Below are 72089 nucleotides of genomic sequence, written 5' to 3'. Positions count from 1 at the left end.
TCATATCCTAATGATAATGCATTGCATTACGCCTTGCCATTGGCGGCGGCAGGTAGCCTAGTGGTTAGAGCATTGGGCCAGTAACCAAAAGTTTGCTGGATCAAATCCCCAAGCTGACACGTTAAAAATCTGTTGTTCTGCCCCTGAGGGGTAAGTTGAGCCAAAGGGGTAAGCCACCCATTTTTATTGGAAACCATATACAAAATGTATCAATTGACAAAATATTTAATAGTTTAACTTCGGCAAGTCAGTTAAGAACAAATTCTTATTTACAATAACAGCCTACCAGGGAGCAGTGGGTTAACTGACTTGCCTAAGTTAAACTATTAAATATTTTGTCAATTGATACATTTTGTATATGGTTTCCAATAAAAATGGGTGGCTCACCCCTTTGGCTCAACTTACCCCTTTAGCTCAACTTACCCCTTTGGCTCAACTTACCCCTTTGGCTCAACTTACCCCACTCTCCCTATACAGTCATGCCCAGTTTACTTGCAGGTGCCTACTCACTGTTTCCATGAGAATAAACAGTTCAGTCTGCAATGACGATAACTTCCCCCTGAAGCCCACCCTCGCCATACAAACTATATTAATCCTATGCTACATTACAGATTTGATCCACCTGCACTGGAACATGAGTGGGGCTGAGGTGTGATGCTGACACATACGGCTAACCTCAACAGCCCACCCAAACCAGGTCTGAAGTGTAATGTTAGGCCTGACCTGACCACAAGCACTGAAACTCCTGAAACTCTGTCTTGCAGACACACATTTCCACAAGTCAGATCAGACCTTTAGCAGCATCATTATTGTAAACACGACTGGTCCCAATATAACCTCATTTCTGACGACTAAATTGCTGGGGGTGGATTAGATAGACAATGATCTCACATGATGCCTGCCGGTCTTGGCCTTTTCCAGTAGAGCGGGTCACTTCTGTTTAAAATCATCTCTGAGCTAAATGTCAGTGACACCATCTCTATTTGCTGGAGATTCAAACACTGTGTCTCGATGAAGGTATCATGTTTATGAATGCCATTGTAAATAAGACCGGTAAAATCATGTCACACAAGCAATTAACAAAGGTGTATGGAGATGTATGCTCAATACAAAAGTATAACCAACTCATCACAGCTCTGCCACAAAAATGGAACAGGCAATTACTTTGTCGACCTCCAATGAAAAACCATTTATAGCTTACTATGAGTATCAGTTTCACTCAAAGGAAAATTCCACCCATAAACGATATTTGGATATTTCTTTCATTAGTCCATTGTTGATATAGTCCCAAAATGATTTGCATGGCAACAATAAAGTTTTCAAGATATCTAACTTTCAAAATACAGACACATAGCCTCGTATGATTCATTTTGCCTCATAGGATGCAAAACGCGGCATCATATGATGCAAAATCCATTATACCGGCTGTATGTGTGTATTTTTAAAGTTATACATCTTGAAAACTTGATTGCTGTCATGCAAAATAGGACAATAAGATAAGAATATTTGATTAATATTCTCCAATTCTATCTGCTAATTTCATATATTTTTTTTTACGTTTAAAAAACACTGTCTCAGGATATGGCTCTACTGTGCTGTTTGTCACGTCTTGAAAATAGATAGATATAATGATTCTCTTTTATTAAAGGGAAGTGTGGTTTCATATATATTTCCACATTAGTTGGAATGATACTGTGAAATTGTGAAAATTATGATAATGCGCTTTTAATGTAAGGACTGTTTGAAAAGACTGCCTGAAATGTTAAAAAAGACCAGTAACAAAGAGAGTTTGCCCTCCTCTCTGCCAAAGGCAGCTAGTTTTAAGGTTACACATTCCTCCCATTAGGCCCCTCTCCCAGTCCACTCCCAAACAGTCATAGCAAAATTCTTGCTTGAGATATTGCATTTTGCTAAGAGCTATTTTCATTTATTTTTGACCATTTCAATTTAAAACAATCACAGTAAGGTACCTACTTTACCGAACTGTAACATACCGTTATAACAACCATGTGCTTTTGAAACAGATCAAATGATATTTCTGGTATTTTCTTTCACTCCTGTTTTTCTTTCATCGCTATGGTCACATTACAGTCTAGAAACTTTGAGGGTACTTTCTTTCTCTCCCCTGGGCTCCACACCAACCTCTCTTCATCATACTAGCGATGTGAACTTGTAGGTGCGGAGGCTTAGATATTTCACATTACATTCAATGTACTATAATATGTCTTATTCAGAAACCACAATGTGACAAAACAAGACAATGGATTTCACAGTGGTCTCGATTAAATCTCCAATCCATTAAATCTTTTGGAAAGACAGGGGCTTATAATTGATGATTTCATACTTTTTACTTGCTTATTGAATCAATGGTCAATCGTCATAGTAGATTTAGATCCCCAGAGCTAGAACACAGTGAGTCATTGTGGACATGGTCCATTGCCCCCTGTACTAATATGACATGGCATTGCAGGGTGGGAAATAACCACAATGATAAACCACAACGCTTGTCAATTCTCCTCATAGCCATGCAGACTTGATCTAATGACTGACGTCCATGACAAGTTGGTTTGTAATAGATCTTCAGTATGACATCATTTGTGCACAGGCCAACTATAAAGATGGAGATCCGTCTTGCTGATTTGTACATTTTGTCACAACCACAATCAATCAATCAATCAATCAAATGTATTTATAAAGCACTTTTTACATCAGCCGATGTCACAAAGTGCTATACAGAAACCCAGCAATGCAGATGTAGAAGCACGGTGGCTAGGGAAAACTCCCTAGAAAGGCAGGAACCTAGGAAGAAACCTAGAGAGGAACCGGGCTCTGAGGGGTGGCCAGTCCTCTTCTGGCTGTGCCGGGTGGAGATTATAACAGGACATGGCCAAGATGTTCAAATGTTCATAGATGACCAGCAGGGTCAAATAATAATAATCACAGTGGTTGTAGAGGGTGCAACAGGACAGCACCTCAGGCAGGAGTAAATGTCAGTTGGCTTTTCATAGCCGAGACAGTAGGTGCGGTAGAGAGAGAAAGTCGAAAACAACAGGTCTGGGACAAGGTAGCACGTCCGGTGAACAGGTTAGGGTTCCATAGCCGCAGGGAGAACAGTTGAAACTGGAGCAGCAGCACAACCAGGTGGACTGGGGACAGCAAGGAGTCATCAGGCCAGGTAGTCCTGAGGCATGGTCCTAGGGCTCAGGTCCTCCGGGAGAAGAGAGAAAAGAGAGAAAGAGGGAGAGAGATAATTAGAGGGAGCATACTTAAATTCACACAGGACACGGGATAAGACAGGAGAAATACTCCAGATATAACAGACTGATCCTAGCCCCCCCCGACACATAAACTATTGCAGCATATATACTGGAGGCTACGACAGGAGGGGTCGGGAGACACTGTGGCCCCGTCTGACGGACCACACACTTTTATATTTTATTCTATTAGCTTGTCTTCAGTTTCAAGAATCACTATTGAACCAATATATGTCTGGTTCAAAAAAAGTATGTTAAAAAAAGTTACAATATTTTGAAGAGAGTTTTTCTAATAAAGAGAAGAAGTGATAGTCAGGGCTAATCCCAAACTGCTCCACAAAAACACCTCAAAACTCACAGGGCTGTTGTCATCCTTACCCTCTGCAGTATTTGTGTGTCTTCGAGAGCCATTATACACATGACATAGACTGACCAGGTGAAATAATGATCCCTTATTGATGTCACTTGTTAAATCCAGAGATCAGTGTAGATGAAGGGCTGTAGACAGGTCAAGTAAGGATTTTTAAGACTTGAGACAATTGAGACATGGATTGTGTATGCGTGCAATTCAGAGGGTGAATTGGCGAGACAAAGGATTTAAGTGCCTTTGAACGGGGTATGGTAGAATCTGACAGGCGCACCGGTTTGTGTCAAGAACCGCAATTCTGCTGGGTTTTTCATGTTCAACAGTTTCCCTTGTGTTTCAAGAATGGACTGGTCCACCACACAAAGTATATCCAGCTAACGTGACACAACTATGGACATGATTGTTTTGTACACTCAGTGTATTTTCTTAAATTGCATTTTGCATGTTCACTACCACATCTCTGAAAGCAGCTGATGCACAGATGTAGCCAGTCTCCTGGTTCTGCAACCATACTGAATCCCATGTGGGAACCATTGATTTACTGAGTGTAACATCATTAAAACTTGAAAAGAAACCTTATGTACCAGGGACACAGTCATTTGTAGAGTGGTTGAAAATACCAGGTCCAGCCATCCTACCGATTGCCTAAGAATACATTTCAGTAGAGCTTGATAATGACATCTGGAGGATGACATTCATTATTAAAACCTAAGAAAATGACTCAAATTTCCTGCAGCTCAACTTTCACCTCTTATTCAACTAGCAATGTACATTGATTCACCAGTGTCACCAGTTACCTTAGGATTTCCACTTTTTATTCATGGGAATTCAGTGGCTAAATATCACTCTGAAGGAGTTTGTCCTAAACTAAATGTAACATGTTCAGGGATGGTGCAAGATGCTGTAATATCAACCACATAATGCAGCCCAGGCTGTTTTAAATAGTGGCTGCTCAATAATCCCAAAATATCATGATTGTTAATGAGTTATTAAGACAACATTTAGGTCAATAAACTTCCTTTACATACAATTTCTACAGGCACACAGTGCACAGAGACAGTGCTAAAAATGCATGTGCACATGTATGTTTAAGGAGGAAACTCTTGGAGTTGCGTTATCCTGGAGGCTGAGGATTTTTGTAGCCCCTCGAGGTAGGGATGCATTCCTGGCCTTTTTCCAAGCTGGAATATTTTTTCAGAGGGAACTATTACAGTGACAGCTCCCCCTACAGGTTTATTGGTGTACTTTTATAGGGGTGATACAATGGGTTCGAATTGAGCGTATTAATCATCTCCACCTGAAGGAGTTCAGTTGTTTTCCGTATATCCAATATCCTCCCTTATCAATTTGGAAGCCAAACATTTTTGTTTGGATTGTCAATAGCGCTTGAAGTGCTTCTTGATTGAGCCTTTTTGTTGTAAACAACATATGGATTGTTGACCATTACGTTTACTTGAAATGCTGATATGAATTGCCTCTCTGCAGATGCTCATGTGTCCTTATGTCTGATATTCAGGGCCTGGGACTCCCAGTTTCCGTGGAAACAGTAAAGGTTACTAAACTCAAAACACTACAGCTGTGCAAGTGGGCAGAGGAGCTAAAGCTGGCGTCAGTTGATGACGGCTCTTCTAACGATGTTAGGTTTAAAATGAATTACACAACATTCATGCGCATTACATTTTATGGAACTGCACTCGTCTAGACACTCTTTTAAATTTGTTTTATATTTTTGAATCAGACAATTGGTCCAGTGTGATGACATTGTGCTCCGTTCAATCACACTCACATTACAGTATTTACAACATGCCAGATATTGTTGAAGATTATTGTTACAAGTCTATGATTGCAAGGAGCCAGGGACAGTAGTAGAAACTCATTAATGTTGCAAAATGCAGGAATGATTGAACGCAGCTAATATTTCTGCTCTTACCATTGTCATGTAAATCCTCTCCCCACTATGACAGACGATGCAGCTATTATTCTCAGACGATAAACTTGCAGTATGGAAAAGTGGGCAATGCTTTGTAACTTGCACATTAGGTGTACAAGCCTCTGTGACAACAAACTGCACAAAACATGCACACATTGGGAGATGCGGAGAGGGAAAATAAACAAGCTGATGTATATTCCAACGACACCATGAGCAGAGACAGCGAGAAGGGCCCAGGGGAGAGTACTCATGAAGTGCAGTGGGTCTGGACGACAGCTTGACTGCCAGAGGTGACAGAAGAGAGGTCACTGTTACTGATGACTGGAGTATACAGGCCAAGGGTGGAGTAATGCTTTTAGAATAAACCCTATCTGCTTATATTTCCTACGATCCCCACCCCCCCCCCCACTGCCACCCTCACCCCTTCATATCTCCAAACATGGTTTCTATTCTGGTCTGGCGGAGGCTCCTCTTTGGAGGGGATAGCAGAGGGGCAATGTGCGATGTGGCGCGTCCTGGTCGTTAGGCGTTTCGGCTGCAGCACTTGACTGATGTGAGGAGACAGAGGAGCGGCGAGCGGGGCTCCAAGTATGACAGCGGCCACCAGAGGTCCTTTGTGCTAGCCGTTCCTCGTCTCTTCCTCTCTGGAACCATTCAGATACCCTAATTCGATTACGAGCCAGACCTAGGCTACAGAATAGAGGTCCTGTGATCTGAGCTCTGCTGTGTCTAACACAGGGTCAGAGGGTCACTGCTGGCAGAAAGCTGGGAGCAGCAAGGCCATGGAAGAATCCTGCAACCGTACTCATATTAAGGCCTCAGGAGTCTAAGGTCCCCATTGCACATTTGAATCCATCTAATTATGTCTGAAAGTGTTATCTGGTCCTGTGGCGTGTTCAGCAGCCTCTGAACCAACGCACGGTCACCTCATACAAAGCGTAAGTCACGCTCATGTGTACTGTCACTGGAGGGAATAATAATAGTACTAATATTATTATAATCCACTTGGTGTCCGTCAGTGATAGCTGACGGACACCAAGTGGATTATAATGATATTAGTACTATGAACGGGATGAACGGGAGGGTGTGCTTGTAAGTGTTTGTGTGACTCTGGGACGATGACAGCCGTTGTGAAAAGAAGGAAACAAGACAGACCAGTTGGAAGGGTTAAGGTGGAACCAATAGGATGGAAGGATCAGATGAATCATGACAGCCCCGCTGATGACTCATCCCCCATCTCCACAAACACACACTGTGTTTAAAGATTCCCTGCTTCTCTCGGGTGATCACATTTGAACAGTGAGAGCAGCTGTGTTATTGTCTAATTATTATTGTCTGACGTGTCGTTCACGCTAATGTTACCTCGAACAGATCTATATTTGGTTTCCAATAGGGATACCTTGAAACTGAGCATATTGCAATGCGTCTGTGAGGCTGTCCTGACCGATTTGCTTGGGCTCTTGACTGTTTGTTGTGTCATGTGGTGGTCTCATGTGACAGGAATCCAGCTCGACACAACAAAGGATACCTATTAATATCATCATCTCTTCTTAACATTATTATTGTTTCTAAGGAGTCTCCCATTGCCTTCTTTTTTGTGACTAGTGAACGTGCATTGAAGGGTAGGTCCAAAATGTGTCCATAATCCCCAGAGTCTCTTCTCAGAAACTACAACAGCCTTTGGGATTACGTGTAACTATTCCTCCACGTAACCAACAGCAGTAACAAGCTGACACAGAGGTGTTTCCAACTTTGTCTAACTTTATGGTCCAAAAAAAAACAGGGCAACATCGCAACATCACTGGATTGCTCTGACCCCTTATGAACAAACATTTCAATCTCTCCCCCCCCCCCCCCCCCCCCAAAAAAACGTGCTGCCATCTAAAATTAGCAGGAAGGCATGAAAATATATGATGGCACCAGATATACTCTCACAATGCACACAATGTCTTATGCTTAAAAGGAGACCATTAAAATAATGAAAATGAATCAAAGGGAATTGATCACGCAAGAGAAGATATTTAGAAAGTACCATTAATTAAATTGGTAATGCTGCTAAAGTGCCCAGAGCCTGTGGAGAAAGGCATTTTATCTCCATCACTCACTTTCTTGATAGTGGAACACAGGTAACTGAAAGTTGTACCATAACAGCATGATTGCAGCGCAATTTTGGGCCTGAATAAGCCTGAAGAAAAACCTAGTTTAACATTTCTACGATTATTCGCCACGTGCACAGGACACGACAGGTGTAAAACAGTACAGGGAAATTCTTACCTTGAGAGCTCTTTCCAACAACGCAGTGATAAGAATAATAATAATATAGATAATAATAGAACATAGAATACAAAATCAAAGTAAGAATAAAAAACACAATAACTATGATGAGAACCTAATATGTTACTGCTAATAATAGCAGATTTCAAAAGCATCAATTATCACAAATTCCCCATAGATAATCTGCAATTACAGGTTTTCATGTCTCAGTAGGGGGAGATCAGAATTGAGAGCAAGGTAAAAGGCAAAACAGAACAGAACAGTGTTATGTTATATGTTCAGTCAAATAATCATTTATATGCACCCAATCCTGAAATATTAAAGCCCCCATTCAGTCATTTTAATTGTATGTTTAAATAATCCCTGTATGTCTAATAAATCACTGTGTGGGTTTTTTTTATGAAAATGACTCCAAAATATATTTTTTATCATTTGTTTCCCAGAGCAGTCTTTTGCCATTGAAATGCTCAGTCTGATTGTGTGGGCTTGTTGACACAAATGTAAATATTTGCACACAGTGCCCTGATTGGCGGATAGGATTAACTCGACCAGGGTTTGAGTAATATATATATAATATATATAAATAATAACATACAGTGCATTCGGAAAGTATTCAGACCCCTTGACTTTTTCCACATTTTGTTACGTTACAACTTTATTCTAAAATGGATTAAATTGTTTTTTTCCTCTTCAATCTACACATAATACCCCATAATAACAAAGCAAAAACAGTTTTTTTTAAAGCTGCATACATGTTTGGTACTCTTCCCCAGATCTGTGCCTCGACACAATCCTGTCTCACAGCTCTACATAAAAATTCCTTCGACCTCATGGCTTGGTTTTTGCTCTGACACGCACTGTCAACTGTGGGACCTTATATAGTGTGTGCCTTTCCAAATAATGTCCAATCAATTGAATTTACCACAAGTGGACTCCAACCAAGTTGTAGAAACATCTCAAGGATGTTCAATCAATGGAAACAGGATGCACCTGAGCTCAATTTCGAGTCTCATAGCAAAGGGTCTGAATACTTCTATTTTAATTTTGTATAAATTAGCAATAATGTCTAAAAACCTGTTTTTGCTTTGTCATTATGGGGCATTGTGTGTTGATTAACAAGGGTAAAAAAATGACTTCATCCTTTTAAGAATAAGGCTGTAACGTAACAAAATGTGGGGAAAAAGAAGGGGTCTGAATACTTTCCGAATGCACTGTATATACATTACTGTTCAAAAGTTTGGGGTCACTTAGAAATGTCCTTGTTTTTGAAAGAAAAGCTATTTATTTGTCAATTAAAATAACATCAAACTGATCAGAAATACAGTGCAGACATCGTTGTAAATGACTATTGTAGCTGGAAACGGCATATTTTTTTTATGGAATATCTATATATGTGTACAGAGGCCCATTATCAGCAACCATTACTCCTGTGTTCCAATGGCACGCTGTGTTAGCTAATATATATATATCATTAGAAAAAACCTTTGCAATTATGTTAGCACAGCTGAAAACTGTTGTCTGATTAAAGAAGCAATACAACTGGCCTTTTTTAGATTAGTTGAGTATCTGGAGCATCAGCATTTGTGGGTTCGATTACAGGCTCAAAATGGCCAGAAACAAAGACCTTTCTTCTGAAACGCTTAAGTCTATTCTTGTTCTGAGAAAGGAAGGCTATTCCATGCGAGAAATTGCCAAGAAACTGAAAATCTCGTACAACACTACTCCCTTCACAGAACAGGACAAACTGGCACTAACCAGAATAGAAAGAGGAGTGGGAGGCCCCGGTGCACAGCTGAGCAATAGGATAAGTACATTAAAATGTCTAGTTTGAGAAACAGACGCCTCACAAGTCCTCAACTGGCAGCTTCATTAAATATTACCCGCAAAACACCCGTCTCAACGTCAACAGTGAAGAGGCGACTCCGAGATGCTGGATCTCGTTGAAGACTGAATGAGGCCCCCAGGCCAAAATTTGTTTGACACCGATTTTCAAAGTAGGAGGACACATTTAAGTGATAATACCAGAGAAGCTGGTGTTTAGAGGATATGTTGACATGAGTGTTGTTAATCGTCGAAGGCCTAACGACAGTAGCTGCATTTGCATATGTTTAAGCTGTTTCTAGTGACATTTATTTGGATACATCCTTAACAATGAGCTAATGAGGCACGATTTTTGCCTTGCATAGAAAATGTGCTCTCTCGTTAGGACACTATTGTTCAGAGGAGCTAGCCAGCAACACAACTAACACAATAACTTCAAACGGAAGCTGGGAAGACTGCAAACTAGTTGCATTTTGTTTCGTTTTACCTTTTTATTCAATTGACATTTCTTTGTATATATCCATTCAAATTATGCTGATTCATGATTTCGACTGGCTGAGAAAGGCTGCCTCATTGTCTGTCTCATCCTGACTCCCAACATGTTCATTACTATGCGACAGCTGGAGATCAAATTTGAATATTGAAACAATTTTGCAAATGTCGGAGAGACAGACAGCAAGGTTAATACAAATCTCTGCAGTTAAAAACTAAATCTTAATCTGAAAGAAATGTTAGATAATCTCTAGATGCTTTTTATAGTGGAGATCAAGTTTATAAATTGCCTGGTTGGGCTGATGAGACAGTGGATTTGCACAGTCAGATGGAACAGAGTAAATAGGCATTTTTACATCATAGATTTAACCTGTGGTAACTTGTGGAATAAACACCGTCTGGAATGCGGTTTTAACCAATCAGCATTCAGGATTAGACCCCACCCATTGTATTAATGCAAATAAAAGATGGCTGGTTATTGTTCAGAATCAGATCTGATTATGATGTCATGCCGTGGGCCAAAAACTCCAGGCATTTTTTTTTCTAAAAGCTCTATCATAATTTGTCACGATTTTCTTAATTTCAAGTGTTATTTCGACATAGTGTGGGAGAATTCTTTTTTGACAGGAAATGAAGTTTTTGACTGCACAGCCCCTTTAAAATAATACACCTACAGGACTCTGTATATTTTTTTGTTTGAATGTGCATCAAAGTAAAGAGCTCCAACTAAACTTGGAATCAATTGGTTTTAAAAGTATCACGAGATGAAGAGTGACTACAGGTGATTCAGACGTGATAATGGTCTGTGTCTCTACCATTAAAACATCCACTGAAGTAACGTTCCCGCTAAACATAAGGGCCAAATGTCCGAAACCCTTTATTTTACGCACAGCAGCATAGCCTTGTGTTGCAAATCGTATCTGTCTATTAGACAATGTAAAATGACTTGATAAAATGTACATGTTCTATCAGCATCACTTCTAAAGTTGTAATAGTCTGTGGCGAGTGCTTGTTACGTGACATTAGAAACGTAGGTAATCATTCCCAATGAATTGATGCTACCGGATGAGACATGGCAACCATGTGTCAGTCTATAAATTGACGCAATGAAGTATTAAATAAACGTCAGCCCGCTAACCTTTAAAGGCAGCCCTGGGCTTCAGCATGGCTATTAGCTGCTCAATACATTTGATGCAGAATCTGAATTAAACTGACCCCCAAAGTTGTAGCTTTAATATAGCTCAGTTTACTGTAGTCATGTTTGGTGACTGTCTAAAAATGACAGGGCATGACAAGGGCCTGCAGGGCCAATTATCATCACAACAATCTACAGTGAATGGGAACGCCATACCCTGTTGGGCTCTCACAACATGGATCTGAAAGGTCAGGGTGGGGGACTGATGGATAAAAGGTGGAGGAATCGGGTGGGGTAGGATAAACTGATCAGCAGCACTACCATCTATTTCTGAGCGTTACAGCGGCAAACAAAATGTAAAACTCCTTGGCCCTCTTTACCCATTTGTGTAGTAACCATTTGCAGCTATAATATGTAGCCTATCAACTGCAACGAATTATCCTATTCTGCTCTGTGGGCGACTGAGATGAACCCCAACTCAGTAACAGAGAGATTCATTCAGAGTGCAATACATCAATGGGAAAGGGAAAGTAACTGAACGGAATGACTACCGACCTGTAACACTCATTTCCATTTCTGTCATCATGAAGTGCTTCGAGTGGCTATAAAGTACTTAAGTAAAAATACTTCAAAGTACTACTTAATTAAGTCATTTTTGGGGGTATCTGTACTTTACTATTTATATGTTTGACTACTTTAACTTTTACTTCATTACATTCCTAAAGAAAATAATGAACTATTTACTCATACATTTTTCTTGACACCCAAAAGTTGCCTAATTCACACATTCTCAAGAGAACATCCCTGGTCATCCCTACTGCCTCTGATCTGGCAGACTCACTGTCACGTTCTGACCATAGTTATTTTGTATTTTCTTTGTTTTAGTGTGCTCAGGGCGTGAGTTGGGTGGGCAGTCTATGTTTTCTGTTTCTATGTGGGGTTTCTTGTTTGGCTTGATATGGTTCTCAATCAGAGGCCGGTGTATAGTCATTGTCTCTGATTGGGAACCATATTTAGATAGCCTGTTTTCTGTTGGGGTTTGTGGGTGGTTGTTTCCGTGTCTGTCACCACGCGGTACTGTTTTGGTTTTCGTTCATGGTCGCATTTATTGTTTTGTATTTCTTAGTGTTCAGTTTATGTTTTATAATAAATGATATGGACACTTACCACGCTGCGCATTGGTTCTCCGATCCTTCCAACTACTCCTCAGACGAAGAGGAGGAAAACCCTTACACTCACTAAACACATACTTAATTTATAAATTATGTCCGAGAGTTGGAGCATGCCCCTGACTATCCGTAAAACAATTTAAATACAAGAAAATGATGCCGTCTGGTTTGTTTTATGATACTTATGTATATTTAAAACCAAATACTTTTAGACTTTTCCTCAAGTAGTATTTTACTCAGTGACTTTCACTTTTCCTTGAGTCATTTTCTATTAAGGTATCTTTACTTTTACTCAAGTATGACAATTGGGTACTTTTTCCACCACCCACCTGGACAAAAATAATGCATATGTGAGGATGCTGTTCATTGACTACACCTTCAATAACACAGTACCCTCCAAGCTCACGGCCTTAGGACTGAACTCCTCCCTATGCAACTGTGTCCTGGACTTCCTGACGGGCCGTCTCCAGGTGGCGAAGGTAGGCAACATTACCTCCTCCACACCGATCATCAACACGGGGCCCCACAAGGTTGAGTCCTCGGTTCCCTTCTGTATTCCCTGTATACCCACAACTGTGTGGCCTCACACAGTTCCAACTCCATCATCAAGTTTGCTGACGACATGACAGTAGTAGGCCTGATTACCAACAACAACGAGACAGCCTACAGAGAGGAGCTGAAATGGTCCAACCACACAGACATCATGGTGAAGAAGGCACAACAGGAGGCTGAAGACATTTTTCCACCCAGCAAGCCTCTTTCTTTGAAATCAAATCCAATCAAATCCTTTACCAGTCATGATCATTATGAAATATGAAGACTTTGGGACCTAGCCTCAGTAATGTTAAGAAAACATCAATTTAAGAAGATATCCAGTTAATATTTATGTTTGTGGACTGTCCAGTTGTGATTAAGTACAATATACTTGACTATACCTAACACTGATAAACAAATGATAACTGTACAGAATGAATATGCACGTATTTCATTACAAATGTCCATACTTCATCCAGAAATAAAAAATGCCTGCTGAAATACCTTAATAATTCACTCAAATGTTATGTTAATGGTATGGGGTTATTAGCAAGAAATGTTACTATTAAAACTCATGACAAAGTAGACAATCTAGGTGCTGAGTACAACATTTTAAGTCTAAAAGAAGAATATTGAAATGACTGTCTACAAACAAAAAGGCGTTCTGTGTTCTGTGTGTTAGTGTGTTCTGTCCTTGTATCACCCACGTAACTTTTATGATTCAATTGGGCCCTCTGCTGTTCAAGAAGAGAACTACAAATGCTCCCATCACCAAATCTTTTCTAAGAGTGTTTACAACTGTAATTTCAAGAAGCAAATAAAGGGTAAAAATTAACACTTAATTCATTTTTTGTTTAATTAACTTCAATCAATATATACTTAAGCAAACAAGATTAACAAAAAGTATACTTCATTCACATTGGGCTATGCATATTTAAAACAGTTGGGATACATTTATTTTGTCAATTATTTCTACACATGTAGATTTTTTACTTAACTTATATAAAGTACCAGTTCAAAGTTTAGACACACCTACTCATTCCAGGGGTTTTTCTATTTTTTGTAAAATAAAAGTGAAGACAAACTATGAAATAACATGTAGTAACCAAAAAAAACGAATCAAAATATATTTCATATCTGAGATTCTTCAAAGTAACCACCCTTTGCCTTGATGACAGCTTTGGCTCTTGGCATTGTCTCAACAAGCTTCATGAGGTAGTCACCTGGAATGCATTTCAATTAACAGATGTGCCTTGTTAAAAGTTAATTTGGGAAATGTCTTTCCTTCTTAATGCATTTTAGCCAATCAGTTGTGTTGTGACAAGGTAGGTTTGGTAAACAGAAGATAGCCCTACTTGATAAAATACCAAATCCATATTGTGGCAAGAACAGCTCAAATAAGCAAAGAGAAACTACAGTCCATCATTACTTTAAGACATGAAGGCCAGTCCATTTGGAAAATGTTAAGGACTTTGAAAGTTTCTTCAAGTGCAATCGCAAAAACCATCAAGCGCTATGATGAAACTGTCTCTCATGAGGACCGCCACAGGAAAGGAAGACCCAGAGTTACCTCTGCTGCAGAGGATAAGTTCATTAGGAGTTACCATCCTCAGGAATTGCAGTCCAAATAAATGCTTCGCAGAGGTCAAGTAACAGACACATCTCAACATCAACTGTTCAGAGGAGACTGCGTGAATCAGGCCTTCATGGTTGAATTGCTGCAAAGAAACTCCTACTAAAGGACACCAATAATAAGAAGAGACTTGCTTGGTATCAAACACATGGAGAACATGTGTTTGATGAGTTCGACACCATTCCTTTCATTCCATTGCAGCCATTACTATGAGCCCGCTCTCCACAACTAAGCTGCCACCAACCTCCTGTGATCGCTAAATCGCAGAATGTAAAAGTATTGGGAATTTTAGACATAGCCACATTGTTTTTAAACAGTTTCTTATGTATTTTGGTGACCACCTTATTTACATTTAGTGAAAATGTATTTGTTTTTCCACTGTTTTATTGTAGAATCTCACATTCAACCAAGATGGCGTAGCAGTGCAGACGTGATTTGTCGTTCTCGTGTACTTTTTGTATTTTTTGTATTTTTTTGTATATATTTAAAATTATTTTCAATCTCTTTTGGATTTGGGTGAAGGAGAAATGGGGGAGGCCTGGGCAAGTTGCTGTGGGGGGTGCAGAGCTGTTGACTGGGGTAGGGGTAGCCAGGTGGAAAGCAAGGAAGCCGTAGAAAAATGATTATTGAAATTCTCGATAGTGGTGGATTCATCAGTGGTGACAGTGTTTCCTAGTCTCAGTGCAGTGGGCAGCTGGGAGGAGGTGCACTTATTCTCCATGGATTTTAGAGTGTCACAGAACTTTTGGGAGTTTGTGCTACAGGATGCAAATTTCTGTTTGAAAAAGCTAGCCTTTGCTTTCCTAACTGCCTGTGTATATTGGTTCCTAACTTCCCTGAAATGTTGCATATAACGGGGGCTATTCGATGCTAATGCAGTACTCCACAGGATGTTTTTGTGCTGGTCAAGGGCAGTCAGGTCTGGAGTGAACCAAGGGCTATATCTGTATAACTAGGCATCCTTTACTGACAGAATAGGGTCAATATCTTTCCAGGATACCCGGGCCAGGTCGATTAGAAAGGCCTGCTCGCAGAAGTGTTTTAGGGAGCGTTTGATTGTGATGAGGGGTGGTCGTTCAACCACGGACCCATTACGGACGCAGGCAATGAGGCAGTGGTCACTGAGATCCTGGTTGAAGACAGCAGAGGTGTATTTAGAGGACAGGTTGGTCAGGATGATATCTATGAGGGTGCCCGAGTTTACGGATTTGGGGTTGTACCTGGTAGGTTCCATGATAATTTGGGTGAGATTGAGGGCATCTAGTTTAGATTGTTGGACGGCTCGGGTGTTAAGCATATCCTAGTTTAGTTCACCTAACAGTACAAACTATGAAGATAAATGGGGGGAAATTAATTCACATATGGTGTCCAGGGCACAGCTGAGGGCTGAGGAGGGTCTGTAACAAGCGGCAACAGTGAGGGATTTATTTCTGGAAAGGTGGATTCTTAAAAGTAGAAGCTCAAACTGTTTGGGCACAGACCTGGATATCATGACAGAACTCTGCAGGCAAACTCCACCCCCTTTGGCAGTTCTGTCTTGGTGGAAAATGTATACACATACATAGAGGCATTTTTCAGCTATGATTTTACCACTCAGAATCCAGAATTGATATGACAATGGGGCCAGCATAGGATGTAATACACCCTTACAACAATCTATTTTTTGATCTTCTTGACTTCTTATCTGGTAAACTGCTACTGTGTGTCAAGAAAATAGCCCCAATTAGGGGTTAGTGTACTCCTGTAAAAAAGTGCTGGTTTAGATTAAAAATGATTGCCCTGTGTCCCCGTTCATAGGGGCATGAGAGACTAGTCAGTGGTAGACTTGAGTTGGCACTTTATTGGCCCAAGTGCCTTTTGGATTACTCTCCCTTTACAGAGAACCCCTGTGGTTCAAAGTCAAGAGCTACCCTTCCCCTTTCAGTCTGCTCTGAGCATGTCTGAAAGTGACAGAGCCAGCAGCCAAGAGAGTTTTTCACAGTGTGTCCTAAAATGCTAATATGTATTAGTTCCAGTACAATAGAATAACTAAGGCCTGAATTTGAATGCAGCGTGTTCCCGATTCCTCCTTTTTCCAGCGGGGTCAACCAAAAACACTTGGCCAAAAACACTTAGTTCATGCAGATACTGGGGAAGCAATATAGAAATGTATTGATCCCTTAAATGATTTTGCTATTAAATGACCCATATCACAACCCTCATACCTCTTCACAAAAATGTACCTAAATACATTTTGGAAGAAGGATTTTACTCACAAAAGACAAAGGATAATTTTTTCCAGTTAGAAATAGTAGGCCATGCCTCAAATAACTTTTCGTCAGAAAAACGAACCCTCAAATGTACTATTGCATTTTGTAAGTTGTCTGCAGGTGGCTTGTTGCAAATGCACTCAAATATCAAGTCATTATCAGGTTATGTAAACCGTGTTCTAATACTCAACGTAGAAGGATTTGTCTTAATGTACAGTATATGAAAGTGATGCTGTGAAAAGGATTATTTCACAATATCAAGCTCACTCTGACTGACAAATCACTGCCTATTACTGTGATTAAAAAGAGCATATGAAACAGTGTTTTTCATGAGGCCTACCTGTGCTCCTTCCTTTAAGCATCTCTGTTCGAACACCTCTCATGTCCTTGATCCATACCACATACAGACATTTGCAGATCTTTTCAGTGTTGACTTTGTTGTCCTTAAGCCATTTTGCCACAACTTTGGAAGCATGCTTGGGGTCATTGTCCATTTGGAAGACCCATTTGCGACCAAACTTTAACTTCCTGACTGATGTCTTGAGATATTGCTTCAATATATCCATATAATTTTCCTACCTCATGATGCCATCTATTTTGTGAAGTGCACCAGTCCTTCCTGCAGCAAAGCACCCTCACAACATGATGCTGCCTCCCCTGTGCTTCATGGTTGGGAAGGTGTTCTACGGCTTGCAAGCCTGCCCCTTTTTCCTCCAAACATAACGATGGTCATTATGGCCAAACATTTCTATTTTTGTTTCATCAGACGAGAGGACATTTCCCCAAAAATTAGGATCTTTGTCCCCATGTGCAGTTGCAAACCGTAGTCTTTCTTTTTTATGGCAGTTTTGGAGCAGTGGCGTCTTCCTTGCTGAGTGGCCTTTCAGGGTATGTCGATATAGGACTCGTTTGTGGAGGTCAACAATTTTTTTTCTGAGGTCTTGGCTGATTTCTTTTGATTTTCCCATGATGTCAAGCAAAACGGCACTGGGTTTGAAGGTAGGCTTTGAAATACATCCACAGGTACACCTCCAATTGACTCAAATTATGTCAATTAGCCTATCAGAAGCTTCTAAAGCCATGACATAATTTCCTGGAATTTTCTCTGAAATTCCTCTGAGACTATCACAGTGCAGGTGCATTTATACGGAGACTTGATTACACACAGGTGGATTGTATTTATCATCATTAGTCATTTAGGTCAACATTGGATCATTCAGAGATCCTCACTGAACTTCTGGAGAGAGTTTGCTGCACTGAAAGTAAAGGGGCTGAATAATTTTGCACGCCCAATTTTTCAGTTTTTGATTTGTTAAAAAAGTTTGAAATATCCAATAAATGTCATTCCACTTCATGATTGTGTCCCACTTGTTGTTGATTCTTCACCAAAAAATACAGTTTTATATCTTTATGTTTGAAGCCTGAAATGTGGCAAAAGGTCGCAAAGTTCAAGGGGGCCGAATACTTTCGCAAGGCAGTTAACGTTGTCTTCGTTCAGGGCACATAGCTTCACGGTTTGGTATTTGTTCTTCGTTTTGTCTGCGTAATTTTTGAATAAAGAGGAAATGTACGCTTACCATGCTGCACCTTGGTCCAGTCCTTCAGCCAGCCGTGACAGAACTTCCCACCACCAACGGAACAAGCAGCATGGTTAAGGTGGACTTCTGGACATGGGAGGACGTTCTGGACGGCAAGAGAGTCTACACATGGGAGAAGATCCTGGCGGGAAGGGATCATCTTCCATGGGAACAGGTGGAGGCAGCTAGGAGAGCAGAGGCAGCCGGAGAAAGGAACCAGCGGTATGTGGGAACACGGCTGGCAAAGAAGCCTGAGAGGCAGCCCCCTAAAAAATTGTGGGGGCACATGGGGAGTGTGGCAGATTCAGGAAGCAGACCTGAGCCAACTCCCCGTGCTTACCGTGGAGAGCATGGGTCTGGTCAGGCCCCGTGCTATGGGGTGATGCTCACGGGGTCGAGGCGGAGCATTCACAGGCTGGTGTGCTCAATGCCAGCGTCCCGCATTTGCCGGGTGGAAGCTTGCATCCAGCCAGAACGGGTGGGGCCAGCTCTGCGCTCGAGACCACCAGTGCGCCTCCACGGCCCAGTGTATCCGGTGCCTCGGCCAAGGAAGAGGCCTCCTGGATGTCTCCCCAGCCCGGTGAGGCCTGTGTCTCCCTCCTGTCCGGAGCTGCCAGAGTCTCCCTCCTGTCCGGAGCTGCCAGAGTCTCCCTCCTGTCCGAAGCTGCCAGAGTCTCCCTCCTGTCCGGAGCTGCCAGAGTCTCCCTCCTGTCCGGAGCTGCCAGAGTCTCCCTCCTGTCCGGAGCTGCCAGAGTCTCCCTCCTGCGCGGGGCCTGCTACGAGGGTCCCCGAGCCAGAGGTGGAGCGGGGTCTTACGTCCCTCACCAGAACCGCCACCGCAGCAAAATGCCCACCCAGACCCTCCCCTATAGGTTCAGGTTTTGCGGCCGGAGTCCGGGGTGGGTACTGTCACGCCCTAACCGTAGAGAGTGTTTCACGTCTCTATTTTGGTTTGGTCAGGGTGTGATTTGGATGGGCAGTCTATGTTCTATGATTTTCTATTTCTATGTGTTTGGCCGGGTGTGGTTCTCAATTCAGAGTCTATCGTTGTCTCTGAGAACCATACTTAGCTACCCTTTTCCCCAACCTGTTTTTTGTGGGAAGTTAACTTTGTCTTCATTCAGGGCACATAGCTCAAAGCTTCACGGTTTGGTATTTGTTCTTCGTTTTGTCTGCGTCATTTTTGAATAAAGAGGAAATGTACGCTTACCATGCTGCACCTTGGTCCAGTCCTTCAGCCAGCTGTGACACGGGTAAGAATTAAGTCATCTTCTCTCTAACATGTTAGAGTTGGACCTCATTTGGACCCTTCAAGAAATCCAGGAATGGCAACAGCTGGTGTCTGACGGCGACCTATTATTGTACCAAGTGGATGGAGGCAATACACATTAAGGTCTGTAAAGGAAGAGAACGTGCTCCCTTCTGAACTCCCTTCTGTATCCCATTTAAAAAGGGTGCTTGGAACCAAAAATAGATTTTTGTTTGTGTGATACCCATCAAGGACATCACTGGTGAGGCCACCTCCAAGGCGATGGACATCTTCAACACCCATGGTTCTCCTAAAGTCATCTTAAGTGACCGAGGTCGTGAACTCTGGAACAAGGTACGGAGGTTATATTCTATCACCAACGTTTTTTGTGTTTTTTTTTACAGTTTTAATTTTTAATTGTTACATAATCAGACATTTCAATATCTTCCATTGCCAATAGATATCCCTTTCCACCCCCTCCTCCAGGTTTGGCTGAACAAACCAACCACACCCCTAAGACTGCCATGGGCAAGTCCCTTGACGGGTTCCAGGTATGGTGGGAGGACCAGCTGAAGGTCATTCTCTTTGCACACAACAGCAGCAGAGTACTCACCCTATTGCCTGCTGTATGGACAGGAGCTGCAACTGTTGACTGAGGTTAACATTGCAATAGTTTATTGGATATACTATAGTATTTGAAATGTGTGATTGACATCTAGTTTGTCTATTGCTATTTTTGTATGGACAAGGCAGAAACAGAAGGAGAGCAACTGGAAGAGAATCAAGGAGGGGAATGACTTGGTTTGGAAGAAGGACGAAAGGAGGCGAGACCTGAGAATCCTTGCTGCTCTGTTGCTCCTAGCTTGGGTCACCACCCATAAGGGTGATTATAAAAATCTCAGATGACAACTATTTGCCTCCTCGCAATGGCCGGCATCGCCATGCTGTCAGCAGTACCAACACTGGCCCAGGGGTTTCTCCAAATAGTCAATGTCAAGGCTAAGTACTGGGTCACATTAAGTAACCTCTGCTGCCAGGTAGGTACTGATGAGGTGTATGACTCCAGTGGTTGTGACACCACACCAGAGTTTCTTTCACAACTCGCCTCATCTTTTCCAGGGACCATCCCTTACCTTCCTCATCAACATTACAGACAGGTATCCTTTCTTTTCTGTTTGCCGTTAACATTATTGCATGTCTAATCAAACAGTTAAATTAAATCATTCACTAACTGTATTTTCTTTTACATAACCTGTGTGTTTGCTCGTTTACTTCTCTGCCTTCTACCCTGTTCCCTTTACACTGCTCCTGTTCTGCATGACCTATGGGGTTCAACCCAAAACCCAGACGTGGATCCACCTGATGTCCTCCATTACCAACCACCCTCCAACTTTTCATTACATCATCTACAGCTACCGTTGTTGTCAATATCTGCTAAGACATGTTTTTGCTCTAACATACTGGGCACATACTGTGAGATACACAGATTAACTAAAAATACTAGCATTGCAAACACTCAGAACAAACAGAGCAGCAGTGCCTTGACTTCGATGTCTAACTCTTTGAGTCCCCCTTCCGAGACTGATTGCCTGTTGAGAACGAGTGACAGGCAGAACCTCCCACTCACACAGCACCCACCTCCTCTCTATTCCACTCACCATAATTCAGTATTTCAGGCTCTGATTGCCATGTGAGTGAAAATCTGTGAAAGTAAATTGACACTGAACAAGACCTTTGATAGGCTAGAAAACTATGCATTGTGGAGTTAATCATTGTTATAGCCTAGATCACTTTATATAATCTGGACCGTTGTTTTTTCTAAGGCTAAGCAAACAACGGGTAGCATATGCCTTTTATCCGTCTCTATAACAAGGTTTAGGCCTATATCCTCACATACCGTCTCAATTCGAGCCCTGCTTTTAACCATAAGACATCTCCCCAGAAATGTTTTGCCTACGGATTGCATGGTGACAGCGATTGTGTCTGTTAAACCGGGAAGTCTGGTGAAAAAAACGTCAAATCATGATATCTGTGATTTTAAGGTCTGAGAAAGATGTGAGTTTCTGAATTGGAATTCCAATTTGAATGACCGTTCATAACTATTTTTCCCAGTCTGAGCTTGTTTTTCCCCGAGTTCCCAGTTGTCATGAATGCAGCACTAAATTTGAAAGTCAGAGCTTGCCGAGTTCCCAGTTGTTTTGAATGTGCCACTAAAGACCTAGACTGTCTCTTATTTCTGAATAGTGCTACCTCCAACAAAGAAGCCCTTGTGTCTGTATTGATGTGAGAAATAGGCATATCTACACATTAATGGGGGCTGGCTGCGATATCAACTAGCCTAATCATTTTTGTATAAAGTGATATGCCTATTTTAGCTAAATCGACAAATGAAATTGATTAGATTACTCTGGCAATTTAATTTTATTTTTACAAAATAATGTACATGTAGACCTTTGTAAGGCGTTCATGGTGAGATTGTTCATAATAAATTTACAAGCAAACTGACACATTTCACGACATGACCACTACGTCTACATGACATATACGTGTCACGTGACATGAACGTGACGTCAGTTTGACGCCTTATATTGTTTTACAAAAGAGAGAGAGAGAGGCTTGTGGAAAGTGAAAGTGGTAAGCATTATTAGGACTATAATCTCCTTCAATATGTGTCTTTACACACCTAGGTCTAGGCTATTGATTGATTCAAGACATTGATCTCAGTTTGTCAGTGTCAAAGTAGCCTGCCATTTCGATACTTTTTGTGTTATTAACAAAGATTCAGCCAAAGTATCCAGTCATGTAAAATGATGTAGAATTGCATGAAATGCATTTATAAAAGGCCAACGTTTTCAAAGCACTTCATGGCTACAGAAGTGAGTGCTATGGCTCGGTAGTCATTTAGGCAGGTTACCTTAGTGTTCTTGGGCACAGGCACTATGGTGGTCTCCTTAAAACATGTTGGTATTACAGACTCGGACGAGGAAGAGGTTGAAAATGTCAGTGAAGACACTTGCCAGTTGGTCAGCGCATGCTCGCAGTACACGTCCTGGTAATCCGTCTGGCCCTGCGGCCTTGTGAATGTTGACCTGTCTAAAGGTCTTACTCACATCGGCTGGGGAGAGAGTGATCACACAGTTTTCCGGTACAGCTGGTGCCCTCATGCATGTGTTATTTGCCTCGAAGCGAGCATAGAAGTAGTTTAGCTCGTCTGGTAGGCTCGTGTCACTGGGCGTCTCTCGGCTCTGCTTCCCTTTGTAGTCTGTAATGGTTTGCAAGCCCTGCCACATCTGACGAGTGTCAGAGCCGGTGTAGTACGACTGGATCTTAGTCCTGTATTGACGCTTTGCCTGTTTGATGGTTTGTCTGAGGGCATAGAGGAATTTCTTATAAGCTTCCGGGTTAGAGTCCCGCTCCTTGAAAGCGGCAGCTCTTTAGCTCAGTGCGGATGCTGCCTGTAATCCATGGTTTCTGGTTGGGTTATGTACGGTACATGTTGCCTCTACTCTACTGCTCTATGCCACTATGCAAATGCTATGATGTGAATGCAATGCTTTATTATAAAATAGTTTTTTGTTGTTGTATGCATTCCAGTACCTCAGTACTCCCCAGGTCACCCCGCTCTCTTGGTCACTGTTTGTTCCGGCACCTCCCGATTTACAAATTAAGCACCGGTGGCTGTTAATGGTACTGATTTTTCTCTCTTTCTCCGTGTGTGTCTGTGTGTTTGCAAGTCTGTGTGTTTGCAATGTTGACTCACCCTACTTGTAGAGAAATGTCAATGCCATACTCTTTCATGTTGCCTAAATGGTCTATGACTGTCATACAGTACATGCTTTTAGTTTTTGTTGTCCTAGGATTTGGCTAAAATGCTTGATCGATAGCCTAACTTTCTTTCATGGACAATGATGCGCTGACCTGTTCACCGGACGTGCTACCTGTCCCAGGCCTTCTGTTTTCAACCCTCTAGAGACAGCAGGAGCGGTAGAGATACTCTCAATGATCGGCTATGAAAAGCCAACTGACATTTACTCCTGAGGTGCTGACCTGTTACATCCTCGACAACTACTGTGATTATTATTATTTGACCATGCCGGTCATTTATGAACATTTGAACACCATGGCCATGTTCTGTTATAACACCCAGCCCTGCCAGAAGAGGACTGGCCACCCCTCATAGCCTGGTTCCTCTCTCAGTTTCTTCCTGGGTTCTGGCCTTTCTAGGGCGTTTTTCCTAGCCACCGTGCTTCTACACCTGCATTGCTTGCTGTTTGGAGTTTTAGGCTGGGTTTCTGTACAGCACTTTGATATATCAGCTGATGTAAGAAGGGCTATATAAATATATTTGATTTGATTTTGATTTGAATTCCAAATCCCTATATCCATTAAAGGCTAATTTAGGAAATTGATAGCTAGTCACCGGTGGACAACGAAAGAACGAGATGCATTCATGAATACACGCCTCTACGGGAATGTCTGCTAATGTCATGAAATTACACTGGTCACTCAACATTTATAAAATATTTATAAAGTTTACAGTAAATAGAACTCACTTTAGATTATGGACTTCAAAAGTACTTCACTAATGATTAGTAAATGGTTTATTAATGTGGGAGTCATGATTAATAAATGGTAAAAACACAATTTATACATGTCTTAAGTGTTTTATTACAGAACCATAAAATAAAGTGAATTGTGGAAAGAATGTGCAAAAAACCTTCCCTAATTGCTGATTTCTGAAAATTGTATTATCAATAATTGCAATATTTCATCTTCAAATAATATTATCCTATTAACTACACTACATGGCCAAAAGTATGAGAACACCTGCTCGTCGAGCATCTCATTCCAAAATCATGGGCCTTGCTGCGATAGCAGCCTCCACTCTTCTGGTAAGGCTTTCAACTAGATGTTGGAACGTTGCTGTGGGGACACAGCCACAAGAGCATTAGTGAGGTCGGGCACAGATGTTGGGTGATTAGGCCTGACTCGCAGTCGGCGTTGAAGTCATGGCTCTGTGCAGACCAGACAAGTTCTTCCACACCGATCTTGACAAACCATTTCTGTGGCCACAAGGTTGGAAGCACAGAATCATCTAGAATGTCATTGTCTAGCCCAAACCATGGAAAAACAGACCCAGACCAGTATTCCTTCACCAAACTTTACAGTTAGCGCTGTATTTGTGCAGGTAGCATTCTCCTGCTATCCGCCAAACCCAGATTCCACCATTGGATTGATAGATGGTGAAGCATGATTCATCATTCCAGAGAGCACGCTTCCACTGCTCCAGAGTCCAAGGGCGGTGAGCTTTACACCAAGCCAGCCGACATTTAGCATTGCGCATGGTGATCTTAGGCTTGTGTGCGGTTGCTCGGCCATGGAAACCCATTTCAATAAACAGTTATTTTGCTGACGTTGCTTCCAGAGGCAGTTTGGAACTCGATAGTAAGTGTTGCAATTGAGGACAGATGATATTTACGCGCTATGTGCTTCAGAACTTGGCGGTCCTGTTCTGTGAGCTTGTGTGGCCTACCGCTTTGTGGCTGAGCCGTTTGTTGCTCCTGGATGTTTCCACTTCACAATAAAAACACTTACAGTTGACCGGGGCAGCTCTAGCAGGGCAGACATTTTACAAACTGACTTGTTGGAAAGGTGGCATTCTATGACGGTGCCACGTTGAAAGTCACTGAGCTCTTCAGTAAGGCCATTCTACTGCCAATGTTTGTCTATGGAGATTGTATGGCTTTATGCTCGATTTTATACACCTGTCAGCAACGGGTGCGGCTGAAATAGCCAAATCCACTAATTTGAAGAGGTGGGTGTCCACATACTTGTGTGTGTGTGTGTGTATATATATATATATATATATATATATATATATATATATATATATAGCGACACCGCTAGATAGCAAGGATACCAGTACACAGTGTCCTTCCTCCCCACTTGCCGAGCACTACTTTCCAGCTGTTCTGTTAATGATGACAAGGGCAGTGGCAGGCGGGGGCGAAGGACATTGTGTGCTAGCTAGCGAGGACTCTGGTATGTGAAATTTACTTTCGTAGGATAGCCGGAGGCAAAGTCATTAATATTCATGAGTTACGTTGGGTGATTGGTTGAGCCTTCTTGTGTGTGTAACTGTGCTGCAGAGCCGTGTGTTTAAGCTCGCTCGCCGGCATGATCAGTAAGCACCAAACATCTTGGGAAACCCAGCTTCAGCTTAATTAATTGTGAAATATATTAAAGCCTGACCAGCTAGCTACCAATCTATGAAAACGAGTCCAATAATTGTTATTTTTAACAATTCCACAAACTGTTTGTTGCTTGATATGAGCAAGTTGACCCAAATATATCAAATAATAGGAAATCCACAATTAGTTGGTTAGTAGTGGCTACTGCCTGCCTGGCCAGTGAGCTAGCTAGCTACATTTTAGGAAAGTAGCTATCCTCCTAATGGGGTGGTCAGTGGAACTAACTATGAGCTTAACAGATGTTGGTGAAAAGGAACTAGTAGCCAGTTGTTGTTAACCATGGTGGAATAATATCCAACCAGCTGGCTCCTGAAGCCTACGTGACATGTCTATGTGCCTATGATGAGCTCCCGAGTCTAGACGCAGACTGCCTAATCTCATTAGATAGCTAGTTTTATTTTTTTTTAACTGCTGAGGTGACTCTAACCCTGTAGCTAGCTAACAAGTCCTCCTCAGCAACAATGTTATTGAGGTGCGGGAATATAAAATGTGCCTTTGAAGTTACTACTGGTTTTAATTCAGAGGGGAGCAAGATTGTCCACCAGGCATTGTTTTGTGTTTTGGTAAGGGCTTGGAGTGATGTCACGCACCCAAGAAGGCTCAACCAACAGACAAAATACAAACCCTCCAACCCGAAAAAGACCTGTGGTGTAAAACAAAAAACACACAGAATTCTTTCTTTCCACGGGGCCATGGCCATCTCCTCCTCATGGACTGCACCAGATTTGCCCGTTCTTGCTGTGAGATGTTACCCCACTCTTCCACCAAGGCACCTACAAGTTCCCAGACATTTCTGGGGCGAATGGCCCTAGCACCTCACCCGCCGATGCAACAGGTCCCAGACAAACTCAATAGGAGTGAGATCCGGGCTCTTTGCACACCGCCCCAGACCATGACAGACCCTCCACCTCCAAATCGATCCCGCTCCAGAGTACAGGCCTCAGTGTAACGCTCATTACTTCGACGACAGAGGAACCTGGTGAGACAAAACCGCGACTCATCAGTGAAGAGCACTTTTTGCCCGTCTGGTCCAGCGACGGTGGGTTTGTGCCCATAGGCGATGTTGTTGCCGGTGATGTCTGGTGAGGACCTGACTTACAACAGGACTACAAGCCCTCAGTCCAGCCTCTCTCTGTCACGCCCTGGTCTTAGTATTTTGTGTTTTCTTTATTATTTTGGTCAGGCCAGGGTGTGACATGGGTTTATTTATGTGGTGTGTTTTGTCTTGGGGTTTTCGTAGGTATTGGGATTGTGGCTTAGTGGGGTTCTCTAGCAAAGTCTATGGCTGTCTGGAGTGGTTCTCAAACAGAGGCAGGTATTTATCGTTGTCTCTGATTGGGAACCATATTTAGGCAGCCATATTCTTTGAGTGTTTGGTGGGTGATTGTTCCTGTCTCTGTGTTTGTTTGCACCAGATAGGCTGTATAGGTTTTCACGTTGCGTTTGTTGTTTTTGTATTGTTTGTTTTTTCGTCTTCATTAAATATGTATCAAGAATACCTCGCTGCATTTTGGTCCGACTCTCCTTCACCTCAAGAAAACCGTAACACTCTCAGCCTATTGCAGACAGTCTGAGCACTGATGGAGGGATTGTGTGTTCCTGGTGTAACTTGGGCAGTTGCTGTTGCTATCCTGTACCTGTCCCGCAGGTGTGATGTTTGGATGTACCGATCCTGTGCAGGTGTTGTTACACATGGTCTGCCACTGCGAGGATGATCAGCTGTCCGTCCTGTCTCACTGTAACGCTGTCTTAGGCGTCTCACAGTACGGACATTGCAATTTATTGCCCTGACCACATCTGCAGTCCTCATGCCTCCTTGCAGCATGCCTAAGGCACGCTCACACAGCAGGGACCCTTGGAATCTTTCTTTCGGTATTTTTCAGAGTCAGTAAAAAGGACTCTTTAGTATCCTAAGTTTTCATAACTGTGACCTTAATTGCCTACCGTCTGTAAGCTGTTAGTGTCTTAACGACCGTTCTACAGGTGCATGTTCCTTAATTGTTTATGGTTCATTGAACAAGCATGGGAAACAGTGTTTAAACCATTTACAATGAAGATGTGTGAAGTTATTTGGATTTTTACAAATTATCTTTTAAAGACAGGGTCCTGAAAGTTTGTATACAGTTCCAAAGTTTGGACACCTACTCATTCCAGGGTTTTTCTTTATTTTCTACATTGTAGAATAAAAGTGAAGACATCAAAACTATTAAATAACACATGGAATCATGTAGTAACCTAAAAATATAATTTATATCTGAGATTCTTCAAAGTAGCCACCCTTTACCTTGATGACAGCTTTGCACACTTTTGGCATTCTCTCAACCAGCTTCATGATGTAGTCACCTGGAATGCATTTCAATTAACAGGTGTGCCTTAAAAGTACATTTGTGGAATTTCTTTCCTTAATGTGTTTGAGCCAATCAGCTGTGTTGTGACAAGGTAGGGACGGGATATACTGAAGATAACCGTATTTGGTAAAAGACCAAGTCCATATTATGGCAAGCTAGCTAGTTAGCACACGGTCTCCCCAGCCTCCCGCCTGCAGGCGGGGGCGACAGGAAGTGTCCTTCGCCACCGCATGTCGGGCAGTTCTGTTTTCCTGCTGACGGAGGGATGCCCACATGCAGTTTAGCCCCAAATTGCGGGTCGCAATCACACACTATTTGAGCGCGCAAGTTTGGCTTTTTGAAATCCGCAGGTACACTGTGCAGGATGGCTCTGTCTGACAGGTTTACTGGAAATTATAAATGTGACAGGAGCTTTTCAAATGCTAAAATGCACACACACCACTTTTAATTATTGCATGGGAAGCTAAAATAATACAATCTGACAAAAATGCCTTACCACGCCTGAAACATTTCAGAGGAACATGACTTTGTATTAAAATACTTTATTGTAGAAGCTTACATCACAATGATTGTTCCTATTTAAAAAGTTCAGAATAAATCCTAATTACAAATGTACTGGGTTGTTCTCATTTTGCAGTCTGATTAAGAAATCTAAACATGAAATAGAATAGCCTAATGCACATTACATTTCTGTATGTTGTAATGTAAATTATCCAGGCATCAATCACATTAGATTTGAACCACATGGATTCCATTTCTAAAGATTTGATCTCTCTCCCATACATCACACCCCCTCAGCTAATTTCAATTTGCTCTTTTTTCCAGATAATTAAAATGATCAGTTTACGTAAAACAGGATCAGATGCTTGAACGAACCCAGAGAGACACGAACGCTCTAATCATGCTGTTACTAGGGCTGTCAAGATGAAGTCTTCAGAATACAGATCGAAGCTATATTTAACTTAACGCAAAAAACAAAAAGAGGAGCAGAGTGGAGCACCCAGTTCGGGAGGGTGGGAAAACACTTGTGAGGGAAGTTAACGTTAGGTCCAGGATAAGGCATTCATCACAGCTGTGTAGCTCAATGTACTACCTCTGCATATAAAAAAATACAAATAATATGGTTGTCAGCAAGAAGTCCACTTTAGCAACAATGCTTGATTCCCCTTGTCTGTTCATATTCTCTGTTGCAATGTCAATAAAACAAGTAATCTCAATATTGATAAAACTTGATTGATGAAATAGGCAAGGACAACTATTCATTCTGTTGTAGTTCCATTGTTACTTGCTTTAATCTCATTTCTTTTTTTTGGGGGGGGGGGGGGGGGGGGGGGTGGATTCTAATGACCAATTCATTAATACCCATAAAGAGAAACATACAAGACAACTTCAAAACTACAAGCATGGAGGTCAAGACTCCTCCGGGAGGATTTCTTTTCTTTTAGTTAATCAGAGAAATCTGCTGAAACAGAGTAAATCATGCATCTTACTAACAGATGGGCCAACAGTGATTCCACATATTTTAAATTGGTGATAGATCTCAGCAGTATCTGTTAAGAGGAATAACAGAGCGTAAACTACATTCAATATCTGTTAATGAGGTATAACAGGCATTTCCCTATACTTGGCCAGTGTGTAATTACGAGTAGGGGTTGAAATGAAATTCTATAGATCATGATGGCCAAAGATGACAGAATTCCGTTCCACTGCTTTCCCATTTGTAAATTACCCCTGATTACAAGTAGGCATTATGGGAGGCTGTCCACCTTTGACTGAAGGTCCCCTTCTCCAGTAACATACTTACACAACTCTGAAGCTGTGCCAGTGTGATATCATGTATAAACTCCCTTGATTTTCTATGACTGTTGGCCTGCGAGGGTAGCCTAGGTATGACAAAAAGTAGTCTGGGTACCAGTCTCTTTAGCTATCATTCCACTTCGTGATATATGCCAAAGATTATTCGGTTTAGCATATCAAGGAGTGGAATGATAGCTAAACAGACTGGTACCCAGACCAATTTTGTGTGTGTGTGTGTGTGTGTGTGGGGGGGGGGGGGGGGGGTATGGCTTTGCCACTAGCATATCGGAATTGCTGACCTTATACAATAAGGGACTTCATTACCCACATCTGACTGCAATGCTAAGTACACACCCAAACTTAAACTCTCGATTTTCCACTTCATCTGTTCTTATACTGGCCTTGATAGTCAGTAAACAGATTGGATATCCCTGCCACAGATTCCCTGGTCTATGTCCACAAGTACACTGCTTGACACAATACCCGCTCAAACCAGAAGCCAGCCAAAGTACCAAGCATTAATTCAGATTAAGACGATTATGAAATTAAGCCATCTAATCACTTCTCGAATTCATGTAGTAGTAATGAACCGCTGTCCCCCGGTGGTCAAAAGTTTTGAATATGGTTGTGAACAACCCTGTGACCAAGCCACAGATGCGTGCCTGGCGCACACACAAACACAGCAGTGAGCCCTAGGTACACCCAGAGCAGAAAACAAACAGAAGTGTTCCTGATGTGGTCAGGACATTGAACTGAACCAACATCAACTGGGCTCCTGCCCCCTTACAAACACTACTATGGGTGTGGACACATTTTGCTAGGATGCCATCATCCTTGCAAATGTGACAGACTAATGTCTTGAAGCCTCATTATGCCATTCCATTTGAGATTGACAGCCACTATGGAATCCATACAGGTAAAATAAGTTTCAATGCCTGCAGTACACAAGATGAACACCCAAAATGATAGCATCAATGACAGCAGACACTGAGGGGCAATGTTGATACTGGAGTGCTGTGAAGGAGGATAGATCATTTGAGTACTTGGCAAAGATATAGTTTTCATGTTGTATTCATATCCAAAGGTAACATATAAAAGGAAATAGAAAGGTAAGAAGACCGCCGTCCCTCTAGTCTTGGCAACCACAAGGATGTGCAGAAGATCTATACATTTAATCATGAAAATATTCCAAGACCAACAGAGAAAATAAGTGTAGGTGGTGGTCTTGACAAACATCATATGCTGTATGTATTTTCCTTATCAGCAGAGGCATATCTTTCGATATTATTCAATTCACATCAAAAAGCTCATAAAAAGTCAGAGCCACACTTTTATTGTGATAACTAGAAATGTATTGAGCCCAATAATATAAAATCCTTTGTAAGGTTTGTGAACAAATAGTAGTGGAAAAAATGCTATTCATCTTCTATACCATTCCAGACTCATGCTTCACTTTATGGCATGTCAGACAGCAATTGATATAAAAAACAACAAAAAATACAGGAAAAACATTAAACAGGTTTCTCTCCGCAAAGGAGTAATTTACAAAAACACTGAGCCACAGGAAAGTCAGACAAAGAGGGGTTTAAAAGCAAACTGGGAAAAAATCCTTGAGTAATCCACTTATTGCTTTCTGGATGAGAAAAGAGGACGAGTGTAGGGAGTCTATGCAGACTGGTCTCTCGTGAAGGATTCTGTTCTGTTGGATGGGACCAAAGCTGGGTCAGAATGGACCTCAATACTAGTGTATCTGCTTGCATGAACACGAAGAGTGATGACGGAATGTTGTGGACCAGAGGGGAAATGGTAGCTGGCTACTGGTCCGTTGGCATGTCTCTGTCTGTTTCTGCTTTAGAGGGTTGCCCCGGCGACGGTGTGTGGGGAGGTCGGGACACGGGGGCAATCCCATGTGCCATAGCCAGGTTCCCTGCAACAATTCCCTCCACTGCAGCGCCTGCCCCCGTCAGGCCTCCTGCTGCCACTCCCACTAGACCAGTAGAGAACCTGTTGACAAATGAAGAGTTGAGACAGAAGAATTAAAATAGTATTATATGGAATTATCTTTCTAGGATCATATAACACAAGCCAGATGTCATCAATACCTGGAGCTGTCTTTACTGTCACTCATTTATTACCTACGGGTGCTTCCTGTCCCTCTTAACAGTCTCCGCAAAGCATGGTCGTACCTGTAATCAGTAACTCCGTTGTGTTCGGAGTGCACAGCCCCAGGGTCCATGCCAGGCCACTGGGGCGTTGCCATCAGATACTCCTTATTCACACAGTTCTTCAGACTGTCAGGGATGCGGCCTGTTGGGAGAGAAAAAACACCACAACAGTCAAACGGATCAAAGTCTACTTAATGACAACTCTTGATAAATTGTTTTGGGGATGGATTACAAAACAACTTGTGGGCTGTAATACATAAACTATATCACTTAGTGGTTAGGGCTACTGTGCCAAGTCTCATGTGGACCGACTGTTGTTCACTCTGCACAGAAATGCAATTGTATCATTGTACCCTAGTGTATGTGCCTAATGCCTATAAATATGCTGTTATACACTGAGGCTTGCATAACTGAATACCTGTGATGGCCCGGCGCACTTCCCTAGCTGCCTCCTCCCGCGCCTCGAGTGACGCCTGCTCACTGTACCAGGATGCGTGGGGAGTGCAAACCAGATTGGGGGCATCCTTCAATGGGCCCTGAGAGAAGCTGGAGGAGTATAGATAAACAGACCGGTGAGACATATTAAAGAGTGTGTGCAAGGGGGTGTTCATATAAAAAAAAAAGTTTAAATGGTGAATCACAACGGTCAAACCAGTTATTGTTTGCACGTTTTAAATGACTGGGCTATAAGCAGGATGAGGAGGCTATAAAGTGCCTGTGGGCTGGGAGGAAGCTGACCTGAAGGGCTCCGTCTCGTGTACGTCCAAGGCAGCACCCCGTATCCTGCCCTCTTTCAGTGCCTGGGCCAGGGCCCTCTCATCCACCAGGCCCCCGCGAGCCGTGTTAACCAAAAATGCTCCCTGACGCATCTGCACACACGACAGATCAGTCAGCAAGCCATGCAGACAAAAATAACGCATTGGTAATGAGGGTGTTGTGGGTGGCAGAAATGGTGTACACACATGTGTTGGGGTTGTCACAATACCAGAATTTTTACTTTGATTTCAATACCAGGTTTAGTATCACAATATTTGATACCACGTTAGACAGCCAAGTATGCATAAATCAATTAGACTTTGTTTCTACAAATAGATAATGGTAATCATTTATTTGAATGGGTAATCTCTTTTGATAAACTGGGTAAATCAAGATGTAGCCTAGGCCTAGCCACAATACAGGTAAATGCATTCTCAATAGGTGCGCGCATGCATTGATTTGAGTTTGTTTTGCCTGATTTCATGGGGCTACAGATGACAATCCGTTTCCCTTCCATTTGGGACTTATTTTATTGTACTGATCAACATTTGCATAGAAGTAGCTTATTTTCAAAAAATGTGTGCCGTCTCTTTAACCAGTTCTGACATCATTCACGAGGCAGCCTGTTCACTGATCATCTTTGGGAGAAGAGAGACCGCATGAGGGGGAGCTAACATGATGCAGCTCAGACTCCCAGTGCAGGCTAACAATGACTAACGCCTCAATCACACCGACAGCGTCATTGCATTTTGGTACACCAGAAGTACATTCCTTTCCGACGGAAATCTGCGTTTGCTTCGCAGCATTGCAGAGGCAGTTGCAGTGCGTTCTGTGTGGTGCATATGTTGGATTTATCGAACGTATGCGTCAAACTGTATGCGTAGGCGGCTTGACAGAAATGGTAGTAGAAGGTTGAACTTTTATTGCACACATTTCCAGATGATCACACCGATAGCGTCGTTGTCACAAGGCGAAAGTGGAGCAGGCACGGTGCACGCTATAATAAGGGGTCGACTAGACTGATAGATCAGCAATTGACAGAAACTACTGAAAGTAACAAAACCTAGTACCGAACCGTTTTTCCATGTTAAGAGTATTGAAAAAGTACAGAAGCGTCGGCATACCTTACAACAGTAGTGGGTGTGTGTCTTATACCTGTTTAATGGTGAAGTCGTTGATGAGGTGATGGTTGTGCTCGTTGAGGCTGCAGTGCAGTGACACACAGTCAGAGTGGATGAGCAGGTCCTGCAGGGTGGCCATTCTCTGCAGGCCCAGAGAGCGCTCCACTCCGTCTGGCAGGTAGGGGTCGTAGAACATCACACTGAAGCCAAAGGCCTTGGCCCGCAGCGCTACAGCTTGGCCCACTCGCCCTGCGCCACAAGATACACTCAGACTGGAGGATGGCGTAGCGGTCAGAGGAACCTCTCACTACTTCTCAGAAAACTAAAAATTATTTACTCTAAATATACATTAAAATGATCTGAGAGGACACCAGAAAACTTGAATCAACATGTGTGTCCTATGATGACTGCACTTGCAGAGAGCCCTCGCTAAGACGAGATCAATTTCCTTCCTCACCCAGGCCGATGATGCCCAGCGTCTCTCCCCGGATGCGGGCAGCTCCGCTGGCCACCTCCCTGATCTGCTCCACGCTGGAAGCCCTGGTGCCCTCTCTCATAGCCTGGTGCATCCAGGTGACACGGCGGTACAGGTTCAGGATCAGACACATGGACGTGTCCGCCGTCTCTTCCACTGATGTCGCAGGCACATTACACACAGCTATACCTGAGGGGGACAGAGTACAAAGGAGACAGTGATTAGTTATGATAGATATTGAGGTGAATGGATGGATGGGTGTAGTAGGTAGGAGAAAAACAGATTGGAGGTGAAGCAAAGTATTGATCCAGTAGCCAACCTAGTTCAGCCGCAGCCTTGATGTCCACGTTGTCAAAGCCACTGCCAATTCGCACAATGATCCGCAGGCCCTTGAACTTGTCCAGGTCGTCCCGCGAAAGGCTGATGGTGTGGTACATCAGGGCGCCCACTGCCTCATTCAGCACCTAAAGCACCAGGGAGAGAATGTACGAGTTCAGACATATCCTTATTCTACTATTGCACTAAAAGAGCAAATACATTACCTAGCTCCATTGAGTTGGAAATAGCCCCCCACCACAAAAACAACAGACAGGTTCATGAAGCATCCATTTCCCAACTTTAAAAAAAATGCAGATAGATACTTAGAGGTGTATAGGAGAGTAGTGGTGCTGGGAGAGATAGTTGGTTACCTTCTCGTGGATCTCCTGGGTGGACTGGGCATCACAGAAGGCCACTGTGGCCACGTCCTTCAGGACAGGCATCTCCACGGTGCAGTCACGCCCATCCAACAGAGCCACCAGGGGCCGCGGGTGCATCGGCCCATTCAGAATCGGGGGGCGAATGCCTAGATAAATACAACAAATCAATTTCAGCAATGTCAAATGGGATCCCCCCCCATGTCTCCTTTCTATAGCGTCAATCAGATAGACCATCTACATGATCACATAGGCCAAACTGTCAACTTCCACAGTTTCCTCAACATCTGCATGTTTAAGATTGAGATTGGGGAACACAATCAATAAAACCACCAAAAATATACGTCATTTGTTTTGTTCTTTATGATCGTAACAATGAAAACCCATCAGAAATTGCAGAAAAATAATTAGATTTTCACTTTCAAAGTAACATTTTACACTCTAAAAACATGACTTAAGTGTCCACTCAAGTCTAGGGATTACAATGATATACAATATGATGATATACAGTGTCACTTAAGAAACGCAACAGGAAACCTGCCCTGTACACGTCACTAAGTAAAATCCCATATGAATGCATTATGTCCAGCATGGACAGAGGTAACCCATTGTTGCAAAATCCCTTTATGATGACCACAACACATCTACAAAAAGCCAGGATGTGTCTCAAAGTTAGTGTCATTGCAAATTTAAGCTATTACACTCTCGGGCAGCAGTATTCCAAAATTCCCACCAACTAGATCCATGGTGCCAAAAAGGACAGGTTTCAAAATGTCAGTATTTCAATAAATAATTGCTACATAAAGCGATCATTGGGCATTAACATTTTTGGGGTTTATTGAGAACACAATAAAATGGCCCAAACATACCACAGTGCCTTCAGAAAGTATTCACACCTCTAAACCTTTGCCTGCACCCACACGCACACTACCCCATCATGTCAAAGTGGAATTATGTTTCTCAACATTTCTATCAATTAATACAAAATAAAAAGCTGAAATGTCTTGAGTTAAAAGGTATTTGTTATGGCAAGCCTAATTAAGTTCAGGAGCAAAATGTTGCTTAACACAAAAGTTGCATGGAATCACTGTGTGGAATAATAGTGTTTAACATTATTTTTTGAATGACTACCTAAATCTCTGTACCCCACACATACAGATAAACGTAAGGTCCCTCAGTCAAGCAGTGAATTTCAACCACAAAGACCAGGGACATTTTCCAAATGCCTTGCAAATAATGGCAGCTATTGGTAGTAATACAAAAAAAAAACAGATATTGAGTATTCCTTTGAGCATGGTGAAGTTAACAATTAAACTTTGTGGTGCACCCAGTCACTACAAAGACACAGGCGTCCTTGCTAACTCAGTTGCCGGAGGGGAATGAAACCGCTCAGTGATTTCACAAGGCCATGTTGAAATGAAAAAGTTAGAGTTTAATGGCTGTGATAGGAGAAAACTGAGGATGGATCAACAACATTGTAGTTACTCCACAATACTAACCTAATTGACAGAGTAAACATAATTATATCTGTACAGAATAGAAATATTCCTTAACATGCATCCTGTTTGCAACAAGGAAATAAAGTAATAATGAAAAAAAAAAAAAAAAAAGTGGCAAAGCTATTAACTTTTTGACCTGAATACAAAGTGTTATGTTTGGGGCAAATCCAATGTAAAACATTACTGAGTACCACTGTACATATTTTCAAGCATAGTGGTGGCTTAATCATGATATGGCTATACTTGTAATCATTAAGGACTGGGGTGTTTCTCACAGGATAAAAAAATTAAAATAAATGAATGGAGCTAAGCACAAGCAAAAACCTAGAGGAAAACCTGTTTCGGTCTGCTTTCCACCAGACACTGGGAGATGAATTCACCTTTTAGCAGGACAATAACCTAAAACACAAGGTCAAATCTACACTGGAGTTGCTTGCCAAAAAGACATTGACTGTTCCTGAGTGGCCGAGATAGATATTACTGCCCAACATCTACCCAGGTTACCATATATACACTACTCAAAAAAATAAAGGGAACACTTAAACAACACAATGTAACTCCAAGTCAATCACACTTCTGTGAAATCACACTTTCCACTTAGGAAGCAACACAATTGACAATAAATTGAGCCTCATTTTGACTTGTTTTAAGGACATTACATCAAAGTTGGATCAGCCTGTAGTGTGGTTTTTCACTTTGATTTTGAGTGTGACTCCAAATCCAGATCTCCATGGGTTGATAAATTTGATTTCCATTGATAATTTGTGTGTGATTTTGTTGTCAGCGCATTCAACTACGTAAAGAAAAAAGTATTTAATAAGAATATTTCATTCATTCAGATCTAGGATGTGTTATTTTAGTGTTCCCTTTACTTTGAGCAGTATGTATGTATGTATGTATGTATATATATATATTTATTTATTAAATATATATATATATTTTTTTTTTTTAATGTTTCAATTTGTTTTACATTTAAAATCACTTAGCGTTAAGGGGAGAGTCGCTGCTCAGCTATTTTCAGGTCTCACTCTGACAAAGAGTTCCAGAGTTCCTTTGTGGAGATGGGAGAAACTTCCAGAAAGACAACCATCTCTGCAGCGCTCCACCAATCAGACCTTTATGGTAGAGTGGCCCGACAGAAGCCACTCTTCAGTAAAAGGCACATGACAGCCCGCTTGGAGTTTGCCAAAAGGCACCTAAAGGACTCCCAGACCATGAGAAACAAGATTATCTTTTCAGGCCAAGATAGAACTCTTTGGCCTGAATGCCAATCGTCACATCTCTACGGTGAAGCATGGTGGTGGCAACACCATGTTGTGGGGAAATTCTTCAGCAGCAGGGACTGGGAGACTAGTCAGCGTCGAGGGAAAGATTAAGAGAGCAAAGTACAGAGAGAGATCCCTGATGAAAACCTGCTCCAGAGTGCTCAGGAACACAGACTGGGGCGTTGGTTCACCTTCCAACAGGACAACGACCCTAAGCACACAGCCAAGTTAACGCAGGAGTGGCTTAGGGACAAGTCTCTGCATGTCCTGGAGCGGCCCAGCCAGAGCCCGGATTTGAACCCGAACATACGAACATATCTTGAGACCTGAAAATAGCTGTGCAGCGACACTCCCCCTCCAACCTGACAGAGCTTGAGGGGATCTGTAGAGGAGAATGGAAGAAACTCCCCAAATACAGATGTGCCAAGCTTGTTGCATCATACCCAAGAAGACTCAAGGCTGTAATCACAGACAAAGGTGCTTCAAACAAAGTACTGAGTAATGGGTCTGAATACTTATGTAAATGTGATATTCCAGTTTATTTTATTTCTAAAAACCTGTTTGTGCTTTTTCATTATGGGGTATTGTGTGTGTGTGTGGGGGGGGGGACAAATATAATCTATTTTAGAACAAGGCCGCAACGTAAAATGTGGAAAAAGTCAAGGGGTCTGAATTCTTTCCGGATGCACTATATATAAAAATTGCCATTTCAGAGTACACAAAGCTGTCTGCTTCATTCTCAAATACAGACAAGGCAGTCCCCCAACCCCCACCAGACCCCTCCTGATCAGGGGAGACTCCTCCAGCAGATTAGCAGAAGGGTGCGGTTGGGGGCACAGGCTTGTTGAGTTATCATGACCTAAATGTCTATGTCTGGAGGCAGAAACCCCTGCCCTTCTGCAACAATACACAGCCTGCCTGCTAGCCCTATCGCCACAAACATCTCATAAATAAATGTACAAACGATGTACAGCTAAATTAGCAAAGATAAATAGCGATGGGCATTTGAAATGATTTCACCATTTCGAATAATAATCAGATTTATTAAAACCCTTTTTACATTAGCAGATGTCATGATATTTAAGATATCTGGATAGTCAAAACATGTAATAAAGCATGTATTTTTTTGTACTTCAATGGAGACTTGCTAGCACGACTAGAGTAGGAGGGGCCGGTGAGTGTGTATGGCAGAGAGTGTGCAAGCGAGTAGCCAAACTGACCTGCGCTAGTCAAACTTGTGGTTGCCATAGGTTATTTATACCATCATCTGGTAGTGCCCGTCTTAACTTCATCAAATATTTGTAAAGACGCTAGCTAGCTACATTAGAGGGTGTTGCTGTGCTGTCTGTACCTGACTCCAACAACTCCAACAGGCTGTTTGTTAATCAGTCATTGTAGCTACTCCTAATTTAGCCCAAAATTAATTCTGTAATTGTATTTCCATTTAGAAATACCCAATTTCACGTTCTTATATGGCACCTTTCACGGCAGCGCTGCTTTGATTGACCGACAATAACAACAAGCTACACGTGTGAAATATGTGCAGGCTACCTGTGCGTCTTTTTTATGGGGTGCACTCAAACTGTTGTACATTTTTTTTTATGTCATGGTCTATCCTTGTAGGCTATATAGCAACATCACAGATAATTGTATTTAATTTTAAACTAAGCATTTACTGTTAAAGTAGGCCTTATTTATTTTAATTGTCTTCAAAAATGACTAGTCTCCGAGTAAGCAAATACTAATTTCAGTTTAGATATTCGAATAACCATGCCCATCCCTAAGAGATAGCAGGAAGATAATTCATTAACAGTTGAGAAATCCCCTAAAGTGATGCAGCAATTTAACTCTGCTAATCCTTGAAGGGCAGTAGAATGCCAACCCACTCCAATAACGTTTTAGAATTGCGCTAAGGCCAGAGTGCCAAGTAGAGACAGCAGAAAACTCTGAATGACAAGCAAAAAAAAAAAAAATGCAATTACCAGTGTCTTTCTAAATCATGACACTAAACAAGTGATAATGGAATTCACAGGCACACAAGGGGCCTTTCGTGGAGCTACAATGTTTTGCAGAGCTAAGGAAAATCAAAGAGTAGCCTAGACATTGACGCTTTAAAGAGACGAGAATGCAATATTCAAAGCAACATCACTGCCTGCACACAGACCACAACAGCACTTGTGACTGTCAATTGCTTCCTTTGCTTAATATGAAGGCTCCAAGTACAGATTACTGTTCTGTTTGCCAACAAATTCCATCATTCCTCCTCAAGGACAACACATGGAAAAAGAAATTGCTTTTTTGGCTCATTCTAATCTGATCCAGAAAATGAAACATAGCAGTAATAAGGCGCTAGTCTCACAAATCTTCACAGGCGATTGGAGCAGAATATAAACACACAACAAAAGCAGAGCGCTCACCAAACATACAAAAATAACCCATTTCTATCTAGACAAAAAAAAAAGGCATTGATTACAAATGAACGTAAAGACGACAACAACAAAAAGGTGCACAACAGAAAGAGAGCGGAGCTGGCAACACACATGCACCATATGGTCATGGAGACAGACGCCTGGCAGTGTGTGTGCATGACCATGTGTGCGTGGAAAGCCTGGTCTGACCGGCAGCAGGGCCATGCACACAATGCCATTCATTCAGCGTTCATTCATTCTCCCCCTCTGCCTGCCACTGTGGGTGTAAGTGAGCTCGTAGGGAGGGGTGGCTGATAATGCTGCAGGACCCCACCCAGCCCCCTGCCACACAAGCTCCAGAGCTCGCTCTCTCTCTCACACACACACAATACCAGGAGAGACCCCAAGGACAAAAATGCTAAACCAAATAGCAGATTTGTACTCTGTCCTATCCATCTACCCCTCTCTCGTCCCAGAAAAACAAGACATTCATCCTCCTAACCTTGCATGCTGCAGTTGACCAGCCTTTCTTCCTCTCCTTCTCCACTTACAGCTACTGTCAGAATGCTTTCGCTTGGCACAATCCCAGGCAAACACCCTCCTCCTTCTGCCTGCCCCCTGCTCCAATCAGAGGGAGGAACAATTCAGCCTTAACCAACCAAAACAAAGCTTATTAGCATTGAGACGCTAGGTTAGGTAGTCCTACATGTGCGCCATTTGTGGACAAAAAAGGAATAACTTGTGGACTTATTTTGACACTGAGGTAAGCAGAGGGGAAGTGGGTCTACAACAGATCCACGTTTGGAAAGTCTGTTTAATAATACGATCCTTTAGATATTTTGTCTCAAATTCCCATAATGACCAGCCTTCCTGCCCACTGGCACAGTAAGTTGAAATGGAATTGGCTTCCCGCAGACTGTTTTTGTGCAACCCAATACAATGGAAAGCAACGCTAGTGTATGTAAATAAACCCATGTTGCTAAGAGCAGCTAGGCTGCTACTTGATATGCAGTAAACTAGATTCATAATGAAGTGCATAATATGCCAAAAGCTATTGAAGAAAAAATTACAATGAAACATAGCCTAACCACATGTAAACCCTTGAGTAAGGCACAGTGCTTTCAAAACAGAATTTTCTGTAGTAGATAGTGTGGATATAGGTAAATAGATCTGAGGTTGGAATAATACTGTAGAATTGTGAAAATTAAGTGTAAGAGCAGTTTGAAAAGACCACCTGAAATTTCAGCCTGGGGATGGAGTTTTAGTTAATAGACCAATAAGAAAGAGTTCCAAACCTCTGTAAATAATAGCAAACCCAGCAGCTGATTGATGGAGCCCACTGTGCACCTTCAATGCTGCAGAAATGTTTTGGTACTCTTCCCCAAATCTGTGCCTCGACACAATCCTGTCTCGGAGCTCTACGGACAATTACTTCAACCTCATGGCTTGTTTTTTTTGATCTGACATGCATCCTCAACTGTGGGACCATATAAAAGACAAGTGTGCCTTTCCAAATCATGTCAATTGAATATACCACTGGTGGACTTCAAGGATGATCAATGGAAACAGGACACCCATGAGTTAATTTCCAGTCTCATAGCAAAAGGTCTGAATAATTATGTAAGTAAGGTGTGGGTTTTTTTTATACATTTGCTAAAATTTAAAAAAATGTTTTTTATTTTGTCATTATGGGGTATTGTGTGTGTAGATTGTTTTTTCTCAAACTATTTATTTAAAACTTTTTAGAATAACAGCCTTATTCTATAATGTAACAAAATGTGGAAGAGAAGGGGTCTGAATACTTTCCAAATACACTCCTGTTTTATCAATGTATGTAACCTAAACAGCCAGTGATAACTTGACAAAGGCAACATGAAGGACCACAGGCAGCCACCCTCGCTCTTTTGCTGATTATGGAATTTGAGCTGTTTTTCAATCAGTCATTGGAGAACCCTTCCCTTCACACATTGAACAGCTTATAAGACTGGTCGCATTCCCCTGCTCAGATGCTGCATGCATTAACCAATGGTTGCGTGCCACTTCATCAACTGTTTCATCAACTGACAGATTGCTATAACATATGTGGTTTGCTGATACGTAAAATAGCTATCCAGGCGTTGTAAGATCTGGCATGTCAGTAACGCCTGGGCAGAGGAACGCTCCCATTGTCTGCCATAATGAAGTCAAGCGCAACTTCATGCTGTCCATCACTTATTTATGTCTATGGTCCATCATCAGGCCATTCTACATTGGATTTTAAAATATATATTTTTTTCTCAAGAATCCTTAGCTGTGTTAGTTAGCTACAGAAGCTTGTACGCGTGGATTGTCAGTCCCTAACATGATATGGGGCAAAAGTATGTACTGACCTTCACAAATGCGGTCCAGCCTCTGGCGCTTGACTTTGTGCTTATCCATGAGAGCCATCAGCGTTTTTCACCCCAGCCAAAGCACAAACAGACCAAAGGCTTAGCTGTGAAGCACACAAGACAAATAGTCAAAACACTTCCCGGGGAACAATGTGTACCGATGAAAACCTGTAAGCTAAATAAAATGAACAGCGTTTCAATATTTAGATAAATTAGTTACGTGACAGGCTTCGCTACTAATTCCTAAAGTTGCTAGCCACACTAGTCGTAGCTATGGCTAATAAAGTTGTTTACTTATCTCTGCTTAGATTTTTTTGCTAACTAATTGTTTTAGTTAACCTCTCTAGCCAACATGACTGCTGGCGAGAGCCAACACAGACAATTAGGTGCTAACTCCCCAACCATTTCCATTTTGAAACTTTCACACTATTCTGACTTCTTAGCTAACGTTAGCTAGCTAGCTAATACGTAAAACACTTCGAAGCTTCAGTTTATAAGTAGCTAACGTTAGCTAAATAGCTAAGCAGTAAGCAATATACACACTTTAACATTAACTATGTACTGTAGTTGGCTAAATGTTGTTAGTTAATGTTAGCAGCCTAACTAGCCATCGTCAACAAACTAAAAAGTAGTTAGCTAGACTAACAATTCAAAGTCAGTAGCCAAGAAAGTCGTGTGGCTCACATGGCTAGTTAGCGTACCGAACACCAGGCAAACGTGAGTGTTCGAAAACAGGCCTGTTTTACAAAGCTATCAGCTAGCTAGTAAGCTAATGATAACTAGCTAGCGCTGATAAATTACAGGCATACATCAACACACAAGTTCAAGCGGCGAAAAACATTTAGTTTCAAGAGAATAATACTACGGAGCAGTAACATTATTGTAGCTGTTGGATCAGACCACTAATTGGTAGCTAGCGAAGGTTCATGCGTTACCAAATAGTGCAGGTTCTATTCTTAGTGCTGTGGGGTCAAAATTAGTTGTCTTCCCACTGATCTCTCGTCATGAATCCAAACAGTTTGTTTAGAGGAGTCAGGTGACGGACGAGTCACAGAATGAAGAAAATCCTATATAAACCACTATTAGTTGAGTGTGGCGCCTTCACGTAACACAGGAGGTATTGCATCTGGGCACACTGACCATCCGCCCGATTGCTCAGGGACCACATTTGAGGTCGATTCATTTTTTTCAAGATGGCAAAGATCATAATGTATTCTCAACCACAGGCAGGCTGCAACTTCCCTTTTCAATGTATTGCCCAATGCAATTGCTACAGTTCCAGTGAATGTAGTGGAGGGCAGTCACAGACAGGATAAGAGTGGACTCTTACTGTGCTACTTGAGGATATTGATGTCATGTCATGGCATGATGGGCCATCACTCACTGCCACTAATTGTGGTCAGTGATGGTTGGGGGCTACCCATTCTTGGTGGATGTGGACAGATACCTGACATGCATGCTTGAGATCAAGCATGTCAGGTATCTGTCCACATCCACCAAGAATGGGTAGCCCCCAACCATCACTGAGCTTTCAAAAAAGCTCACTGGACACTTGCCTTTCCTTGTAAAATAATTTCCAATAAACTTTATTTATTCACAAACTGAGTTTGAAATTGCCATCTTTTTTTTAAACACATACAATAAAAAAAAAAACATGTCTAAAAGACAGCCATGGCCTGCCCCAGGTCTCCCAGGTACCATCTTTACACAACTTGTTTTCAACAAATGATCGCTGTATAATACAATATTACAATGTGCCCTCAGAATACAGTGGTTGCTTCCATTTTTAGGTTAACTTGTCAAACAGTGCATTCATTATCAATACATCTCTATTTTCAGAAGATGAGTCATATATATAAAAGAAACAATGAAAGGACTAATAGCAACAGCTACACAATTCATTACCTTTTCATAGTTGTATTTTTTTGTTTACAGAAAAAAAGGTATCTTAAGGCTTATGCTGAATCATATGGATTGTTTAACAGAAAATAACAGGACTGCAGAAAGAAAACTGCAATGACATACTGCTCTTTTGCATCAAACTGAACAAAACAGATATTCAATTCACCAACATCATTCAAGTCTATTCTTACTACTGCACCAACAAAAATACAATTAAAAGAAAAGTAATGTAAAAGAAAGCAAGTGACCAGAAGCTTGTTATTCTTCCAAAATTCCATCAGTCTGAGGGTGCATTATGAAGACATCCAACAGACACTATGGGAATAGCTGGCATCTCCAGCATTCAGATTATTCACAATGTTTCAGCAACTGGTTCTGGAATGTACTCTGATGGAAGGACAGCATCCATGGCTACCTGAATTAATTGTTATTATTGGTAGTAGTCAAATCATGACCATTGTCAATGAGATTATATATACCCCAGCTCTTCCCATGAGAGAGAAGTCATGTTCCTGAGAGCCCTGCCGATGAAGTACAGCAGGGCTGGGAGTGGAGTGTTGAATGCTGGCGGTAAAGGGGAAAACAGTCTCCAATTAACAACATTTTAATTTTCTTCAATTAGGCTCAAATCTAATTCTGTACAATCCCTCTCAAAGATACTTGGCTGACACTCTTCTCGATCAGGGTCTTCCTCCCCCTCTTCCCCCTCCTCGTCACTCTCGCTTAGAGGACCAATGCTTGTCCTTCCCAGCCCCTCTGGTGAACACGACCCTCTGAAGTCCCCCAAAAAAGGCTCAAAGCCCATGCAAACGTCCCCTCCACAAGCCAGCCTCCCACGCGCCATACCACTCAAGGGGTCTGTACTGCGAGTCTGAAAAGACACAAATAGGAGAAACATTTGAGAGCGAAAAAGGCCTTGTTTACACATGTATCATCCCTCTCTAGAAAAGACAAGAGCGGTCTACATTCAAACCACATGTTCTCTATTCATGATACAGAAATAGGTAAAGTGTTGTTCCATATGATTTCAAATCATTCTGACTGCACCCCTTTCTGATTAGAATGAAACCTTCCAAACATGTTTGCCCATGGTAGAAGTGGTCAAAAAGTGACTTTTTGGACCTGAACACCAAAACATTCAGGAGATGGAGGTGCTCAAAGTTTACCCATTTTGCATACCTCACCCTACCATGACACATCCATGTCTTCATGACTGAAAGATAAATGTTTGAGTTTGTTATCATTTGAAAGCATACAAACAGTGTTGTCAAACTATTTGATCATTTCTTTACATAAATTACCTAAAAACCCATCTCACTCAATGAGAAAAAACTTGAAATATACAAGATGGCGGCGTACACATTGTTGGATTTCTTCATGGAGCAAAAAATATATTTTAATAGTTTGCTAAATTCAAATTTCTATGGACACCCTGCAACTAGACAAGCATTGCTGTGCCTTCAGGGTAATGTGATAAATGCTTGAACCAGGTTATGTAGAAAAACAGTGCAACCAATGACAATTGTGTCATAATTACTAAGTTCATTAGAATGAACTGAGGGAAACTTATTTTAATTTTATTTAAAAACAATAGTTTATAGCATATTGAATATATTAGCCTATTGTTATCATATGAAAACAGTTAAATATTGTACATAATATTAGCATCAACAATTCAGTATATTTTATTGTTTCCTATTTCATTACATTTTTTGTTACATGTCATCTTTTGGTTAAACTATAATTCATAATAAGCATCATCAACAGGGGGAACATATTGGGTGTACACTGATAAGCTGTAGAAAGAATATATACATTTATAAGACTGGTTCATAAGAGAGAATTGTTCCCAAGGGCCTGAGAACAAAGTCAATATTCAGACCACTAGGGGTCAATGTTCTTACATCTGATTGAGCTGTGGTGTTCAGCGAAGTGTTGTTTAAATTGTCCTTTCATTTGTCCTACGTAGGCTTTCCCACATGAACAGGTGATGAGATAGATACTCCCTTGGTCTTGCATGAGATGATACCCCTAACAGGGATTTTTCAACCTGGATGTTTTTATAGTGCTATTGCACTCTGCGCATTAGCCACATTTGGTGGGCTCAGGATACAGGTCAGATCTCAGCAAGCTATCTCCAATATTGCGATCACACTTATAGACCAGAGTGGGAATTCCTTGAACAGGGGTGCGATATTTTTGTCTGATTGCAGAATATGCCAGTGCTTTTTCAGGATTGCTTTCATTTTCTCCGAACACTTGGTGTAAAACACTGTTGCGCTGTTATTCTTCTTTGGTTGAGTTAAGCAATTCCTCTCTTGGTTTGAGATATTTTCATCATTGCAGTGTTAAGAGTTTTGTCGTTGTAGCCTCTCATTGAATTTGTCTTTTTTTTTTTTATAGCATTGCTGTCAAAATCTGTCTGGTGGCTACAAATTAATTTAACCCTACATATCTGGCTATATGGTAGACCATTCATGAGGGGACCCTGCATACTATCTGCACATAGCAGGGTATTATTGCGGCCCGTGGGCTTTGTGTACAAGTCTGTGTGTAATGCATCACTCTCTTTGATGATCCATAAGTATCGGTAGTATACTTTTCTCTCATCAGTCTGCATGGAGAATTTGAGGTATTCAGAGCTTTCGTTTAGTAGTTTGTAAATCATTTAGTTCCTGCTTACTTCCTCCCCATAGCACAAAGACATCTATGCATTTCTTCCATAGGATGCCTTTAGAAAGTAGGGTGTGTATGTTTTGTAAAGGAGTGCTTCCTCAAATTGTCCCACATACATGTTTGCATAGTAATTGAAACATAAAAATTAAATTAAATGTCAATAGTGTACCAGCTAAAGTGGTTAGAGCGTTGGACTAGTAACCGGAAGGTTGCAAGTTCAAACCCCCGAGCTGACAAGGTACAGATCTGTCTCTCTGCCCCTGAACAGGCAGTTAACCCACTGTTCCTAGGCCATCATTGAAGATAAGAATTTGTTCTTAACTGACTTGCCTAGTTAAATAAAAGGTAAAAAAAATAATAATAATTTTTAAAAAATACCCTTGTAAAACTGACCATGCTACCAATCCTCGACTTCAGCGATGTCATTTACAAAATAGCCTCCAATACCCTACTCAATAAATTGGATGCAGTATATCACAGTGCCATCTGTTTTGTCACCAAAGCCCCATATACTACTCACCACTGCAACCTGTACGCTCTTGTTGGCTAGCTCTCGCTTCATACTCGTCGCCAAACCAACTGGCTCCAGGTCATCTACAAGACCCTGCTAGGTAAAGTCCCCCCTTATCTCAGCTCGCTGGTCACCATAGCAGCACCCACCTGTAGCACGCGCTCCAGCAGGTATATCTCTCTGGTCACCCCCAAAACCAATTCTTCCTTTGGCCACCTCTCCTTCCAGTTCTCTGCTGCCAATGACTGGAACGAACTACAAAAATCTCTGAACCTGGAAACACTTACCTCCCTCACTAGCTTTAAGCACCAGCTGTCAGAGCAGCTCACAGATCACTGCACCTGTACATAGCCCATCTATAATTTACCCCGAACAACTACCTCTTCCCCTACTGTATTAATTTATTTAGCTCCTTTGCACCCCATTATTTGTATTTCTACTTTGCACATTCTTCCACTGCAAATCTACCATTCCAGTGTTTTACTTGCTATATTGTATTTACTTCGCCACCATGTCCTTTTTTTGTCTTTACCTCCCTTATCTCACCGCATTTGCTCACATCGTATATAGACTTATTTTTCTACTGTATTATTGACTGTATGTTTGTTTTACTCCATGTGTAACTCTGTGTTGTTGTATTTGTCAAACTGCTTTGCTTTATCTTGGCCAGATCACAATTGTAAATGAGAACTTGTTCTCAACTTGCCTACTTGGTTAAATAAAGGTGAAATAAATAAAAATTAAAACATGTCAATATTTTTCAGTAATGAAAACATGGATGACATCTCATGGTAGGGAGTGGTATGCAAAACAGGTCAACTTTGAGTACTTCTATCTCCTAAATGTTTTGGCATTCAGGTCCAAAAAGTAACTTTGACCACTTCTACCATGAGCAAACTTGAATGGAAGGTTTCATTCAAATCTAAAGGGGTGCTATCAGAAAGTAATTGAACTCTTATGGAATGACCCTAAATCAAATTAAATCAAGTTGATATAACTGTTTAGGAAGTGGAAAAATGTAGCATCATATAAAATCTCTGTGATTCTTACAACATGGGTGCAGTAGTTTAGCTAGTTCAGGATTTTATTTTTACAAAATGTGACAAACAATAGAAACAAGGGTAATATAATGCCACATCTCCCTGAAAATTAACTGGGATAGTATTGTCAACTTGAATATAGCGGGCTGGACTACCGAATACTGTAGGTGTAAGCCTAGTCTCGTATGCTCTTCCAATGACTGTGGCTGTTGAAAGAGTATTCTAAACCTAAACAGAACACAACGGTTGTACATATAGCACATGTAAATTAGTCTGGCAAAATTATCCTGCAACTTTTAAAATGTAGTGTACCATGTTGTTTTTAATGTGAAGGAGTGACTGGGTAAGTGCACTGAAAGGGGACGCCAGACTTTCTTGCAGCTGCATGCAAATTATATGCAAATCCAGTCAAGAGTGAGTCTTGGTGTACAGTATAACATTTGCCTGGCATTGCCTTCAGGGAGAGCCATTGGCACCCTGCCAATTAACCACACTCAGGGTTTGTGCCTGGGGCATAGGAACAGAAGAAGAGACATCTGTGGCCTGGGATGATTGGTAACAAGGACAATAATACACAGGTATGGTCTGTATTCTAAGAATGGAGTTATGGGTGAAAGTTGCCTCTGTATGTCTATTGGATGTTATAAAAGGCAGACTCAGCGATATGACGTCGATGCTTGGGGTGTGGCGAGCAGTGGGACAAAAACGAGTATCAAATCAAATTTTATTGGTCACATACACAAATGATTAGCAGATGTTATTGCGAGTGTAGCGAAATGCCTGTATCGTAACGGATATGGGACATTTTCTGGATACGATTTTGAGCAGAGTATTTTTTGTAATTATCCATGATCAGAAAAAATGACATTGTCGGGTGCCAGCACGCATCTTTATCATGTCAGTCAGTCAAGGTTTAACGTGATCTAAATAACTCAACTGGCTAGTTTGCAAAGAGAAGGGTGGGCCGTATGCTCGGATTGGATAGTGAAGTTGTAGCTGTCCACTCGCTTCATAATTTCACCTGATCATTCCTTTGGTCTGATAATTTAGATTGCTGCTGCCTGCTACTATGATAAATTGCATGGTGAAGACGTTTGCTATCAAGCTATCAATGTGCATAATATCTAACAAGCGAGGCAAGGGTATGGGAAGAAAAATTTGGGATGCACGATATATATATATATATCGATATTAGCTAAAAATGACAACATCGGTATCGGACCAATGTCTAGTTTAATGCTGATGTTAAAAACCGATGTCAAAGCTACATTGCATACCTATATAACGTAGGTACATGAAGTATTTTTTATTTTTTATTTCACCTTTATTTAACCAGGTAGGCTAGTTGAGAACAAGTTCTCATTTGCAACTGCGACCTGGCCAAGATAAAGCATAGCAGTGTGAACAGACAACACAGAGTTACACATGGAGTAAACAATTCAAAATCAAATCAAATTTATTTATATAGCCCTTCGTACATCAGCTGATATCTCAAAGTGCTGTACAGAAACCCAGCCTAAAACCCCAAACAGCAAGCAATGCAGGTGTAGAAGCACAATTAACAAGTCAATAACACAGTAGAGAGAAAAAAAAGAGTCTATATATATATACATTGTGTGCAAAAGGCATGAGGAGGTAGGCGAATAATTACAATTTTGCAGATTAACACTGGAGTGATAAATGATCAGATGGTCATGTACAGGTAGAGATATTGGTGTGCAAAAGAGCAGAAAAGTAAATAAATAAAAACAGTATGGGGATGAGGTAGGTAAAAATGGGTGGGCTATTTACCGATAGACTATGTACAGCTGCAGCGATCGGTTAGCTGCTCAGATAGCAGATGTTTGAAGTTGGTGAGGGAGATAAAAGTCTCCAACTTCAGCGATTTTTGCAATTCGTTCCAGTCACAGGCAGCAGAGAACCGGAACGAAAGGCGGCCAAATGAGGAGTTGGCTTTAGGGATGATAATACCACGTAAAATTTTGAGCTACATGTGCAACACAGCATTCCTAACCTAGCCCACATAATGTCTGCTGTGTGGATCGAGCAGCCATTTGAAAGAGTAGGAACATTTCAGTGAGACAACTCGAAGGCGAAATCCATTAAAGCCAAGATAATGGAATTCATTGCCCTTGACAATCCACCGGTGGTCTCTGTCGTTGGGTGATGTTGGCTTTCACCAACTGGTCGAGCACCGGTACACACTACCAAATGCTCTATTTTTAGATGTTGCCCTACCGGAGTTACAGAGTAATAGCGTCACCACATTCATGCTATTAGCGTCACCACATACATACTATGGAACGCCGTTTGGGTCTTTGTTTGTCAAAAATATACAGTAGCACTGTCAAAAGCACTGTCAAAAGCTGTAAAAAAAAGTCTGCAAACAAGCAAACACGGGCCACAAATAATGCGTTTACAATACCGCGTTGGTAATAAAGCATCATTTGTTCGACTGCAACTTCTGGGGTCGCTAGCTTTAGCTTGGTAGCTAGCTAGCACCAATACAACCAGCCTGAAAACAATGACCAGTAGAAACTGTAGGCATTTTCATTATTCTTAGCAATGATTTAGGAATCGTTGTGAGTAAGTATTCGCTAGGTTGCCACTAGTTCACCTATTGAAATTGAACTTCATTTCAAAAAAATAAATAGTTAGCCAGCTACTTAACCCTGTTGCCCAAAGCTAACGTTATAAGCAGCCAGCTAGCTTCATCTGGCTAGTGAGGCTCGACCGGACCGGGTTATGTGTTGTAAAGCTAGCCACAATAAGGATTAGGCACAAGAGTGGAATTTGCGGTTTGCCTTCAAAAATCAAAGTTTGTCATTGATAGTGATGCAAATGAACAAAAATAGTAGAATTATGCCATACTTTTATTTAAGGCTAACCGCAAAGTCCACTTATTGTGGCTAGCTTCACATAGATGGGTCTGACAACCATTAATCAAATAAAAACTGTCTTATAAATTAGGGTTATTTTAGATGACCCCTAGCTATATAGTTAGCTAGCTAACTATAGCAACTGAAACCGATTATGTCGTGTTATTTGACCTGTCATAGTGTTATTTGATGTGTATGTTTTTTGACACGCAAAGACCCAAACAGCGTTCCATAGAAATCCTGGTTGAAAATGAAACGACTGAACAAATGAACAACGAAAAAGCACTGCAAGTAAGTGAAAGAAATAGGTTTTGATTAGATTTGACTGTTAATGGGGACATACGTAAATGCCAACAAAATAACCTTTTGGTCAGTGTGGTGTGTGTGTAACCTTTAACTTCTTTGGGATAGGGGGCAGTATTTATGTCCGGATGAAAAGCGTGCCCAATGTAAACTGCCTGTTTCTCAGGCCCAGAAGCTAGGATATTCATATAATTGGTAGATCTGGATAGAAAAAACACGGAAGTTTCTAAAACGGTTTGAATGATGTCTGAGTATAACAGAACTTATTTGGCAGGCGAAACACAGAGGACAAACCAACCAGAATTTTTTTTTTTTTTTAGGTCACTGTTTTCAATGGGTTTTCATTGGGAATCTAGAATTCTAAGGCAGTTCCTTGCCGTTCCTTTTGCCTCCACTGGATGTCAACAGTCTATAGAAATCGGTTGATGTTTTTCCTTTGTGTAAGGAAGAAGTAGGGCTGTCCAGAACAAGGGTCGAGTGAAGTGTACTGTTTGATAGAGGCGCGTGACCTGAAAAGCACGCACCACTTTGTTTTCCTCCGGTATTGAACGCAGTTTATCCCGTCTTAAATTGTATTGATTATTTACGTTAAAAAATACCTAAAGTTGTATTAGGAAAGTTGTTTGAAATGTTTGGACAAAGATTACAGGTAACTTATGAGATATTTTGTAGTCATGTTGAGCGAGTTGGAACCGGTGTATTTTCCGAATCATACACGCCAAATAAATGGACATTTTGGATATATAACGACATAATTAATTGAACAAAAGGACCATTTGTGATGTTAAAAATGAACATATTGGAGTGCCAACAGAAGATCTTCAAAGGTAAGGCATGCATTATATGTTATTTCTGACTTTTGTATTGAGCCTGGCGGGTTGAATTATGATTTTCATGTGTATGTTTGCTGGGGTGCTGTCCTCAGATAATAGCATGGTTTGCTTTCGCCGTAAAGCCTTTTTGAAATCGGACACTGTGGTTGGATTTAACAAGAAATGAAACACTGATGCGCATTCTGACTGAGTGACAGCAAACTTGGCTGCCTGCTGCAAATTGAGGACATACACATTTTTGCAGTGAGAACGTGCAGGAAGGTATTTTGCCAACATATACTTAGCATATTAAAACACTTTTGTTTTTTTCGATCACAAGTATCATCCAATCCGACTATCAACTGTCAATTTACGGATACAACTAGGAGAACGTTAATGTTGGCACACCTCTAGTAGATGCAGAAAGTAAACAGCAGTGGATCAATTTCCGCAACAATAGGGAAGTGGATATTCGACCAGCAGAACAAACATTTAAGATTAGGCATAAGGGTCTAATTTAATGAAGGTTAAAGGTCAACTCAGCAATATGATGTAGGTGCACAAAGTAAACAGCATAGTGGGTCAATTTCCACAACAACTGAGGGGGTTTTAGTGCAAGGCTCAACTTCTCTGCTGTTTTGGTGCCCTGGCTACCCATGTCCATGCGCAGATACTGTGTGACTGTATGAGCGCAAAGTCATGCATCTTGCTTATCTCAATATCTGCGCTGGTGCTCGTGGCAAAGTCATCTTTCTGAGTCTACCTTTAAAGGGATAGTTCAACCAAATTCTATATTGGTTTCCTTAACCGGTATGCAGTCTACGGACAATGTATGACAGGAATCCATGCTTTGGTTTTGTTTCCGAATGCTAACGTTCTAGGCTGTGTGACACAAATCCCATGCATTGCTGTCATACCTTGTCCATAGACTGCTTACATGTTAAGGAAACCAGTATTCAATTTTGTAATTTGGGTGAAATATCACTTTAACAACTTTCCTCTGGCTAGCAGATGGCATGTTCCACCACCAACCTACATACGGCAAACATTTCTATTCATTTCTGACTCTTAAAGATTTTTTGTTTACCTGAGTCATCTTGGTGAAATCCAGTACTGGCCGGGCAAATGGTCTGTCTGGGTCACGGCGTCGCTTCAGTCCTGGTTTGAGAAGGAGCAGGTCACAGGGCTGTGAGTGGCAGCGAGGGAGCTGAGGGGGGATGGCCCGGCGAAGAGAGGACGGGGTGCTGCAGGCGGAGGAGGGCAAAGCAGGCACAGCCGGAGGGGGTGCTGCACAGTGGGGTGGAACTGGAGGCGGGGGCAGGAACTGGGCGGCAGCCTCTCTGATAAGGACAGGTGACAGAGAGAAGCGTCGCTGTGGAGGAAGGGGAGGGTGGAGCGGGGACGGAGAGGAGCATGATGATGGGGAGTGGAAGAAACAGCAGCAGGCGCCTCCTCCAGCAGTGTCACTGGGGTCCCATGGGAAATTCCAAGGAAGTGGGGAGTCAGGAGAGAGAGCAATGCTAAAGAATGTGGGGCTTGAAGAAGAGTGTAGTGAAGAATTTAGAGATGAGCTAGGAGCACGAAGCGGACAAGGCCCCCCGGCTACCCCTCCACTGTGGCATTGACGATTCACAGGTGTCCAGACCCTCGAAGCGCTGGGCCGCCAGGTGTAACGGCAGCGTGAAAGGTCCTCTGGCACAGACAGTGAACGACAGTGGCGTTTGGGGGGTGGCGGGGGGGGAGGGGGTGCACCTGGAAAAGACAGGTCTGTCACTGAGGTGCTTGGGACCAGGGGCCGGTGCAGGGCTTCCCCCTCTGCCAGGTGAGTTTCGGGGGGAACCAGAGGGACAGGGCAGGGGGGGAAGCTGGAGCTCAGCACACCCTGCAGGCCAGGCTTGGAGGGAGGGCAGAGCTGCCAATAACCACTCTCTATTAGGGAGAAGGAAAGATGATACCATAAATTAGAGCTGGAATGATTAACCAAAAATGTCGACCTCAACCAAACCGACCACTTATCAAATTAATTTTACAACACTAGAGAAATGTGAAGTTTGAAAGGAGTCTGCTAATTTGGGCAATTCCTAATGGGACATTTGATAACTACTACAATCAAAGTAGTAGTAGTAACAAGTATACAAACATAACTATGGTGCACAATGTCAGACTTATCGTTCTATTTGTGATAAATCTATATCATAATAAATATACTGAATTTTGTCCATATCGCCCCCTTCTAACATTAATAGAAACCACTTTTGAGGTTTATTTAATTAAATAATATGTGAGAAAATCGAAAAGCAATTAATTCCTGATACAATGTAGTTGCAGCTTGCTCTTGACAAGGACAGCAGTCCTGAAGCTAATTTCCTGCAATTCTATCCATTTTACCAAGGGGATTTGAACTGTGTATTTAAATAATGTATTCTTGACCTAAACGTTGTTGCTCATTCTAATATTTCTACGACGTGACTATAAATGAGAACTTGTTCTCAACTGGCCTACCTGGTTAAAAAAAGGTGAAAAAAATACAAAGAAAACCACCCCATATTTATCACGCGCTCCAGCAGGTGTCTCACTGATCATCCCTAAAGCCAACACCTCATTTGGACGCCTTTCGTTCCAGTTCTCTGCTGCCTGTGACTGGAACGAATTGCAAAAATCGCTGAAGTTGGAGACTTTTATCTCCCTCACCAACTTCAAACATCTGCTATCTGAGCAGCTAACCGATCGCTGCAGCTGTACATTATCTATCGGTAAATAGCCCACCCAATTTACATACCTCATCCCCATACTGTTTATATTTATTTACTTTTCTGCTCTTTTGCACACCAGTATCTCTACCTGTACATGACCATCTGATCATTTATCACTCCAGTGTTAATCTGCAAAATTTTAATTATTTGCCTACCTCCTCATGCTTTTTGCACACAATGTATATATAGACTCTCTTTTTTTTTCTACTGTGTTATTGACTTGTTAATTGTTTACTCCATGTGTAACTCTGTGTTGTCTGTTCACACTGCTATGCTTTATCTTGGCCAGGTCGCAGTTGTAAATGAGAACTTGCTCTCAACTAGCCTACCTGGTTAAATAAAGGTGAAGTAAAAAAAAATAATAAAAAAATATACTGGATTCTTGACATAGCTTACTTAGGACTGGGCGATATGGCCAAAATGTTATATCACAGTATTTTATTTATTACAGTACGACAGCATTTTATGTTTTTTAATAATAGAAGTTCTAAATTTGCTTTATGAGTAGTGCGTGACCCTAGGGTGGCAACACACACATTATAAGTGATTTCAATGGGTCTTTCTCCATTCTGATTGAACAGTATAAAACAATTCAACACCAAAAGTCGCAATTTTCCATTTCTGCATTTGAGATCATTTCCACACTGCCACGTAGGGCTGCATGATATGGGCAAGTAATCTGGGCCTTATTTTAACCAAATGTTGCAATTTGACTTGCGATTTAGAACAAAACACTTGGGTTAACTGTTGGAATCATGGGAATAGAATGTCCATTCTAATTATATAGTTAGAATTTAATAGTGGGCACTTTTAATACAGTGTTGTTTGACATGACAACGAATGAAAATGCCAGAGAGGAGTTATTGTGACAGTGTAAAAACTAATGTGTTGATAGGTGTTTCCTAGGGGACCCAATAATCTTTGGCTACATTGAATGTTTTCTCTTAGCTACTTCATGTAGATAACATTCTTGCTTTGCGTTTACCTCTTTCATTTAGAAGGCACTGTTGCACAAACTTGCCGATTACGTCTACGCAATCACTGGTATTATCAGGCTGCATAGCTAATTACGTTTGCTCTTACTCAGTACATTTATTAGCTAGCTAGCGATTAGCATTAGCGGCTAACAAGATTTAGGAACAAAATGCTAAGAAAAGACAAACTAGCTGTTTGCAGATGTAAGAAAAAAGCTAATAGTGTAATTATAGAATGCTAGTAGATTTATATTAAGAAGCAAAGTGACAACTGCATCGATGTTATCAACTGTGTTGCATATGCTGCATTGACCATGCAGACTGAAGGCAAGTGTCTCCTGATTGAGGAACATCAAATACGCTCCTTGAGTGACAGGGAGTGTGCCTAGGTCTGTGTGGAAAGCGGCATAGAAAGAGATGACTCAAGTAGCAGAGTAAACTATAAAAATGGACGCTACACATTGCGTATCACATTTAAGAAACCAAACATTCAAATACCGGTACAGAAGGTAAAGTAAAAACCCAAACCAGTCCGTGCATCAATACCTGTGTATAGCTAAAACAAAAAAGGGTATACCGCCCAGCCCTTAAGCTTACTCTAATAAACTCAGCAAAAAAATAAACATCCCTTTTTCAGGACCCTGTATTTCAAAGACAATTTGTAAAAATCCAAATAACTTCACAGATCTTAATTTAAAGGGTTTAAAACACTGTTTGCCATGCTTGAACCATAATTAATGAACATGCACCTGTGGAACGGTCGTTAACCAGTTAGAGCTCTAGGGGCGCTATTTCATTTTTGGATAAAAAACGTTCCCGTTTTAAGCGCGATATTTTGTCACGAAAAGATGCTCGACTATGCATATTCTTGACAGTTTTGGAAAGAAAACACTCTGAAGTTTCAGAATCTGCAAAGATTTTGTCTGTAAGTGCCCCAGAACTCATTCTACAGGCGAAACCAAGATGATGCATCACCCAGGAATTAGCAGAATTTCTGAAGCTCTGTTTTCCATTCTCTCCTTATATGGCTGTGATTGCGCAACGAATGAGCCTACACTTTCTGTCGTTCGCCCAAGGTCTTAGCAGCATTGTGACGTATTTGTAGGCATATCATTGGAAGATTGACCATAAGAGACTACATTTTCCAAGTGTCCGCCTGGTGTCCTGCGTCGAATTCGGTGCGCAATTGCCAGCTGCTTCTACTTTACCATTTGATTCAGGGGAGAAAGCATGTGTCCAAGAACGATGTATCAATGAAGAGATATGTGAAAAACACCTTGATGATTGATTCTAAACAACGTTTGCCATGTTTTCAGTCGATATTATGGAGTTAATTTGGAAAAAAGTTTGCGTTTTGAGGACTGAATTTATGGATTTTTTTTGGTAGCCAAATGTGATGTATAAAACGGAGCTATTTCTAATACACAAGGAATCTTTTTGGAAAAACTGAGCATCTGCTATCTAACTGAGAGTATCCTCATTGAAAACATCAGAAGTTCTTCAAAGGTAAATGATTTTATTTGAAGGCTTTTATGTTTTTGTTAATGTTGCGTGCTGGATGCTAACGCTAAATGCTAACGCGAAATGCTAACGCGAAATGCTAACTCTAGCTAGCTACTTTTACACAAATTATTGTTTTCCTATGGTTGAGAAGCATATTTTGAAAATCTGAAATGACAGTGTTGTTTACAAAAGGCTAAGCTTGAGAGATGGCATATTTATTTCATTTCATTTGCGATTTTCATAAATAGTTAACGTTGTGTTATGCTAATGAGCTTGCTGATAGATTTACACAATCCTGGATACAGGGGTTTTTTCATAGCTAAACGTGACGCAGAAAACGGAGCGATTTGTCCTAAACAAATAATCTTTCAGGAAAAACTGAACATTTGCTATCTGAGAGTCTCCTCATTGAAAACATCTGAAGTTCTTCAAAGGTAAATGATTTTTTTGAATACTTTTCTGTTTTTTTGTGTAAATGTTGCCAGCTGAATGCTAATGCTAAATGCTACGTTAGCCATCAATACTGTTACACAAATGCTTGTTTTGCAATGGTTGAGAAGCATATTTTGAAAATCTGAGATGACAGTGTTGTTAACAAAAGGCTAAGCTTGAGAGCTAGCATATTTATTTCATTTAATTTGCGATTTTCATGAATAGTTAACGTTGCGTTATGGTAATGAGCTTGAGTCTGTATTCACGAACCCGGATCCGGGATGGGGAGATCAGAAAGGTTAAAACACTAACAGCTTACAGATGGTAGGCAATTAAGGCCACAGTTATGAAAACTTAGGTCACTAAAGAGGCCTTTTTACTGACTCTGAATTATACCAGAAGAAAGATGCCCAGGGTCCCTGCTCATCTGCGTGAATGTGCCTTAGGCATGCTGCAAGGAGGCATGAGGACTGCAGATGTGGCCAGGGCAATATATTGCAATGTCCGTACTGTGAGACGCCGCTACAGGGAGACAGGGCGGACAGCTGATCGTCCTCGCAGTGGCAGACCACGTATAACAACACCTGCACAAGATCGGTACATCTGAACATCACACCTGCGGGACAGGTACAGGATGGCAACAACTGCCCGAGTTACACCAGGAACGCACAATCCCTCCATCAGTGCTTAGACTGTCCACAATAGGCTGAAGGAGGCTGGACTGAGGGCTTGTAGGCCTGTTGTAATGGTAGGTCCTAACTAGACATCACCAGCAACGTCGCCTATGGGCACAAACCCACCGTCGCTGGACCAGACAGGACTGGCAAAAAGTGCTCTTCAAGTGACGAGTCGCGGTTTTGTCTCACCAGGGGGGTGACGGTCGGATTCACGTTTATAGTCAAAGGAATGAGCATTACACCAAGGCCTGTACCCTGGAGCGGGATCAATTTGGAGGTGGAGGGTCCGTCATGGTCTGGGACGGTGTGTCACAGCATCATCGGACTGAGCTTGTTGTCATTGCAGGCAATCTCAATGCTGTGCGTTACAGGGAAGACATCCTTCTCCCTCATGTGGTACCCTTCCTGCAGGTTCATCCTAACATGACCCTCCAGCATGACAACGTCACCAGCTATACTGCTCGTTCTGTGCGTGATTTCCTGCAAGACAGGAATGTCAGTGTTCTGCCATGGCCAGCGAAGAGCCAGGATCTCAAACCCATTGAGCACATCTGGGACCTGTTGGATCGGAAGGTGAGGGCTAGGGCCATTCCCCCCAGAAATGTCCGGGAACTTGCAGGTGCCTTGGTGGAAGAGTGGGGTAACATCTCACAGCAAGAACTGGCAAATCTGGTGCAGTCCATGAGGAGGAGATGCACTGCAGTACTTAATGCAGCTGGTGGCCACACCAGATACTGACTGTTAATTTTGATTTTGACCCCCACTTTGTTCAGGGACACATTATTCCATTTCTGTTAGTCACACATCTGTGGAACTTGTTCAGTTTATATCTCAGTTGTTGAATCTTATGTTCATATAAATATTTACACATGTTAAGTTTGCTGAAAATAAAACACAGTTGACAGTGAGTGGATGTATCTTTTTTTTGCTGAGTTTATATTTCCTGCTGTACACGGTGCATTCGGAAAGTATTCAGACCCCTTGCTCTTTTCCACATTGTTACGTTATAGCCTTACTCTAAAATGAAATACAATTTTTTCCTCAAACGACACACATAACAAAGCGAAAACAGGTTTTTAAAAATTCTTGCAAATGTATAAATGTTTTATTTTATTTTCAAATAACAGAAATACCTTTTTTACACAAGTATTAAGACCCTTTGCTGTGAGACTCAAAATTGAGCTCAGGTGCATCCTGTTTCTATTGATCATCATTGAGATCTTTCTACAATTTCATTGGAGTCAACCTGTGGTAAATGAAAAAAACCAAAAGCCATGAGGTCGAAGGAATTGTCTGTACAGCTCCAGGACAGGATTGTGTCAAGGCACAGATCTGAGGAAGGGTACAAAAACATTTCTGCAGCATTGAAGGTTCCCAAGAACACAGTGGCCTCCAGCATGATTAAATGGAAGAAGTCTGTAACCACCAAGACTCTTCCTAGAGCTGGGTGACCGGCCAAACTGAGCAATTGAAGAAGGGCCTTGGTCAGGAAGGTGACCAAGAACCCAATGGTCACTGACAGAGCTCCAGAGTTCCTCTGTGGAGATGGGAGAACCTTCTAGAAGGACAACTATCTCTACAGTACTCCACCAATCTGGCCTTCATGTTAGTGAGGCCAGACAGAAGCCACTCCTCAGTAAAAAAAGCACGACAGCCCGCATACAGTTTACCAAAAGGCATCAAAAGGACTCTCAGCCCATGATAAACAAGATTCTCTGATCTGATGAAACCAAGATGGAACTCTTTGGCCTGAATGCCAAGCGTCACATCTGGAGGAAACCTGGCACCATCCCTACAGTGAAGCATGGGTGGCACCATCATGCTGTGGGGATGTTTTTCAGCGTTAGGGACTTGGAGACTACTCAGGATCTACGCAAAGATGAACGGAGCAAAGTACAGAGAGATCCTTGATGAAAATATGCTCCAGAGCGCTCAGGACCTCAGATTGCGGCGAAGGTTCACCTTCCAACAGGACGACGACGCTAAGCACACAGCCAAGACAATGCAGGAGTGTCTTCGGGACAAGTTTCTGAATGTCCTTGAGTGGCCCAGCCAGAGCCCAGACTTGAACACAATCCACCATCTCTGGAGAGATCTGAAAATAGCTGTGCAGCGACACTCCCGATCCAACCTGACAAAGCTTGAGGAGCTGCAGAGAAGAATGGGTGAAACTCCCCAAATATAGGTGTGCCAAGCTTGTAGCGTCATACCCAAGAAGAGTCGAGGATGTAATCGCTGCCAAAGGTTCTTTAACAAACTACAGAGTAAAGTGTCTGAATACTTAAGAAAATGTGATTTCAGTTTAAATACATTTGGGGAAAAAAAATGTAAAACAGTTTTTGCTTTGTCATTATGGGGTATTGTATGTATCTGATTGAGGGTAAAATAACAATTTAAGAATAAGGCTGTAACATAACAAAATGTGGACAAAGTCAAGGGGTCTGAATAGTTTCCGAACGCACTGTATTGCTGAGTCTATCTTTAAGAAGACTCCCTTTGCATGATCAGCCTGAGAATATACATGCGTGGAATAAATCACGTAATGTGGTTTCCTGTTTAACAACCTATACAAACATTTCCTTTCTGTCATTTGGAATTCATCTCCATTTATCTGTGCTCTTATCAACAGTGCAAAGCCAAAGTTACAATGCCTAATGCAAGACATTGCTGAATAACAGGTTACGTGGTTTCACTTGTACATACTCACCAGGCATCAATCCATCTGTAGGCCAGCAAATTCCTAGGTTGTTGGGGTCCAGCAGAAACTGGAAGACATACATGTTTATTGAGGAGCAAAAGCACAGGGAAAAAAATTCAGAACGGCTCAATTAACAGCAAGAGAAATAAATGGTCATGAAGCTGAGCACTGTTACAATCAAGACAAGGACATGCAAGCAGAGTCATAGGCTGACACATAAGTGGGCTCATTCTACATAGGTGTTCCTTTTGTCCAGGTGGGAAAGGGCAGTGTGGAGTGCAATAAAGATTGCATCTGTGGATCTGTTAGGGCGGAATGCAAATTGGAGTGGGTCAAGGGTTTCTGGGATAATGGTGTTGATATTAGAGGTCGACCGATTAATCGGAATGGCCGATTAACTAGGGCCGATTTCAAGTTTTCATAACAATCGGAAATCGGTATTTTTGGACACCGATTTGGCCGATTTAAATTTTTATTTTATTTATTTCATCTTCATTTAACCAGGCAAGTCAGTTAAGAACGCATTCTGGGCCTCACGGGTGGCGCAGTGGTTAAGGTTACTGCAGCGCCAGCTGTGCCACCAGACTCTGGGTTCGCGCCCAGTTTCTGTCGTAACCGGCCGCGACAGGGAGGTCCATGGGGCGACGCACAATTGGCATAGTGTCGTCCGGGTTAGGGAGGGCTTGGCCGGTAGGGATATCCTTGTCTCGTCGCGCACCAGCGACTCCTGTGGCGGGCCGGGCGCAGTGCACGCTAACCAAGGTTGCCAGGTGCACGGTGTTTCCTCTGACACATTGGTGCGGCTGGCTTCCGGGTTGGATGCGTGTTGTGTCCAGTGCGGCTTGGTTGGGTTGTGTATCGGAGGACGCATGACTTTCAATCTTTGTCTCCCCTGAGCCCGTACGGGAGTTGTAGCGATGAGACAAGATAGTAGCTACTAACAATTGGATACCACGAAATTGGGGAGAAAAAAGGGGGGTAAAAATTCAAAAAAAAGAAGAAAAAAGAACGCATTCTTATTTTCAATAACTGCCTTGTTCAGGGGCAGAACGACATATTTTTACCTTGTCAGCTCAGGGATTCAATCTTGCAAACTTACAAACTAACTAGTCCAACGCTCTAACCACCTGCCTCTCATTGCACTCCACGAGGAGACTGCCTGTTACGCGAATGCAGTAAGCCATGGTAAGTTGCCAGCTAGCATTAAACTTATCTTATAAAAAACTAAATCAATCATAATCACTAGTTAAACTAGTAATATCATCAACCATGTGTAGTTATCTAGCGTGTCCTGCGTTGCATATAATCGATGCGGTGCGTATCATTGTTCCAATGTGTACCTAACCATAAACATCAATGCCTTTCTTAAAATCAATACACAGAAGTATATATTTTTAAACCTGCATATTTAGCTAAAATAAATCCAGGTTAGCAGGCAATATTAACCAGGTGAAATTGTGTCACTTCTCTTGCGTCCATTGCACGCAGTCAGTGTATATGCAACAGTTTGGGCCGCCTAATTTGCCAGAATTTGACATAATTATGACATAACATTGAAGGTTGTGCAATGTAACAAGAATATTTAGACTTATGGATGCCACCCGTTAGATAAAATACAGAACGGTTCCGTATTTCACTGAAAGAATAAACGTCTTGTTTTCGAGATGATAGTTTCCGGATTTGGCCATATTAATGACCTAAGGCTCGTATTTCTGTGTGTTATCATGTTATAACTAAGTCTATGATTTGAAAGAGCAGTCTGACTGAGTGATGGTAGGCAGCAGCAGGCTCGTAAGCATTCATTCAAACAGCACTTTTGTGCATTTGCCAGCAGCTGTTTATGACTTCAAGCCTATCAACTCCCGAGATTAGGCTGGTGTAACCGGTGTGAAATGGCTAGCTAGTTAGCGGGGTGCGCGCTAATAGCGTTTCAAACGTCACTCGCTCTGAGACTTGGAGTGGTTGTTCCCCTTGCTCTGCATGGGTAATGCTGCTTCGAGGGTGGCTGTTGTCATTGCGTTCCTGGTTCGAGCCCAAGTAGGAGCGAGGAGAGGGATGGAAGCTATACTGTTACACTGGCAATACTAAAGTGCCTATAAGAACATCCAATAGTCAAAGGTTAATGAAATAGAAATGGTATAGAGTGAAATAGTCCTATAATTCCTATAATAACTACAACCTAAAACTTCTTACCTGGGAATATTTAAGACTCATGTTAAAAGGAACCACCAGCTTTCATATGTTCTCATGTTCTGGGCAAGGAACTGAAACGTTAGCTTTCTTACATAGCACATATTGCACTTTTACTTTCTTCTCCAACACTTTGTTTTTGCATTATTTAAACCAAATTGAACATGTTTCATTATTTATTTGAGGCTAAATTGATTTTATTGATGTATTAAGTTAAAATAAGTGTTCATTCAGTATTGTTGTAATTGTCATTATTACAAATAAATAAAAATAGTTAGATTAATCAGTATCGGATTTTTTTTGGTCCTCCAATAATCGGTATCGGTGTTGAAAAATCATAATCGGTCGACCTCTAGTTGATATGACCAGCCTTTCAAAGCACTTCATGGCTACAGACGTGAGTGCTACGGGTCGGTAGTCATTTAGGCAGGTTACCTTAGTGTTCTTGGGCACAGGGACTACAGTGGTCTGCTTAAATCATGTTGGTATTACAGACTCGGACAGGGATAGGTTGAAAATGTCAGTGAAGACACTTGCCAGGTGGACAGCGCATGCTCTCAGTACACGTCCTGGTAATCCGTCTGGCCCTGCAACCTTGTGAATGTTAACCTGTTTAAAAAAGGTCTTACTCACATCGGCTGCGGAGAGAGTGATCACACGGTCCTCCGGAAAAGCTGGCGCTCTTATTTATGTTTCAGACTTGCTTAGTTAAATAAAGGTTAAATTAAAAAAACTTACCACGTTTAGGGCCCTTTGGTGAGCGTTGCTGTCCAGACTATGTTTCTGCAGATGCTCGATCAGTGAAACCATGCATGGTTGCGAGGTGGTGGGCAGTGTTGAGGGGAAGGGGCGTGTCCCTCTATCTGTTCTTCAATCTAATTGTGACTGGCAGAGCTTCTCTGGCACCTCCACTCCTCCTCTGGGCCAGGTTGCCCTGCCCAGTCTCACTGGGACATGGTCATCACTGTAGTCAGCTCACCTGAAGGGTAAAGTCCGATAGCAGGACAGACCAGTGTTACCAAAAGGAAATGACAGTGCAGGGGTTTTCAAATACAAGTGATACCGCTCAAATGGGGAAGCTGTTAATGTTTTAGGACATTTGTAATCACATTTTCATGTTCTGTACAGTTTGCCATATTGACTTTTGGTAACCCATCACTTTCTCTGTATCTTATGGAGTAGACAAATTAAGCCTAGATGTCGAAATGGGGTCTTTTCAAGACCTGACATAACTTTAACACGTCTTTAGATGCTCAACCACTGACCAAACGTGCTCACAGGTGTTCAGACACACCATCTCTGAGTGCAGAAGTAATGGTGACAGGTGCCTGGGATGAGATGGCCTTCCTGATGCCAGAGATGGCCTTCCTGATGCCACTCGGGGGTTTATTGAATACCTACTCAAGATCACGAGGCACATGTCCGACAACCAGAAAATGTAACCAAAAACGAACACCTCAACCAGTAACCTTAATGATGGATACGTGAATTTGAAAAGGGTGCATACTGAGGTCCAATCTGGCAAAGAACCAAGCATGTCATGATCTATCAAGAACTGGCATGCTCTTCTTCACTCAATAACAAGATTGAGAAAAAGCTTCTTAGCTAGCTAACGTTTGGTAGCTACCATTTTGATAAGAACATTTGGAAAGCCAGAATGATGGCTACATAACTAGTTTATATCAAATGATGGTATCCTTGCTGTCCATTACAAACCTTTCAAATGAGCAATGTGTGGTAGCGAGCTATTCATTCACAATTAGTATATCATATTTTTGAAGATCGTTCTAAACCCCTTCACAGAATATGAAGCCTTCACTTAGCTAGCTCAGTCAAGATGACTAACGTTAGCAATAGCAAGCCGCACTGACAATATGATGCTAACTAGCTCGGTTAGCTAACGCAAATCGTAATTTGTATGGTTAGCAAGCTAGCCAGTTGTGTACGTCATTTAACCGATTATGCAGACACATCCACACAAAACACCGCTTGTTAATCTGTAATAAACAAATTAATTATTACCTCCTACCCGATTAGATCACTAGCTGTCGAGTCTCGCTAGCTATTATTGCATGCATTTATCGCTAGAGCCTTGGACCGCTGTGCCATGTCTAGGACGCGTGCTTGCAAAAACACGGCCATGCATTTTATAACGCAGTGAGACGTTTCAGATAAATAAAACTGCTAATCAATAACTTTTCTTTGTAACGGCTACTAAATGCAAATGTCGTTCTTACCCCGACCAACACCACCGTACATCAGGCCTTACAAGGGTTAAATGCTGCTGGTGAAGGATAAACCAATTTGGAGCCTGTGCAGAACGCGACTGGCAGTCACGTTAGTATCCGTGTCTCCGATATTATTGACCTATTAAAAAGCATAACATGTACCAGAACGGTTGTTGATTACAATATCTGGAACATAAAATGAATGTCATAATCAACGTGCCATTGAAATATACAAGACATATCCGTCTTAAACAAAAAATAGCGCAGCATACAATTCAGTCAACCATTTAAAATAAATTAAAAACGTTCAAACCTGTGAGCGATTTTAATGTATAAATAGGGGGCGCCCAAGCAGTGGGCGCATTCGATGATTATTCGAACAACAGAAGTAGCTGACGTGCAATAGCGTAGCATTTTAAAAGAGCGGACAAAAACATTTGTCAAATCGCAAGATTTCATTCATTGTTGAAAATGGCACAACTTTGACTGAACCGACGTAAGGTTATTAGATGGCAATAAAGTGTGGTACTTGTAGTTCGCTACTCATATTCGGATCAGTTGTTTACTTGACAAATTGATAGGCCCTGTGACCATTTGAAAGTCACGCCTTTAACACTGGAATATGTCACTTTTCATATTACTTATATATCATCCCACCGTACGACTTATTGGTGAGGCAAGTACAATAAATAGCTTATACCGTTATCTTGTGGATGCTTTGAATACTGCAGTTAGCGTTGCATGTTGGACCGGCCAAATGAAAGCGCAAAACGTTATGACCTCAGCGCTATCCCCCCAATCCCGGAGACTCATTAAACCAGGAAAGCCAATTTTGCGGACATCTCATGAGAATTGTGTGTGGAAAAATCTAATCTTTATTAATTTCGCTTTGCATCAGTACTCCGGTTGTAACAAATGACAATTGAGAAAAACAAAATAAGAAACCAACAAAACAAAGTGATCAACATTCTGTTTATAAGAAAAACAGTGAGGTATGTAGGATAGATGAGACAGCATTAGACAGTAGAGCCTGAGAGTCAGCTGAGTCGCAGACTGGTGAACATGGTGAAGTGGCTAGTGGGTCAAAAGCAACAAAGCCAAATATGACGTCATTACTCTTTAGAAAGAAAACAGAATTGGGAGGGTGAGAAGAGTGTTAGAGGGCATGAAGAAATGAAGAAAACCCAACACAAATAAATGTAATTGGGACAAGAAAATAAAGTTTAAACAAGTTAACAATAATACTGGGTCTAAATAAACATCTAGGTAAAACATGAGTGAAGCAGATACTGCTTAAACATGTGTTTGATACAAAACAATGTGTAAAAAGTGTCCCAAAACTGACAAGTGTGTGGTAAATATTTGACAGAAATCACATCTTTCAGTCAGCACCCAGTGAACCCCTGCAAGTCGATACCGCTGTGACTGACAGCCATGATCAGAATGGTTTCCACGGTAGCCAGTCTCCCTGCATGGGCCCTTGTTGATCATGATCAGTTTCCAGGAGAAATCTGAGCAAAATATAACTTGAAATATTACATTTACATAAGTATTCAGACCCTTTACTCAGTATTTTGTTGAAGCACCTTCACAGCGACTACATCCTAGAGTATTCTTGGGTATGATGCTACAAGCTTGGCACATCTGTATTTGGTGAGTTTCTCCCATTCTTCTCTGCAGATCCTCTCAATCTCTGTCAGGTTGGATGAGGAGCTTCACTGCACAGCTATTTTCAGGTCTCTCAAGAAATGATCGATCGGGTTCAAGTCCGGGCTCTGGCTGGGCCACTCAAGGACATTCAGAGACTTGTCCTGAAGCCATTCCTGCGTTGTCTTGACTGTATGTATAGAGTTGTTGTCCTGTTGGAATGTGAACTTTGCCCCAGTCTGAGGTCCTGAGCAGGATATAGTCAAGGATCTCTGTACTTTGCGCCATTCGTCTTTGACTCGATCCTGACTAGTCTCCCAGTCCCTGCTGCTAAAAAACATCCCCACATCATGATGCTGCAACCACCATAGGGATGGTGCCAGGTTTCCTCCAGACGTGACATTTGGCATTCAGGCCAAATACTTTATTCTTGGTTTCATCAGACCAGAGAACCTTGTTTCTCATGGTCTGAGAGTCTTTAGGTGCCTTTTGGAAAACTCCAAGCGGGCCATCATGTGCCTTATGCTGTGGAGTGGCTTCCATCTGGCCACTAAAATAAAGGCCTGATTGAGAGAACCTTCCTGCAAGCACTCCACCATCGCCACAGAGGCACTCTCGATCTCTGTCAGAGTGACCATCGGATTCTTGGTCACCTCCCTGACCAAGACCCTTCTCCCCCGATTGCTTAGTTTGGCATGGCAGCCAGCACTAGGAAAAGTTCAAAGCTTCTATTTAAGAATGATGAAGGCCACTGTTCTTGGGGGCCGTCAATGCAGCAGCATTTTGTTAGTACCCTTCCTGTGCCTTGACCTGCACAATCCTATCTCAGAGCTTACAGACAATTCCTTCTACCTCATGGCTTAGTTTTTGTTCTGACATGCACAGTCAATAGACAGGTGTGTGCTTTTCCAAATCATGTCCAATCAATTGAATTTACCACAGGTCGACTCCAATCAAGTTGTAGAAATATGTAGAAATATCTCAATGATGATCAATGGAAATAGGATGCACCTGAGCTCAAATTTGAGTCTCATAGCAAAAGGTCTGAATACTTATGTTTAACACATTTGTAAAAATGTCTAAAAACCTGTTTTTGCTTTGTCATTATTGGGTATTGTGTGTTGATGAGGAGGAAAAAAATAATTGAATAGACTTTAGAATAAGGCTGTAAGGTAACAAAATGTTAAAAAAAAAAAAAAAACAACAACAAAGAACAAGGAGTCTGAATACATTGTAGGTCTCATCCAATAAACAGTTCAATAAATGTGTTTTTGTGGGCTCTTCACAGGCCATCAGTTACCTTTCAGAACCTAGTTACAATAAAAATGTATTGTAGTATAATCAGTTCTCATACTTGGGAACTTGCTCCAGGTAATTCTGGTAGCCAGACGTGTTCTTGCCGTACTGAATCTGTTACTGCCGTCGTTTCAAGACCGATTCATTGTCTTCTGTGTGAGCTGGATCCGCATCCCTGCCTGGGACCTAGGAAAAACAAGCCTTCATGATTTCCCCCTATAATATTGCTTGAAATAATATTGTGCATGGAAATAAAGAACATGCACTACATTTCAAAAGAGGAAGGGTAATGTAGAATGGTAAATGGTTCAATTCCACCAATTGAGGTACTGAGGCCCTTCAGATGAGTGTGCTTAATTGTGTTCTTTAGGTTAACAATTTTTTATTATCTACATTTTAGTCATTAAGCAGATGTGCTTTTCCAGAGCGACTTGCAGGAGTGTGTGCATATATTTTAACATACTGACCTCCTGATACCATCCATGTCCTCTGTTCCAACAGCAACACTGGCAGTAGACATGCTTAGGATACGTCGCTGAAGGATTGGATGACCTGATGGGAAAAGCAACCAGAGACGCCGCAAACTTATCCAATAAGAACCGGATATTTTCATTTGCAAAACATTTTGCTACGTGTGCACTAAGTCCAAGGCAGGTGCTAGAATACCATAGTCATGAACAGTACCTGCAATGCTTTTGCATAGCAGGGGCAGGTCCCCTTTCACCATTCATGGGTGAGGTAGGCATGGCTGGGGCTGAATTACTAAAAAAGGGACAGTAAATGGTGATTAAAAACGTAATAAAGATAAGTAGGGAAATGGATATTTGACCGGCTGAACAAATATTTAAGATTCGGCATAGGGGTCGAAATTAATTAAGGTTAGGGTTAAAGGTAAACTCCGCAATATGACATAGGTGCAAAAAGTAAACGGCATAGTGGGTCAATTTCCAAAACAACTAAGAGCGTTGAAGCGTGAGGCTAAACTCCTCCAGTGTTTTGTAACTACCACACTCAGAGTGAAGCAAACCCATGCACAGATACTGTGTGTCTTGCATCTCAATATCTCCGGTGCTGCTCATGGCAACTTAATTTATCTAACTGCCTGTAGCTCAGCCCCAGAGGCAAGGATATGCATATTCTTGGTATCATTTGATTGGAAACATTCGGAAGTTTGTGGAAATGTTAATTGAATGTAGGAGAATATAACACAGTAGATCTGGTGGAAGAAAAGAGAAAGAAAGAGCATACATTTTCTGTTTTTTATTGTTGTAGCATCATCTTTCACATGAACTAGAATAGCCACACAGTCAGATAGGATGCTGGAGATAATTTTGATGGGTAACGCAAGAGGGCAACTGTATGTGTCCAAAGTGTCAGACTGATAACTTCAGGAATGGGTGAGCTACATGACATTTAGCATGAAGTCACCCAGATGTCCCACACAAGTTGCCCAAATGAACCCAAGTGGCCGAATTGGTGAAATGACCTATAACTATATACAACAGTGCAAATAACTATATACAACCTATCAAAAATATTCTAACACAAACACACACACAAACGTTTTTTAAATAAAAATATTATAAAATAAATATTTAAAAAAAACTGTACACCCTTTGGAAGTCCTCTACACAATATTTTGCTGCCTGTGCCATGTCTCATAGCAGTCTCTTTCTGATGTAAAGCAGAGGCAAACTGAACAAGTGGTGCAGTTCATGCGACACAGAACACAACGACGCCTCCATGCTGTGCCCTTTTGGCCCTGAGGCACAGTCATGCCTGCAGTAATGAACTGTGGCATATGAACACCACTGGGGGCAGAGGTAGAGCGGGCCGCTTGGCACCGGGGGCTCCCAGTCGGAGGCGCTATTACTGTGAAAGAAAACATGCAAAATATATTTGTATTGTATGAGCCTTTTATCATCACATAAAATAAACAGATATGTATTGTATAGAGCAGAGGGAACAGTCACTAAGGTGAACTCCGGCCAACTCCAGCCATTGTTGTGTGCCTGCCCTCCCCTGAACAGCACCCAATGGCTATTTTATATGGAAATGGAGAGGAGTAGCAGGCGCAGTGGCCATGTGTGTGTTTGCTGTTCTACTCCATTCCATTTGAATAAAAAAAAAAGGAAAATATAATCAGACATGGAAAATACATACACTGCTCAAAAAAATAAAGGGAACACTAAAATAACACATCCTAGAGCTGAATTAATGAAATATTCTTATTAAATACTTTTTTCTTTACATAATTGAATGTGCTGACAACAAAATCACACACAAATTATCAATGGAAATCAAATTTATCAACCCATGGAGGTCTGCATTTGGCGTCACACTCAAAATTAAAGTGGAAAACCACACTACAGGCTGATCCAACTTTGATGTAATGTCCTTAAAACAAGTCAAAATGAGGCTCAGTAGTGTGTGTGGCCTCCACGTGCCTGTGTGACCTCCTTACAATGCCTGGGCATGCTCCTGATGAGTTGGCAGATGGTCTCCTGAGGGATCTCCTCCCAGACCTGGACTAAAGCATCCGCCAACTCCTGGACAGTCTGTGGTGCAACGTGGCGTTGGTGGATGGAGCAAGACATGATGTCCCAGATGTGCTCAATTGGATTCAGGTCTGGGGAACGGGCGGGCCAGTCCATAGCATCAATGCCTTCCTCTTGCAGGAACTGCTGACACACTCCAGCCACATGTGGTCTAGCATTGTCTTGCATTAGGAGGAA

General features: G+C 41.7%; 2 protein-coding genes across 7 annotated transcripts; both read right to left on the bottom strand.

The window, feature by feature from the left end:
- Positions 1-29604: 29604 nt before the first annotated feature.
- On the bottom strand, positions 29605-43928 carry LOC110537801 (C-terminal-binding protein 1). Of its 4 annotated transcripts, none has more exons than XM_036937834.1 (10): positions 43769-43928; positions 42834-42937; positions 35287-35441; positions 34917-35061; positions 34580-34786; positions 34157-34371; positions 32984-33114; positions 32664-32791; positions 32267-32387; positions 29605-32084 (listed from the first exon to the last, which is right to left on the bottom strand). In XM_036937834.1, the coding sequence occupies exons 2-10, from the start codon at positions 42889-42891 to the stop codon at positions 31895-31897; spliced, it is 1350 nt and encodes a 449-aa protein (XP_036793729.1). In that variant the 5' UTR covers positions 42892-42937; positions 43769-43928; the 3' UTR covers positions 29605-31894. The 4 variants fall into 4 exon arrangements, with proteins under 4 accessions (XP_036793729.1, XP_021479870.1, XP_036793730.1 ...); XM_021624195.2 differs by lacking the exon at positions 43769-43928 and adding an exon at positions 43518-43749; XM_036937835.1 differs by lacking the exon at positions 43769-43928 and adding an exon at positions 43535-43749.
- Positions 43929-44390: 462 nt separating this feature from the next.
- On the bottom strand, positions 44391-66882 carry LOC110537800 (protein FAM53C). Of its 3 annotated transcripts, XM_021624193.2 has the most exons (6): positions 66725-66882; positions 66421-66550; positions 64922-65162; positions 62003-62060; positions 54044-54885; positions 44391-45606 (listed from the first exon to the last, which is right to left on the bottom strand). In XM_021624193.2, exons 3-6 carry the CDS (start codon positions 64991-64993, stop codon positions 45340-45342), a joined length of 1239 nt encoding a protein of 412 aa, XP_021479868.1. In that variant the 5' UTR covers positions 64994-65162; positions 66421-66550; positions 66725-66882; the 3' UTR covers positions 44391-45339. The 3 variants fall into 3 exon arrangements, with proteins under 3 accessions (XP_021479868.1, XP_036793728.1, XP_021479869.1); XM_036937833.1 differs by lacking the exon at positions 66725-66882 and having other exon boundaries at positions 66421-66709; XM_021624194.2 differs by lacking the exons at positions 66421-66550; positions 66725-66882 and adding an exon at positions 66206-66323.
- Between the last annotated feature and the right edge of the window lie 5207 nt (positions 66883-72089).

Source organism: Oncorhynchus mykiss, chromosome 12 (genome assembly GCF_013265735.2).
Source record: "Oncorhynchus mykiss isolate Arlee chromosome 12, USDA_OmykA_1.1, whole genome shotgun sequence".
Classification (NCBI taxonomy): domain Eukaryota; kingdom Metazoa; phylum Chordata; class Actinopteri; order Salmoniformes; family Salmonidae; genus Oncorhynchus; species Oncorhynchus mykiss.
The sequence above is the reverse complement of the archived record's forward strand: the minus strand, read 5'-3'. Positions and strand labels throughout refer to the sequence as shown.

Bases quoted from the DNA above. Each gene is read 5' to 3' on its own strand.
- LOC110537801 (XM_036937834.1), bottom strand. From the start codon at position 42,891: ATGGCTCTCATGGATAAGCACAAAGTCAAGCGCCAGAGGCTGGACCGC. The intron at 34,787-34,916 runs GTTGGCTACTGG...TGTCCCCCTCAG, and splicing joins CAAGGCTGCGGCTGAACTAG to GTATAGCTGTGTGTAATGTG. The intron at 32,792-32,983 runs GTCAGCTTCCTC...ATACTCCTCCAG, and splicing joins CACGAGACGGAGCCCTTCAG to CTTCTCTCAGGGCCCATTGA.
- LOC110537800 (XM_021624193.2), bottom strand. From the start codon at position 64,993: ATGGTTTCACTGATCGAGCATCTGCAGAAACATAGTCTGGACAGCAAC. The intron at 54,886-62,002 runs GTGAGTATGTAC...TCTCCCTAATAG, and splicing joins TACAGATGGATTGATGCCTG to AGAGTGGTTATTGGCAGCTC. The intron at 45,607-54,043 runs GTAAACAAAAAA...GTGTCTTTTCAG, and splicing joins ATTTCACCAAGATGACTCAG to ACTCGCAGTACAGACCCCTT.